We start from the raw sequence: 66,390 nt of genomic DNA on the forward strand, positions 1-66,390 counted from the left end.
CTTGCCAGGGGAGGACAGAAACAGTGCGCCTTTACAGGGCTGTTTATGGTCCCTTCACAGGGTTGTTTTATTTACCTGCTGCATGGATGAGGCCTAAGAAAAACCCAGATCCACCATATAATTTAGAGCTAAGTACATGATGGATGCCCAGAGATTTAAAATTAGCCGAGTAAACTTAATACCGGGCATTATACTTGCTTTCAAGCGCCTGCATGTCTGTCAAGGAGACATCACTTGAGAAAGACTCTTGATAAAATAATCAGACTCTATTCCTCCCTGGATATTAAAAAAAAAAAAAAAAAAAAAAAAGGACTGGCTCTGAAGGGGACCAGTTATCCCAAATTTCCTCCAGCCAAATCCGTGAGTAGAGCTGGTTGTCTGTGTGTATCCATGTCGCATGTGTGGGATTATTTTGTGGTTGCACCAATCCAAGTGAAGTGTGGGGTGATTTCCAAAAGGCAAATAAGTATTTGCTATTCTATAAACACATCCCACTTAGCTTTCAAAAAGGAGGGCCTCCCCCTCCCCCACTGGATTGTAGGTGAATGGCAGATGGGGGGAGGGCAGTGAAGAGGCTTGTCCCCCAGGCACCTCTCACAAGTTCATGGTAAGAAAAGAGACAGCACAAGTTCACATTAATAGCCAGCACGTGAGGGGACCCTTAGCCTTATGCTCCTTCCCTGCAGTATTTCATTTAATTCTTAGCAACTTTTCAAGGTAGCTCTTACCTCCATTTACGAAATGAAGAGGCTGAGGCTTAGCATGGTTAAAATGAGTGGCCCGTGATCACTCAGGAGGAAGAAGTAATTGTAGGAACCAGGGTTCAGACTCAGGTGTGTGCTTGAGCCCCATTTCCTCCCAAAGAAGAGCAGAGTCTACCAGGTGTCATCTGTTGGAATGGTAGGGAGCCAATCAATAATCAATAACACCTTTTACTCCCCTTCAAAGTGTACCAACAATTGAGAAGTAGACTATGTTAATTATCTGTTTCTGCGTGACAAACTTTCCCCAAATTTGGCAGCTTTGGACAACGAGAAACGTGTATTATCTCACTGCTTCTGAGGGTCAGGAATCTTGGGAGTAGATTGACTGGCTGATTATAAGTCAGGGTCTCAAGGGATTTCAGTCTAAGAGGTCAGCCAGGGCTGTGGTCAGCTCAAACCTCAGTGGAAGCCAGATGACTTGCTTTGAAGCGCCCTCACTTAGAATTGGCATTCCCATCCACGTGGGCTTTTCCCTAAGAGTGCTCACGATGTGGGAGCTGGTTTCCCCCAAAGCAACTAAGGAGAGAGGGGAAAAGAGAGGGTGCGAGTGACCAGTAATGACACTATCGTTTTTTGCCTTGCGCTAATGGTCAGAGAGACCACCCCAATACAACATGGCACTACAAGAGAGCACGAATACCAGCTGCTAGGAATTCCCGGGCACCATCTTGGAGGCTACCTACCGGTAGGCAGAGACACTGAAAAGATGGAGAACAAAATGATGGCTTTAAAACGAAAAAAAAAAAAAAAAGCTGCCTCAAAGGATGTGGCAGAAGATGTGTGGCCACAAAGGACTTGGTACTACCTCTTCTCTGAAGTAGACACACTTAGCCACTCCTTGTCACACTGCAGGAGCCCCGCCCGTCAGGTAGGCTTAATACACGGAGAAGCAGAGAACGCACCTTCAGAGCAAGACATTCTGCAGAGAATGGACAGTTCAGCAACTTCTCTGAGCTGCCCAACCCGGGTCATTTCTCCTCTCCTCAGAGACTGAGAGTTCTCTGCGGACCTGCCCTCATGTGAACATATGGCCAAGAAATGGATTTTTCACTAACAGCATCCTTGTTCTGGTCAATTCCCTGTTCCACCACTGCCAGCTACATCGGATGGATGATTTGTGAATGCCTGCGGGCAAGGGATTTTCTCACTGATGCTGGTGTCCCCAGAACCTAATGTATATATGACTTGTGGCACCATCACCACCCCCACCATCATATACCATTAAGTGCCTGGCGTGTGCCAAGCAGTGTGGGAATTCCTTCATGAGAATGATCTCATTCCATCACCATAACCGTCTGCAGAAGGTGCTGTTATGATCTTGTTTAGTGGAGAAGGCAAGTTGGCCTCAGAGAAGTTTCTACATCTGTGGTCACCCAGTTAGCAGGGGACAGAGGTGGGATTTGAAACCAGGCATTCTGACTCCACAGCCTTGTTCTTAAACTCCAAGCCAGAGAGGCTGGCAGTAAATATTTGTTGCATTACATGAATTAAAAAACCGCTGTGACTTGAAGAAAGGAAAGAAAGTAGTCTAAATAAGTAAAGTGGTCAGACCATAGCAAGTCCTAGAGAAGACCCCATTGTACATTTTTCCCCTAGGTCCTAGGAATAAACTTGAAAGGAAAAAGGAACATCTTACAAAACAAATTATTAGTTTCCAAAAGGCAGAAGTGTGGGCCAGGAATTGGCTTCCTTTTCCACTGTGAGCTCCTTCTCGCCCCAATTTACCTCTGTAGTGTTGCCTCCGTGGTTGAAGCAAGGTTGTCGTGAGGCAGTAGCAAGGGAGGAGTAGGTAAGAATTTTGCTCCCCTAAGTGCCCCCTGGAGGCCAGCACCATGGTCAGCACAGATGGCCCGTTGGCCACGAGCACCGGAAATGGGGTGGGGTTTATACTGACTTCCCGGGAAACAGAAGCTCCAAGTTTGTTTGTTTATGAGACAAACGAATGGAAGGCCAAGAGACAAGCTGCTCAGTGCCTTCGCCCTAGTTGTTGGCCTGTCTGGAGCAACGGCCCATTTGCTGTCCGCAATGGAGACTCGTTTGCTTCTTATGACCCCCCACCCCCACCTCCAGCTGGGTCCTTCTGGTTACATCAACTCGTTTTCATGTCCAGACAAAACCAGAGTGTACCGAGTGCCAAGAGAATACGTGTAAGACACTGGGCAAGGATCATGGGGAGCTGTGGGGAAATAAAAACTTGTCGGGGGACAAAGAGATGCAAGGCGACAATCTGTGGGGAGTTGGGTTTGGGTTCTTTTTTTTAATATTTTTTATTTATTTCTAAGAGAGAGAGAGAGAGACAGTGTGAGCAGGGGAGGGTCAGAGAGAGAGGGAGAAACAGAATCTGAAACAGGCTCCAGGCTCTGAGCTGTCAGCACAGAGCCCGACGCGGGGCTCGAACCCACGAACCATGAGATCATGACCTGAGCTGAAGTCGGACACTTAACTGACTAAGCCACCTAGGCGCCCCGGGTTTGGGTTTTTTATTTGACTGTCTTCAAAGAGCTTGCTTGAGTTCCGGGGTGAGCTAGGGGGCATGACACAGAGGATGGGTGTGCTTAGTGAAGAAGAGGCTGAGAAGCACTGGCCGTGGTGCTTTAGTCACTCAGAGGAGGGAGGAAGTGCTTGGGGTTGGGCTGAGAAGGCAAACTTTTAGGGTCATGGGATCTGAGGAGTCAGGAAGACATCATCTGGTGGTGTTTCCCAACCCTCATTCTCATATGATTTAAGCAACATTTGGCTGTAAGCTATTCTATTGTTTATTTAACATTGTCTTTAAATCCAATCTTTTTTCATATACAAATTAACTCTTCTTAAAAGAAACTTTATATCACAATAGTAAATGGAAAACCAGAGTCACTCCATAATAGAGCGTGACCATACGGTAAAGGTAATGATAACAAAACAATGGTATTAAATTCTAGCTGGACACTATTGATGGCGAAGTCTCTTCAGGAGGTGTTTAAGACACAAGGTTGCTTCCTTCAGACTTTCTCCTTGGTAGAATCCAAAGATGAAAAATGAACTGATCTCCTTATGCAGGACTACGGCAAATCAGTTCTTCCAAAGGTCCCTGCTACTATAATGTAACCAGATCCTGGAAGATTACAATAAACATACATCAATGATTGCTAGGCTTCCAAGGTTGGGGGGTCATGGGGGAGAATAATAAAATGACAGCAGAGTGGGAATAGTCAGGACATGTGATGATGGCAGGAAATGGTGTGAGTACCAGCCCTGGGATTGGGATGCTAAGCCTTGAGCTCTCTGTGGATGGGAGCACGTACCCTGAGACCTCCCACCATAAGCTCTGATTCTTTGAACGAGTTCAAGTGTGCACAGCGTCGTAACGAGCCTCTGGCTCTTTGTTAAAAAAATTTTTTATAGTTTATTTACTTTTTTGAGACAGAGAGAGACAGAGCATGAGCGGGGTAGGGGCAGAGAGAGAGAGGGAGACATAGAATCACCTGAAACAGGCTCCAGGCTCTGAGCTGTCAGCACAGAACCCAAAGCGGGGCTCGAACCTATGAACCGTGAGATCTGACCTGAGCCAAAGTCAGATACTTAACCGACTGAGCCACCCAGGCGCCCCACAAGCCTCTGGGTCTTGAGAAAAGCAAACCTAAATCCTCCCTGGAAGAAAATGCTCCTGGTTTAGGTTCTCAGGATCCCTACAGAAGATGTTCAACAAAATGTAAGCTCACAATAGCAAAACAAAACAAAACAAAACAAATACTCAAGGGAATAAGCTTCAGTGAGTAAGATCAGCAGAATTAACAAGATATTGATTTAGAATCATATGAATTTCTGACATTGCAATTGTAAGACACAAAATAAGAAGTATGAAATGTGTGTAGAAAAAAACGTCATTAAAAATGAACAAAGAGAGACCACAAAAATTGATTAGGCGGCTTGAAAAAGAACCCAGTAGAACTTTTAGAAATGAAAAATATAATCATTGAAATTTCAATGGATGTGGTAGGCAGCAGATTAGCAAAAGCATGGGTAAATTAAGAGATACATCTTAGGGGCTCCTGGGTGGTTCAGTCAGTTAAGCTCAGGTTATGATCTTGTGGTTTGTGGGTTCAAGCGCCATGACAGGCTCTAAAGCCTGGAGCCTCCTTCAGATTCTGTGTCTCCCTCTCTCTGTCCCTCTACCCCTCCATCATGCTCTGTCTCTCTCTCAAAAAATAAATAAACATTTTAAAAGGTTTAAAACAGAGATACATCTGAAAAAAGTGTCTGGGATGCCAAACACAGACAACGAGATGGAAAATATGAATGATAAGGAAGATGAATGAGAATGTATGATATACACCCAATTAAACTAGTTAATAAAGATAAAGAATTTAAAATAGTGCCTGGTACTTAGTATCTACAAAGCCGAAGTTTGGTTCTTTGAAAAGACTGATAAAAAATTTTTTTGTAAAACCTCTGACAAGATGAGCCAAGGAAAAAAGAGACTTGTCCAAATAAACAAGATCTGACATAGGAAAAGAAGTTGCAGATGTAATGGAGATTAAGAAGATAAATAAGTGTTATGTTAATTGGAAACTATAGATGGAAAAGACAAGTTAACAGAACATACAGTTTATTAAACTGACTAAAGAAGAAGTAGAAAATTTGAAGTCATATGATTATTGAGGATATAGAAGTTTGAATTAACAGTTAACAATTGGCTCAAAGATAATATACCAGTACTAGAGACATTTGTAAGTAAAGCCTACCAAACTTTCATTTTTTTTAAGTAAGCTCTATGCCCAACATGGGGCTTAGAACTCACAAACCCCAAGGTAGAGAGTCATGTGCCCTACTGGCTAAGCCAGCCAGGTTCCCCAAAGCCTACCAAACTTTCAAAGAACAGATTATTGGAGGAAGTATTTTCTAACTTATTCTAAAAGGCAAACAATACTTTTATAATAAGGTCAGAAAAGAATAATGCTAGAAAAGAAACTTATAGATCAATTTCACTCAGGAACATTAATGCAAAAACTGTAAACCAAGTATTACCAATCTCCCATCCAAGTACTAACCAGGCCCGACACTGCCTAGCTTCAGAGATCAGATGAGATCGGGTGCGTTCAGGGTGGTATGGCCGTAGACAAGTATTACCAATCTCAATCCAACAGTCCACAGGAAAGGTAAGGAAGACCAAATTTGGTGTGATATAAAAATACAAGGGTAGTTTAACATGAGAAGAATGCATAAACACAATATGTCACCTTAACACATTAAAAGATAGAATCATATCATCCAGCAGATGCACAAAGTCATTCGAAAAAGTAAAAACTTATTCATTATTAATAATAGAAGGGAGTTGGGGCACCTGGCTGGCTTGGTCGGTAGAGAGTGCAACTCTTGATTTCAGGGTTGTAAATTCGAGCCCCACGTTGGGCAGAGAGATTACTTTTTAAAAATCTTAAAATAAAATAATAGAGGTAATTGCCTATAGCAAGCATCATTCTAAATGGAGAAACATTAGAAGCATTCCCTTACATCAAGAACCAGACAAGAAAATCCACCAGTCCTGTTTCTTTTTTTTAATGTTTTTACTTATTTTTGAGAGACAGAGCACAAGCTGGGGAGGGGCAGAGAGAGGGGGAGACACAGAATTTGAAGCAGGTTGCAGGCTCTGAGACATCAGCACAGAGCCTGACGTGGGGCTTAAACCCATGAACTGAGAGGTTACGACCTGAGCCGAAGTTAGATGCTCACCTGACTGAGCCACCCAGGCACCCCTATGCCTGTTTCTATTTAACACTGTACTCGGGATACTAGTCCAGACAATGAGGCCAGAAGAGGAAACAAGTGCATGGGGTTAGAAAGCAGAAGTCTCAGAATTCCTAGATAATATGATTTTCTGCAAAGAGATAGCCCCCAAGATTTTCAGACCGGATTATTAGAATTAATAAAAGGGTTTAGCAAAGTGGCTGAAAATGAGATCAATATGCAAGATTCAAGTGTATCTTTATACATGAGCAGCATATAAAAACATAATTTTTAAAAAAGATGTTATTTAAGGGCACCTGGGCGGCTCTATTGGTTAAGCATCCAACTTCAGCTCAGGTCATGATCTTATGGTTTGAGGGTTCAAGCCCTGCATCAGGCTTTATGCTGACAGCTCAGAGCCTGGAGCCTGCTTCGGATTTTGTGTCTCCCTCTCTCTCTGCCCTTCCATTGTGCTCTCTCTCTCTCAAAAATAAATAAAACATTTAAAAAAAACCCTAAATACTGTACTTAGCTAGAACACAAAGATATCAGTTTCTCCAGATTGACCTGTAGTCAATGCAATTTCTTTTTTTTAATTTTTTAAAATATTTTATTTATTTCTAGGAGAGAGAGAGAGAGAGACAGTGTCAGCAGGGGAGGGTCAGAGAGAGAGGGAGTCACAGACTCTGAAACAGGCTCCAGGCTCTGAGCTGGCAGTCAGCACAGAGCCCGACGCGGGGAACGAACCCACCAACCGCGAGATCATGACCCAAGCCAAAGTCGGACGCTTAACCGACTAAGCCACCCAGGTGCCCCGAGTCAATGTAATTTCAATCATAATTCCAACAGTTTTGTTGGTTGATGTTTGTTTGTTTGTTTGTTTGTTGAGAAATTTAAGAAGTTGATTCCAAAATGTATATGAAAGAAGGGCAATGGGCTCAAAATAATCTGGAGCCTTTCTCAACTGAATTACTCCTTTGAACACAAAAAATGATTTTAGTAATTATTTTCTCAGTCCTCCTAAGGGTAGAAGCAACCATCCTAGATGCCTCAGGAAGATGTAATGGTTTACATACAATGACTGTTTTAAGGCATTCGGGTGAAGAAAGGCTGGCTGAAAGGTGAGGGAGGAGGAATTTACCTAATCCCTTATCAAGATTTATTATGAAGTTATAGTAATTCAGATCGTATGATATTTATGCCATTACAGACATTCTAATCATGAAACCGAATAGATTCTCAATTATTTGCAAACCTGATACACAAAGAGGAGTTACAGCAGTTTTGTGAGTCAAGGATGGATTAGACAATAAATCCTGAGATAACTGATTATCCATCTGGGGTGGGGGTGGGAGAACCCTTACCTCACACCGCCTACAAAATCAATTCCATGTGGATCAGCAGCATGAATGTGAGAGGCGAAAATCTGAAACTTCAGAAATATCAAAGAATATTTTTATGACCTTGGAATAAGGAAATATTTTTTAAATATAAGACTTAAAAGGAAAACTTGACACAGTGAGTTATGTTAAAATTAATCCTTTCTGTTCACCACATGACACCATAAAGAAAAAGTGACCCATGTATTGGGGAATATATTTGCACACTTATAAGCACAAAAGATTGATAGCATGGATACAATATATCCATATATCAAATTCCCATAAATCAATAAGAAAAAGGTGAACAACCTAAAAAAAATGGGCAAAAGATATGAGCAGGACTTTTACAGAAGAGAAAAGTATATGGTGGATAAACCTATAGAACAATAATCAGCCTCATTAGTAATCAGGTACTAATTTGCATATAGAACCCCAGTGAACTGTGCTATTTTAGATCTGCATTGTGCCAGAGTTAAGACCACAGACTCTAAAGCCAGAGTAGGTATTACCATGGTTCCTCCAAGCCTTGAGAAACCGACAACTTCTCCATGCCTCAGTTTCCTCTATGTAAAATGGAATGCTTGCCCAGTAAAACCTTGTTGGAAGTTGGCTCCCATCATCCACCCAGCCCTTGTTTTCATTCCACCAACCCCAAAATAATGCCACCTAATATCTTAAACCATTGTGTTTTTTGGACCTCATTTGTAGGATTATGGCAGACTTTTACTGTAGTACCCGACTGATAATATCGTGAAGATTGCACGAAAATTAGTATATGTAAAATACAGAATAGTGCCTGACACATGGTATTGTGTAAGAATTAGCTGTAGTATTAAAACGTCCGACATTAACAAGTGTTGGCAGAATGTGCCCTAATAGAAACTGACACAGCCTCCGGAGGGGAGGGGGTAAGGTGTCATTTAGAAGAAGGAATTACTCTGGAAAACAATGTAGCATTGCCTTGCAAAGTTAGTGTCAGTTCTTTCTGGCTGCTATAACAAAACAGCACACACTAAGTGGCTTATAAAAAATGGAAGTTTCTTTCTTGCAGTTCTGGAAGCTAAGAAGTCCAAGATCAAGGTGCAGGCAGGTTTAGTGTCGGGGATGAGAGAAAACCTGCTTCCTGGTTCATACATGGCTCTCTTCACTGTGTCCTCACATGGCCGAAGGGTCTTTTTTATAAGGGTGCTAATCCTACTCATGACCTAATCACCTCCCAAAGTCCCCACCTATAAATACTGTCACATTGGGGGAATAGGTATCAACATAAGAATTTGAGGAACACAAAAACATTAAGTCTATGGCAGTTAGATATGCATATGCATATGCACATTTTGGGCTTGACCTTCATCCTTGCTGAACCAGCTGGTGAAGTCATTGGTCCTGTCTATTCTTAAGCTGTGAGCTGGCATCTGCTATTACTGATTCCCAGCTCTGCTATTTGCTCTGATCTAAGGTCATTGCTCTCTGAGATATCCCTGTCCTGCCCAGGCTTAGGTCAGTACCTCTGGTCCTCTTAGCATTTCTCTTTCCTCATGTGTGTGGGGGGGGTGGATATAAGGACTTCCCACCGTGGGGAGCCAGCTCTGCCAGTTCAGGGTCACCTCTCTGGAACCTGTCTGGACACCTCCCTCCACCGTGCCACACTTCTTCATCCTTGCCATGTTGGACGGTTCTGGAGGCAAAACGTTGGCCCATGTGTTCTTTGGATGTACCCTCAACTTGTCTGGGATTTCGAGCTTCTTGCCATCACCCTGACCTTGAGCAGAGCCCTTAGGGACCCAGGGAGCATCTTTCACCCTTTCTCCTCCTTCTGAGCATCTTGACTCTTCCCTCTCAAGTCAGAAACATCCATCACGTCGTTCTAGCCTCCACTGTTTCTTTTTGTCCTCTCTCTGCATTGGTCTCCCAGAGCTCTCCCTCAGAGCCACGCATCTGGGCCAAGAGCCAGGATATGGAAGAAGCCAGGTCATAAAATCAAATTGTCATCACTCCTGATACCTGGATTCAGAATAGCCCAATCTGGGCCTGAAAACCCAATTTAAAAAAAAATTTTTTTAATGTTTATTTATTTTTGAGAGAGAGAGATAGGGTGTGAACAGGGGAAGGGCAGAGAAGCAGCACGGAGCCTGATGCGGGGCTTGAACTCACAAAGAGCAATATCATGACCTGAGCCGAAGTCAGACGCTCAACTGACTGAGCCACCTAGGCACCCCCAAACTCTAAAACCCAACTCTAAAACTAGACTTCACATTTCATGGAAATATCTATATGACAAAAAAGACACAAAGCTTTCCTATGGGCTTATGGGACTGTGCTTAAAGAAGACCATGCATCTGCCAACGTTTTGAGTTGTCAGCTTTTCGCCCTTACACGGGTTTTACATCCCATAGGCCATGCCTCACTGTGCGATGAAGGGTGATTAAGAGATTTTTCCTTCTATAGCAAAGTGGAAGAAAAACATGTCAGAGTCACAGAGGCAAAGAGAACACAAGTTAGCTGAGAATTTAAAAATTGATGTTTGGGGCGCCTGGGTGGCTCGGTCGGTTGAGCGTCCAGCTCTTGGTTTCAGCTCAGGTCATGATCTCGGGTTCGTGAGTTCCAGCCCCGCGTCGGGCTCTGTGCTGAGAGGTCAGAGCCTGGAGCCTGCTTTGGATTCCGTGTCTCCCTCTCTCTCTCTCACCCTCCCCCGCTCATGCTCTGTCTCTCTCAAAAATCAATAAATAAGAATTAAGAAGAAGAAGAAGAAGAAGAAGAAGTAGAAGGAGAAGAAGAAGAAGTAGAAGGAGAAGAAGGAGAAGAAGGAGAAGAAGGAGAAGAAGGAGAAGAAGGAGAAGAAGAAGAGGAAGAAGAAGAAGAAGAAGAAGAAGAAGAAGAAGAAGAAGAAGGAGAAGAAGAAGAAGAAGAAGTAGAAGGAGAAGAAGGAGAAGAAGAAGTAGAAGGAGAAGAAGGAGAAGAAGGAGAAGGAGAAGAAGGAGAAGAAGGAGAAGAAGGAGAAGAAGGAGAAGAAGGAGAAGAAGGAGAAGAAGGAGAAGAAGGAGAAGAAGGAGAAGAAGGAGAAGAAGGAGAAGAAGAAGAAGAAGAAGAAGAAGGAGAAGAAGAAGAAGAAGGAGAAGAAGAAGAAGAAGAAGAAGAAGAAGAAGAAGGAGAAGAAGAAGAAGAAGAAGAAGAAGAAGAAGAAGGAGAAGAAGAAGAAGAAGGAGAAGAAGAAGAAGAAGAAGAAGAAGAAGAAGAAGGGGAAAATTGATGTTCTTTAAACTTCCCTGTCGGTGTGTGTCACCTCAGGGAGTCAGCACTGCCTCCAGTGGTTTCCAATTAAATCCATCTAGTAACATCTCTCAGAAACCGTTCTGTGTCTCTCACGCACCTAGGGATGCCTGTAAACATGCCGCTCGGATGCAAGAGGGGAGTCCTGGCTCGATCCGAAGGCAGTTGAGGACAGGATGGGGGGCGGGGCCTCTGGATATTGGACTGCTGACATTAAAGCTGTTTTCTTCCAGCTTTATTAAGTTTTAAGCCCTTTCCTGTTTTCCTGTCATGGCCAAGCCCACCTCTTGGCAGACACTAACGTCTGAATTTTTTTTGAATTAGATTCCTGAATGGTGATGATTAAAACCGATTTGGGACCTCAACAAAAGATTCCAAAATACCAACAAAACCCAGACTGTTCCATAGGAATCGTACCCGGTGGAGGGACGCAGGGCTGGGGCTCATCCTCGGGCTCTCTTTCCTCATCTTTTGGGGAAGTGACCAGCAGCTCTGGGCAGGGAATTCCAGGACGGGACGGCATGACGTCCGTGGTGGGGGTTTACTGTCATTGCTCTCAGTGTGAGAGCAGGAGCGGGCAGAATGCAGGATGAGGTTGCTCAAGCCTTCAGCACGCAGCCACGCCTCGTAGGTCAGTGATCTCCCTGGCACACAGGGGCCTCATCGCCAAGCTTCAGTTTCCACTCAGGGAAACTGAGGGAGGGAAAGCCAAGGATCGATGCCTTCAAGGCCACCAGCCTTGAAGAGAACAGTAAGATAAACACCAGCCTCCCAGCCCTGTCCCTACTCGACTTCCCAGACTCTCACACTGAGACACATTCATTCAGATTGTTTTCCAAGCAGTGCTGAGTCTCCACAATGAAGGGCTCTCTGAACTCACCAATGAAAGGAGCTTTCTGTGTGTATCAGTCTAAATTGTAAAAAACAACAACAACAACAAAAAAAAAACAAAAACCACCGCCTTCTCTCCTCCCCGATGGTTGTCTGTCCATTAAAAACTCAGTGTTGATTAAAAGAAAGAAAGAAAGAAAGAAAACAACAAATAAAACAAAATATAAAATGAACAAAAAACTGACTGTGCTCCCAACCCATGAAAGTAATCAGTGACTCTCTCCTCCCGACCATCCAAAATACCTGAATTCAAAGCAACTGGCTCGATTCAGTCATTTTTTTTCTCTTTTTGGGAGGCTGGGGGCTGGGGGGAGGTTGTATGTAAATAAGCAACTTGTTGTGGGGAAAAAATGACCAGTGGCCTGAGTGAGTTCTTCTTGCATTTCTAAGGTGCCATGTGTACCGGGGAAGGGGACGTTCACACCCTTGGCCAGGTCTGAGTTCTCCATTCTCGCAGTGTCTGTGGGCCCCGTCCGTGCCCAGCGGAGGGGCCCAGGCTTCCCCAGGACGACAGGGCGCACAGAAGCCTGTTGATCCGCAGAGTTGAATGTTTTCCTTCTTGCTTCAAGCAAACGCCTGATGCTTTTACTAGACCGGTGAAAAGCAGAGCAATGCACCTCCTTCCTGGTTCCAAAACAGACCCAGCCCCCCGCCCTGGGCGGTGAAGAGTCAATCCTCCTGTACCGAAATGGGGGGCGGGTGGGGAGGGGTGGCCCGAGGGGGCTGATGGCTTGCCACGTCTGCGGTTAAGGACGGCCAGTGGCAAGCAAGGAAGATGTCACAGCAAGGGTGCTGCAAGAGAGTGCCCGCGCAGTGCTGTGCAGGGCCGGCCACCCGCGTCCCTGAACGTTTCCAGAATGAGTGAGTCCATGAGGGACAACAGTGAACGTGGCGGTGTGAATTGCGAGCAGTGCTTGACCAAACAGAATGATGAAATGGGCGAAATGTGTCTTTAGCACCCAGGGCTTCCTCCTGTCTGGAAAATCCCGAGAAGCCTGTCCCTTGGGCCCTGTATCAAAACCTGCTCTTGTTTTTTGTTGGTTTTTTTAAAAATGTTATTTATTTTTGAGAAAGAGAGGGAGGAGCAGAGAAAGGGAGACAGAGGATCCCAAGTGGGCTCCACGCTGATAGTAGAGAGCCCAGTGTGGAGCCAAACTCACAAATCACGCGATCATGACCTGAGTCGAAGTCAGACGCTTAACCGATGAGCCACCCGGGGGCCCCTTTGCTCTTAGTTTTGTTCTTGGAGTTAGCCTGGCCTGTGGTGTATCACCTGCCACTGACTGAGTCTCTGGGGTGAGCCTGGACCCGGTGTGTGCATGTGGGGGGAGGAGGTATTCTGAATGGAGAGCAGGTCAGATAAAATCTCAAGCTTTCCTGTGACAAATATTTATAAAGTGCAAACCACAGGCAAAGGCTACAAAGATGAATGTATTAGTCAGCTCCTGGCTTCGGGAGCTCACGACATTCTCACTGGGGCAGGGGGGCACCATAACTTAGAAGACATTGGGCTCAATCCTTTAACTACATCAGGATGGGGTGAGGTGGCCAGAAAGCTGGGAGGAGGTCCAGCCAGGCAGAGGGACAGGGCAGGGGTCTTCAAACTGGGGACACACACAGACTTCCCCGGGGTCATACCAGCAAGGGAGCAATTTCTTAAATCCTCAGCACCCACAAATTTTCCTATAAAACCACAGGGAGAGATAAACCAGCGTCTTCACAAACAACCCCTCTCCCATTTACAAAAGGCAGCTCCGTCCGCACACCTAAGTCTTACTGTGGAGCATTTTCTGGGGCGAAAAAAATTTCTTTGGCCCGGGTGCCAGTGTATATACACTGGCTTTCCCTGGTTTGCACATGTCCTTTGAAGGGTGGAGCGGGATACCCGTGTTGGGATGTTCTGAATTCAGCATCAGAAGGCCTTTCCAGGGATCAAAGTTAACACTCAACTGCACTGAGGACCGCCATTCTGCCTCCTCCTTGATGCACTGAGAAAACACGGGTCACTTCTGCAGCCCTCCAGCTACAATGTACACCTGACTACAATCGCGGGAAGAGATCAGATGAACCCAGACTGAAGGACATGTTAAAAGGTAACTAGCCTGTCCTCTTCAAAAAGCATTGAGCTCAAGAAAGACAAAGAACGGCAGTGTTCTGGCGTCTTCGGAAGACATGACAGCCAAGTGCGATGACCTGTGTGGCCTTGGATGGATTTGATTCCGGGAGAAAAAAACCCCACACACCTATAAAGGGTGTTAGTGGGACAGTTGTTAAAATTTGAATATGGATTGAGGATTAGATAACAGTATTGTATTCATATTAAATTTTGTGATTTTGCTAATCCTGCTGCAGCTCTGGAGAGAATGTCTTTGTCTTTGGGGAATTCACACCCAGGTGTTCAGGGCTAGAGGGCAGAATCTCCATTCCTCTCAAGCGATGCAGAACAAAACCAATATTCAAATGTTTTCAATACAGAGATAACAATGAAGCAAATAGGACAAAATGTAAACCAAGTGGTTGAAATTATGTCTAAAAAAGTTGCAGACAAACACACAAAGAAGGGGCACCTGGGTGGCTCAGTCATTTAAGCGTCTGACTTCGGCTCAGGTCATGATCTAAGTCGTGGGTTTGAGCCCCGCGTCGGGCTCTGTGCTGACAGCTCAGAGCCTGGAGCCTGTTTCAGATTCTGTGTCTCCTTCTCTCTCTGCCCCTCCCCCACTCATGCTGTATCTATTTCTGATAAATAAACTTAAGAAAATTAAAAGAATCAACAAAGAAATCTGGACATAGGATAACTTCTCTGTTTTCCACATTTTCTTTGATGAATTCATATTTTTATAGTTAATAATTATAATTATAATATTATAATTATATATTATACTCCCTACATAGACAGTATACTCTATTATCTATATAATTATGTTCTACTGACTGGCTGGCTCAGTCAGTAGAGCACGTGATTCTTGATCTCAGGGACGTAAGTTCAAGCCCCCGTTGGACGTAGAGTTTACATAATACATACATACAATAAAAAGATAATTAATAAAAAAAAGAATATCTATTAGTGATGCTGATTCTTTTAAGTGTAACTGGCAAGTTTTCTGGATCTGCTATCAAAAACTGTCAAAGTGAATGGATTAAAATTCATAGATAAGATTTTTATATAATTTTTTTCATGTCGGTACTTATTCAGTTCACATCATCAAAACATATCATGAGTATTTTTTCCAATTACAGTCAGTCTTCACCTTATTTCTTTTTATGAAGTGTTTAGTATATTCTACATCCCACGAAACAGATACTTTTTTAATTCTGTGGTTAAAAATGATTGGTAAATTGGGGCATCTGGGTGGCTTAGTCAGTTGAATTTGGCTCAGGTCATGATCTCACAGTTGGTAGGATGGAGCCCTGGATTGGGCTGTGCTGACAACGTGGTTGGGGCTCTATCTCTCTCTGTCTCTCTCTGCCCCTCCTCTGCTCATACTCACTCACTCTCTCTCTCTCAAAAATAAATAATAAACATTTAAAAAATGATTGGTACCTAGTTTCTCAAAATTCTTTTTGGGAGTCCATAAGCAAAATTGTGTGCACCCCACTGACATGAGGCATGAGTTTGATTCTGACAAGAGGGAGAGGCAGTCAGCACGGGGAGCCCCGGGGAGCGCAGGGTGATTGGTGCTCTGGCAAACAGAAGCTCAAGCCAGCTCCCCATCATTGGTGGAATGGCAGGATCCAGCCTCCAGGTAGGGTCCAGTGCAAAACGCTAGTTCCTGGGCAGAAGTGGGGAGATAATCTGACTTCCCAGAGGGGCCCTCGGGGCCCAGGGAGCTGGACAGGGATCCAGGAGAGCTTTTAGGAATAAGGCCCAAAGTGAGGGTTGGACTTAACAGAGAACACACTGATGCCAGGCCCTCAGGTCCTGGCCCTGGTCCAGCTAGGTGTCCTATGGTGGAAAGGAACCAGTTCCATTGGGCCCATGTCAAAAACCTCTGATGTAGGGGCTGGCTGAGTGTTCAGGTGGGTACGGGTGGGCACGGCGGGCTCAAGAGGCTGAGAACCAGGCAGGGCCTGGCAGAAACAGCCATCACCGCAATCAAAGCAGTTACACTCCTGGCTGTGCCTAGAACCTTCCAAAGTAAGAATAACATGTCCATTTTAAAGGAGTAGAAACTGAGCCGTGTGCTGCCTGAGGCCACCGTGGAGCTGAATTTTGACTCTAAAACATTGAGGCTCTTTCCAGCAAACCAGGTTGCTTTGCGTTCCTTCAGTCCCACACCGCTCGCCATCGGCCATCCTCGCAGCACCCCCCCCCCCCCCCCCCCCGCCCGGCCTCATCCCCTTCCTGCTAAACACATCTTGGACGCAGCTCAGACACCTAAGTGCATGATTTATTCCTGAGTCACAGAGGTGCTTTAACATCAGCTACCATTCGAGGCGGTATCCCGGCCCTGGAGCAGTGCGCGTTGAGAAGCAAGAGGCCGGAGAGGTCTTCCTAGGCCTGCGCATGAGCCTTAGAGAACGCAGGGGGCAGGGGACACCCTGGCATCCACTCTCCAGCATCCCTAATGCTGCAGGGTGTGGTGGTGGGTGCTCTGACCCTCCATCTTCTCCTTCTGCAGTGTCATCCCCCACCCTCGGGGGGAGGGGGCTTTCTGATCCATAAAAGCAAGGTATAGACCTCCCCTTCTAGAGCCTGAAGCAAGACGCAGCACTATCTAGGGGCTCAAGTCCTGTAATAGAGGGATGGCCGTTCCCCACTCATTTTGGAAGTCCCTAGACTATTTGCGTTATCTCTAAACCTGCGGTTCTCAAAGTGGGGCCCCAGGTCCGGCAGTGTCGCCTGGGAATTTGTTAGAAATGCAAATTATTGGGACCCACTCTTGCTCGACCTACAATCAGAAATTCAGGAGTGGGGCCCAGATCAGTGACTTAGCTTTTAATTTTCTTTTTTACGTAAGCTCTACATCCAGTGTAGAGCTCGAACTCAGGACCCCGAGATCAAGAGTCGCACACTCTACCAATCTACCGACTGAACCAGCCAGGAGCCACTCGGTGTCTTTTTTTTTTTTTTTTTTAATTTTTTTTAACGCTTATTTAGTTTTGAAAGAGACAGACAGACAGAGGATAAGTGGGGGAGGGGCAGAGAGAGAGGGAGACACAGAACCTGAAGCAAGCTCCAGGCTCTGAGCTGTCAGCACAGAGCCCAACACAGGGGTCGAACTCAAGAACCATGAGACCGTGACCTGAGCCGAAGTCGGCCACTTAACCAACTGAGCCACCCAGGTGCCCAACACCTAGATGTCTTAATTTTAACCAGCCAGTCCTCCTGTAAATCTGATGCACACTTGATTTGGAAACCCCTTTGGAAACATATTCCTTATATACAAAATGGATATTATCAGTGTTCTCAACCCAAGGGTTATTTTGAAGATAAATGACACAGTGCTAGGGTTCTCAATGAACAGAGTAAATGTCACTGTTATCTTACTAGTCACTGTTTTTGGAGCACAGGCAATTTCAGAGACTGGAGGAATCTTCTGGCATGTACTCTACTTGTTTCCTTCTTCCCCTCATCTGGGCTGGTCTCAGGCTGCCAAATCCATTAAGCTACACAGCAGCTTCTTAGCCTAACCTCGAGTCACTCAGGTGAACCCTGGCTCCTACCCATATGCCTGTGACAGCATCTCCTCTCTTGCCTCTGCTGTCTGCATTGTTGAGGAAGGCCCCTCACTGGCTTCCCTAGCCCACTCTTCCCAGTTACTCAAACCAACAGCACCTAGACCACATCCGTAGACTCCCCTGGTCCTGCCCCTCTCCCCCTCCCCAGGATGACCTCCAACAGAATGCAACTCTCTATTACCTCCCCCTCTTCTGTCATCCATCAGAAGGCCAGGTGATCAGCCTTGTAGATTCTAGACACATCCTTGAAGAGAAGGGGGCAGAGGGGGAGAGGGGCATCTCCTTGAATAGGAACCAAGCCCCAGCACCCTTCCAAACGAGTTGCATTTAACCCATTCCTTCCCACCCAGGCTTCATTTCACCTGTGTTACCAAATGAAGATGGCTCCTTCCTCCCTCCCTCCCTCCCTCCCTCCCTTCCTCCCTCCCTCCCTTTCTTCCTTCCTTCCCTTCTTTTTTTCTTTCTTTCTTTGAGTGGATTTGCACCTTTTCTCCATCTAACAGGCTCAGCAGATAATACATGTATCATTCAGTCTATGATTCAACATTCCTGATAACGCAGTAATAATAATCTATTAACAAGATAGGAGAGGCAGTCGGATTATCTTCTCTATCCCTTTTATCTTTACCTTTCAACCCCTTGACCCAGGGTCCCTTTCCTTTCTTTAGGTCAGGTTTCAGCTCCTATCTTGTAGCCCCAGGATAAGACCTTATCTAGATCTTTAGAAATGTGGACTCTCCCCCTCCCCAGACCCTCAGAAGCTCACCTGCATTTAACAGTACTGCCGTGTTTTACACTGTTTGAGAAGCGAGGCCTCTGGACAAAGTTCTGCACTAACTTACCAAGTGAATTCCCAAAGGGTCTGATTTAAGGGGTTGGGGGTGGAGCCCAGGAATCTGAGCTTTTAAAGCAAGCCCCCCACCTTGCGATTCTTACGACAAAATAAACTTGGAATCAGGGTCTGGGATGAGGACCTAAAAATAAACAACCTTCATACCAGTCAGGAGCTTTGGGGCACTCGTCTGTAGGTTCTTTGGGCTGAATATAATTTGTGACATCTGGGAATGGGCAGAGGTCACCTCTCCATCTCTTCTTAAAACATTTTCTTTTTTGGGAGCGCCTGGGTAGCTCAGTCGGTTAAGGGTCCAAATTTGGCTCAGGTCATGATCTCACAGTTTGTGGGTTCAAGCCCTGCTTTGGGCTCTGTGCTGACAGCTCAGAGCCTGGCCCCTGTTTCGGATTCTGTGTCTCCCTCTCTCTGACCCTCCCCTTTTCACGCTGTCTCTCCCTCTCAGAAATAAATAAAACATTAAAAAAAAAAGTTTAAAAAATTTTTTCTTTTTTAAAAATTCCAACAGTTCAGAAAGAAAAAAAGTAACACACATGCGCACACACGCAAATACACACAAGTTTGCCTATTGCTAACATCCAGTACCTGAGATCAGGGCAAGATTGCTTAAACCACTCAAGTGGGGATTATGAGTCCAAATTCCAAGATTGAGAGGGATGAGTGTCAGCTAGAAGTAGACACAGATTTGGTGACCCAGTGAGTCCTTCGACATTCCATGGCTACGACACCTCAGTCACGGCGCACGACCGTCCCTCTGTCTATCTGTCCGACACCACAGCACTACGTCCAAAGTGAGGAGAAGCAGATCTCAAACTCAGCCTTTTTTCTAAAACTTCCGGATCCAGGGAGTCCCCCAGGATCCCCACCATCTCCCTCAGGCAGCCAGACACCCAGAGCCGCCTGCTTGGGGGGGCTCCCCAGACAAGGGCACAATTTACCAGCCTGATCCGCCTCCGGCCCACCCAGATGAGGACAGCCAGTTTTTTAAAAAGCCATCAAATTCAATATTTGCCAGAACAATCCCATGCTTGGATCTAAAATTACTGGCCACACAAGGAAGAGTTTACTTCTCCTAACAAGAAAAACGTAGGCTTGTGCCTTACTCTTAAAAAAAAAAAAAAAATAATAATAATAAAATAAAATATTAAAAAAATAAGTTGCTTACTGCATGAGTCCCCTTTCCCTCCCGTTGGGGCTCCGGGGGCCGAAGCTGGCCCTGGCAGCCCCCTGCAGCTGCAGCCCTGTAACTTTAAACCTGGCCTGAGGTCATCGCTTTCCCGCTAGCCAAACAGAGGCAGAGGGCGGTCCTAGGGAGCCCTGGACTGGGACCACCTTAGGGCCAGCTGCTCCCCGCCCCTCCTCGGGAGAGACAGATAAATGCTGACTCCACTGTCGCTCTCTCTCGCAAAGTTTCCAACTGCAAAGTTTGCTCCCTGCTGCTGTGGGGGAAGGAAGCTTGGGGACCCCTCCCGCCCCGAGGCTTTCGCTCCCCGCCTTCCAGCCCCTACTCTCTGGCTCCACTGGGCGAGGGCCTCTGGCTGCAGAGCTTTTTAATCTTCCCCTGGCACAGACACCAGCTGCTCGGCCCCAAAGAGGACCAGTCAACCAAGAAGATGTGGAAGGTGCCAGTTCTGCTCTTGGTTTTGGGAAGCCCGTGGCTCTGGGTCCCGGCAGAAGGAGGTAAGCAAGACCCAGCGGAACGGCTCCAGGCAGGGTGGGGATAAGTGCGAGCTGGGACTTGCTGGAATGCCTGGGCCTGGTATTTGAAGTTGCCCAGGAGAGGAGAGGGGGGCTGGGAGTGCGTGTGTGCCCCTGAGTCTAGAAGACCCAGAGAAGGAGACACAGTGGCTTAGCTGGTGCCGGGCCCCAAAGCAGTGGCTGAGCAGGGTGCAAGGAGCCCCCGCATCCACAGGCAGCAGGGGTGGGGAGCAGAGAGGGAGGTCCTTGCAGGGCAGCTCAGCTGCCCTCAGCTCATGAGACCTAGGGTAGAAGGAGAGAAGCAAGGAGCCCTCCACTGGCTGGCGGGGCTCTCCTGTGAGGCTGTGCGTGGGAGGAATGCACATGGCTTCAGAGAAGTTGGCCCCGTGTATCAGGAGGGCCATTCAGCACTACTGGGGTGGGGACGACTCCCCTGTGCAGCGATGGTCTCCCTCTGGAGACAGCCAGGCCTTACACCCTGTGCGCAACGTGTTGGACACCCTGGGGACCCCATCAGTGAGACTGTCTGGAAGAGGCCTCAGTTATCTTCCGCGGAGAGGATCATGCTCGTAACAGGACTGAGCGTGTAGCAGGACTGGGGTGAGGGCTCCTGAGTATCGTGACGCAGTGTTGTGAGCCTTGAGGTATAAGTTGGTTTGGGGTCATGTGTTGAACTTGGCCAAAGTCAACGACTGAGTGAGTGTTGGTGTCTCCTTGGACTTTAACTGCATTAGATCTGCCGGTGGGGGCTCCACCTGCCCCGTCAGCTCTGCCTCCCCCTCCCCTTTCCCTCTTCTGACTCCCCCATCCCCTTCTCACCTTGCCTCTTTCTGCCTGGTGTGCGCTGGGGGGTGGGGGGTGACGTCCATGTCCATCTGTCTACATTTGATTTTTCTTGGGTTTTTGTTTCTATCTGTTTCCCAAGTAGAATATAAGCGCTAGAGAACAGAGCTCTGCCCTAGTCTCTCTCGATCGATCCCCAGGGCCAAAACAATATCCGGCATGTAGTAGCTGTTCACTAAATATTGGCTGGAGGAACTGTAAGCTAACTAGTGATCTTTGGTGTTGGAAGTTGCTGGAAGGTAAACTCTTGTATTTTCCAAATGGAGGATAGAGGAAGGTCTCATATGAGGAAAATCCTTCTGGGAGGGAGTGGCTTGTGGGAGGGGTGGACCTCACCTAGGCATCTATAATTCCACGCGAAGACAATAATACCCAGCCCTGGGGAAATTATACAGGGTGTATGACTCCCTGCCAGGCCGTCTGCTTCAGAGAGACTTGAGCAACTGTCTTTACAGGGCCGAGGGCTATTCGTGGCAGGTCCTATCTTTGGAACTTCTCTTTCCACTGGAGCATACACAGCTCTGCCCTTTGCTTACATTTCCCTTCTGGCGAGACAGTGTGCAAAGGACACCATTTTGTGCTCCCCGGGGCAAGGTGTGGGACAGCCCCAAACTGAGCCGCATCCCAATTTAGCTAAGGAAAGGCAACAGCCCGGCAGCATCCTCTGTTTCCTCCTAGGAAAGGGTTGGCTGTAATTATCCTGAAGCCAGTTTTTGAATGTCAGATGTACTCTAAGGGGAGTGGTTTGCCAGAGGGGTGAACATGACCTAGGCATCTATAAACTTTGTCTGAAAAAACAAAAAGCAAAAAACAAAACAAAAACAAAAAGAAAAAGAAAACAAAAAAACCAGCAGCACAGTTGGTACTAGAAACTCTCCTGTTAAAGGCAGAACCCCCCCCCCCACATCCCCCCACCCAGACCCCGCTCCTGCCCCAGGCTGTGTGTGGATGCTGAGTTGCTGGGCTGCCTGCGAGCAGCTGAGGCCCAGGAGGGGTTTTGTCTGAGGATAATGACTGAGGCGATGTGAATATGGATGAATAACTTCATTGAGCTGCGCTATTGTGGGTCCTGTTGGGGAGTTGGGCTGGGGGTAATTATGGGGATGAATTTTATTATCCTTCTTACAGGATCCTACTGCCTACTGGGCTTTCCTCCTCTGGTGTATAATCTGGTTCAGTTTTGTAATCTGGTCCCATGTGTTGTCGTCTCTTTGGAGCTGAGTGGATTCAAAGGGGCTCTGTTGTGTGTACATCTGGCATCAGCCTCCATTGTCAGGCCCCGCCCTCGCTCTGAACTTCCATCCAAAACACGTACTTCGGGGCCTAACCGTTACAGTTTCTTTTGTAAAATTCTGCAGGCTGCTGCTTGCTGCAGACCCACATGTGATTTTTCCGGGATCAATCCACCCAGGATTAATCATGCGGTGAACAAATTTCCCTGTGATTTCCCTGAAACTCTTGGCAGTTGGTTTCAGAGGCCCTGAGATCTTCATGAGTTGCTGAGAGTTTTTGTTGAACTTAAAGACATCCATCGAGCATTTAATAAACACCAGGTCTGTCAGAGCCTTTGCGAGGGAAGCCTATGCCTTACACTGGTGTGTGCGATCCAAAATAGCATTTAATGAAGAAAAACACATTTTTAAGAAGTATCCAAGCATGAGAAGGCTAAGTCAGGACTTGACAAATAAGGCAGGGCCCTGGCTGAGTGGAGGTATGTCACTCCTCTCTTTCTCTGGCCTCTAAAAGGAATGGTTCATGAGTAACTAGTGAGTTACCAGAGCCCCAAAACCTTGACGTAACAGTGAGCGATCTGGCCAAGTAGAGAGGACACCATCTCGCTCCCATTTACCACACCCACATCCCCCCCCCCCCCCCCCCCCCCCCCCCGCCGCCATGTGCTAGGCATGTCACGGCTCCCTCATTTAATCACGGCAGCTCCTCAAATTATACATTATTATCTTCGGAATATGCCAGCACTGGTTTTCAGAAATGGGTCTAACTCCAAACCCCAGGCTCTCTTCACTACACTGCAAAACCATGTAAGAACCAAAAGTTGAACTTGAAATTAAAGGTTCATGTCATGTTGAGGGCCTTAAACATGAAAATTTTAAAAATATATATTAAGGTAAAAGAAGTCCTTTACATTAAATACTTGTCATCACGTTCCTGTAAGAATGAAGATGCCAAAGTGTGTTGAAATAGGATTCATTAATTCATTCCACATATAGTAATCCAGCATCTCCTAAGTGCTTGGTACAGGGCCAGGTTTAGGATTGGAGCCACGTGTACTTTCAGGAGAGGCACACCTAACATTACAAAGCATTCCCTGAAGTCTTCCCCAGCAGAGCAACGGACGTGTGCTTTAAATTCCTTTGGCTTATCTGAATATTTGTCATATTTCTGGCTCCAAGAACAGGCATGCTAGGCTACAACGTGTGGAGATGTTTCAGGGGAGGATGTAGAGAGACGAAAGACTCAAATACCTAACACCACCTTGGTGAAAGTCATCTGAGCAATCTTAATAAGGTCTTGCAAGGCTCTCAAAGGAAACCGTGTCATTCCCGCCACCCTGAAACCCCTCAAGGAAATACCCAGCTTGAGCGATTTATTGGAAGACAATCAAATGATTGGGGGGATGGGGTGAGGAGCCTTTCTACAGCCAAGTCAACAGTTATCAAGATCAATCTTAGGACTCCCGTAGGGGTGGGTAAGAGATAAAGCAATCTTGACTGAAATTCTGAATCCATTCCCTATTGATTTCTTAAAACTTTAGGGGAAAGGAAAGAGATCACATATTTGATCCGAGGGCTATGAGATGGAGCCAGGTTAGGGAACAACTGGAATTCTCCCACTTCATCCAGGTGGGGAAAACGAGGTGATTGCTTCTTCCCTCCTTGACGCACTCCAGGGCCCATCAACCGCTGGCACCTGACGGGCGGACCAGTCCAAGGCAAGAATTCTCTAGAGCTTCAAAGATAGGGGTGGGCAGGCTCTCCTTTCTTTTTGCCTGGCTGGGTGCCTTTTCCTGGGAAACTGCTCAGGGGAAGTGGGTTTGCCCTTTGAGGGGAATCACACTCAGTCCAAACGGAAGTCTGCAGACCTGAACACCTCATTCACTTAGTTGTCTGGGGAGCTGCAGACTGAAATTGTTTGGGGGAAACGCTCTATTTCATGCAGAGAGGGGGAAAAATCAACAAAAAGATAATCATCTTTCTGGAGGATGATGGGCTCTCGACTTGGGGGGGGGTAGAGCTGCCAATGCCCCAGGCAATGGAGAATCACTGAGCTCAGGGGGGTAATGACTGACATCATTAACATTTATAGTATGCAAAATATCGTCAGTTACCGGGGGGCCTGGGTGACTCAGTCAGTTAAATGTCCGGCTGCGGCTTAGGTTCATGGGTTCGAGTCCTGTGTCGGGCTCTGTGCTGACAGCTGGCTCAGAGCCTGGAGCCTGTTTCAGATTCTGCGTCTCCCTCTCTCTCTAACCCTCCGCTGCTCACACTGTCTCTCTATCACAGAAATAAATAAAAAACATTAAAAAATATTGTCAGTTATATAGACTACAAATAGGAAGCAGGGAGGGGGCGCTAGAAGATGTATAAACACATTATCGACGAGAATGCGGCATTTTCCTCCAATTCATTACAATATCTCTATCCAGGAGAATAAAACACAACTTAACATTAAAAGCTGTCATCCAATGAATAGTATCCTGCCTGAGGAAGAAGGTGTCAGTTTACTGAGAATCTAGAAAGGGAAAGAAAAGTGGTGGGGATTTGATGACCGTAAACTTGCCTTGCCCAAGGAATTCATTTATTTACCAAGTACGTATTGAGTGACTGCTTTGTGAGTCAGGCAAGGCACATGTAATCCCTGTTTACAGCTAGTTTGTGAGATGTCCTATGTGAGGGTGTGGGTGTTCTGATTTCAGTCACGGTAACTGTTCTATGATGAATCAGAGACCCCTGTTCCATCACAGTCTGGAAATGTATTCCACCCAAGAACCCCACCCTTTGCCTCTGTCTTATAAACACCAAACAGCTTCCCAGGTATTTTACTCCTGAGAAGGGTATGCTGTGTAGAGCACGGGAAACTGTCTCCTGTTGTAAATAAACTATTTGGTTTCCTGGCCTCTTGTGAATTTGCCTAATGGGAAACAGTATCATCTGAGTTGGATCACCCCATAGTAAGATTAAATTTCTGGTAAAAAGCCAAGGGAACTAGATTCTGGATGGTGGTGTTAATAGCAGTAATTATATAATAACAGCTAACATCTACTGGGTGCTTAGCAATTTCCAACACTTTGCAAGCCCTACTTCATTTAATCCATGCAGGAGGATTAGTGCTGCATGTGAAGAGGCTCAGAGAGGTTTGGCAACTTACACAGGCAGGCAGTAAATAGCAATGGCGAGACTTGAATCAGGGCAGCCCAAGCCCAGAACCCATGCTCCTAACCACTCAGTACGACCACCACCTGTACTTGGGGTCCAGGTTTCCAAGGACACCCAGAGAAGTCAGCCAATTGATTTCTTCAAGTACCCCTTAGTAGCAACACTATTTGTTATTTGTTAGATGCATATTTCAGAATGAAAAACTAGCTGGTGTTGGGGTACTAAACTGAAGGTCATGGTCCTGCCCCCTTACACATTTACAGGACACACATTCCATTAAGAAGTAAAGAGTTAAGGGGCACCTGGGTGGCTCAGTTGGTTAAGCGTCCAACTTCGGCTCAGGTCCTGATCTCGTGGTTCACGAGTTCGAGCCCCGAGCTGACAGCTTGGAGCCTGGAGCCTGCTTCAGATTCTGTGTCTCCCTCTCTCTCTGCCCCTCCTCTGCTTATACTCTGTCTCTCAAAAATAAATAAAAACACATAAAAATTCTTTTAAAAAGAGCTTTAAGAGTGAAAGAAGAAGCACGAAGTGGGATCGCAGTTCATAGAGAGAAGCAAGACAAGTGTGCGTGGAGTATGCGTAAAAAGAACCCACAAGACAACATCAAATGCATGTCCGGAGCAGCACACACCATTATCTGCTCACAGTTTGGAGATGAGATTCTTGTGGTCGTCAAGAGTTGGGAAAAACCACATGGGGCAGATGGGAATCAATCTTGACTGTGAAAAATGGTAGGATTGGCTGGACAAGGTGGCAGAGAAGGGCAGTCCATTCAGGAGAGACTGCTTGGGCAAGTGCACAGAAGTTAGAACGAGGTGAAGTTCGTGTGGGAAGATGCACGAAGGCTCAGTGGTGTCTGAGGAAGGGAAGTCAGGGAGAAGGACAAGCTCCTGTCGAGTGAGAGAGTTGAACCTTTTTTGGTAGACAACAGGCAGTAATAGCAAATGGGAGTGAAGTGGGCCATGAATAACAGTTGTCAGAAAAAAAAAAGGATGGCAGGAACTATATGGGATTGAATCTAGTTTACGGGACCAGTGGGGTGGGGGTGGGGGGTCGAGGTCAGATTTGGGAGAATCAGAGCCAGCTCAGTATTTCCTCATTTCTTACTCTTCATTTCCTGTGTTCTTACTATTCACCTCTTACCACACAACACTATTAACATGTTTTTATTGGTAGGTAATTCACATATCATAAAATTAACCCTTTTCAGTTGAAGAGTCAGAGGTGCCTGGCTGGCTCAGTTGGTGGAATGTGTGACTCTTAGGGTTGTGAGGTTGAGCCCCACGTTGGGTGTAGAGATTACTTAAATATAAAATCATAATGGGGCACCTAGGTGGCTCAGCCAGTGAAGCATCCTACTTCGGCTCAGGTCATCATCTCACAGCTTGTGAGTTCGAGTCCTGCATCAGGCTTTGTGCTGACAACTCAGAGCCTGGAGCCTGCTTTGGATTCTGTATCTCTCTCCCTTTCTCTGCCCCTCTTGCGCTCATGCTCGCTCTCTCTCTCTCTCCTCTCGAATAAATTTTAAAAAACATAATCATTAATTAATTAATCAAACCATTAGGAATTGCTCCCATTTCCCCCTCCCCTCATCCCGGCAACCACTGATCTCCTTTTTATGTCTATAGATTTGCCTACTCTAGGTATTTCATATAAATGGAATTGTACAGGATGTGGCTTTTGGTGCCTGGCTTCTTTTCACTCTGTATGATTTCAAAGATTCATTCCTGTTGTGGCATATGTGTCAGAATTTTATGAATTTTTTATGGCTGAGTAATACTCCATTGGACGGATATGCCATCTGTTATGTATCCAAGTCATCAGCTGCTGGACATTTGGATCACTTCCATTCTGGGGCTGTAATGAATAATATTGCCATGAACATTCATGTACAGATCTTTATGTGGATGTATGTTTTCATTTCAGGGATACACCTAGCAGTAGAATTGCCCAGTCATACGGTAACACTACGTCTAACTTTTTGAGGAACTGCCAAACTGTTTTTCCAGAGTGGCTGCATTATTGTACATTCTGACCAGAGATGAGAAAGGGTTCCAATTTTTCCATATCCTTACCAACACTCGTTATTTTCGGTTTTTAGTTTGTTTCATTTCATTTATTGATGGAAGCCATCTTAATGTGTATGAAGTGGTATCCCATTGTGATTTTGACTAGTATCTCCCTAATGACTAACGACGTTTAACATCTTTTCAGGCACTTGTTGGCTATTTACATATCTTCCTTTGGAGCAATGTCTATTGAAATCCGTTTCCCATTTTAAAATTGAGCTGTCTTTTTATTGTTGAATTCTTTTAAAAACATGTTTATTTGTTTTGAGGTAAAGAGAGAACGCATGCCTACATGTGAGCAGGGGAGGAGCAGAGAGAGACAGAGAAAGAATCCGAAGCAGGCTCCATGCTCAACGTGGAGCCCAACTCAGGGCTTGATCCCACAACCTTGATAATCATGACCTGAGCTGAAATCAAGAGGCAAACAGTCAATGGACTGAGCCACCCAGGTTCCCCTATCAAATCCTTTATACATTCTGCTTACTAGACCTTTATCAGACATATGAATCGCAAATATCCTTCCCATTCAATTCCTTGATGGTGTCCATTGAAACACAAGTTTTAAAATTTTTGATGCAGTCCCATTTATCTCTTTTTCCTTTTATTGCCTGTGTTATTGGTGTCACACCTAAGAACCCATTGCTTCATCCAAGGTCACAGAGGTTTACTCTTATTTTTACCTCCAACAGTTGTATAGTTTTAGATCTTAGATTTAGGGCTTTGACTCATTGGGAATTACTTTATATATGTGATATGAAGTAGAGGTTCTACTCTGTTCTTTTGCATGTGGCTGTCCAGATGTCCCAGAACCATTTGTTGAAAAGGCAGTTCTTTCCCCCATTGAGTTACTCAGGCACCTTTGTCAAAAATCAATTGACCATAAATGGATGGATTTCTTTCTGGACCCTCAATTCCATTCCATTGTTTTATACATCTATCTTTAAGCCAGTGCCACACAGTCCTGATTACTGTAGTGTTGTAGTAAGTTTTGAAGTTGGGAAGTGTGAGTCTTCCTCTTCTGATTTTTTTCAAGATTGCTTTGACTACTCTTAACACTGTATGTTAGTTATGTGTATATATCTCTTGCCCGTTAGGGAAGAGAGCCAGACCCAGGCGTTACTCAGCCCTTAAAAGAACATATGCTTGGTGCGTCGTAAACGTTTGTCAGGAGGAAACAGTGATCCAAGCCTTCAGGCAGACATGACAAGGAGGCAGGTAATAGAAATACAAAACCCAGGCTGGAGGGCTGGTAAGTTTGGAACCAATGTTATACGGAGTTCGAGTTTGTGTACTCTGTTTTAGACACAGTGACTTTGAGGTAATAGAAGGACATCCAGTTTGATGTATCCGATGGGCACCTGGGGAGATCATCAAGATGGCATCGGAAGTAAGCCCTGGAGACACAGTTTACTGCCTGAACTCCTCCCCATTCATCAGAACAAGGGGAGAAACGCGGCAAGGAGGGTTGGAAGAGATCCCTCCCCTAGCGAAGAACAATTATTTTTAATAATCTGCCGAAGCACACTTCAAACTCCCCAGCCAGGCTCAGGATCAAGGCCAAGGGCAGCTAATGGAAACACAGCCACATTCTGCACATTCCTGCAAGGCCTCATCCTCCCGTCTGCACAGCTGGGCCGTCTGCGAGCTGCATGGGTGGATGGTGAGGTCAGATCCAAAGGGGCTTCTCTTTTCACTCTTGCAAAACCGGGGCCCGCTCAGCTGCCGGCCCTGAGTGAATCAGAAGCTCAGTTTCTGAGCAGTTTCCGAGCAGATGGTGGGTGTTTCCCAAAAGCTCTGCCCCCCGGTTGAAATGCTCTGCTCCGGGGCAGGACTTCTAAAGCAGGTTTTAGTCATTTGGTTTTTCAAGCACTCAGCAGTCCTCTCTATGAGGTGGCCTTTCAAACGGGACGCCGGACCCAGCCATTTCCAGAGAAATTATTACAGAGGTGTTGATTCCAGTTTACAAAGCTGAACTCATTTCCTCTTTTACGGAGAACATTCTGCTCTTGGTCAACAGAGAAAACCTCTCCCCAGGCTGAGTAATCCTGGTTGAGGTTGTAACCAGCAGCATCCAGTTTTAATGCTCGAAGAGTCCTAGGCCCTGTTTGGGGGGGGGTGGGGGGGGAGGCGGCGCGGCAGTAAATGGGTACGTTGATTTGTGAACACTGAAAAGTGTGGATATTCGTGTATTCATTCAGCTCAGAGGCCATGCTGGGAGGCTGTAATCCTACAGCAGAGGGGGATGTTGCCCTCAGGAAGCTTATAGATGCTGGCAGAGAAAAAGTAGTCCGTGTCGGTGTTATTAAGCCCTATGCTAGTTTAGAGGAATTACTTTCTCTTGGCACCTTGGGAAGGCTCTAAGGGAAGGAGCCTCGCACCTGGGCCAGGAAGAAGATAGGTAGGGTTTAAAACATTTTTTTTTAATGTTTTATTTATTTCTGAGAGAGAGAGAGAGAGAGAGAGGCAGCGTGAGTAGGGGAGGGTCAGAGAGAGAGGGAGACACAGAATCCGAAGCAGGCTCCAGGCTCTGAGTTAGCTGTCAGCACAGAGCCTGACATGGGGCTCGAACCCATGAACCGCGAGATCATGACCTGAGCCGAAGTCGGACATTTATTAGCCGACCGAGCCACCCAGGCGCCCCGCAGATAGGTAGGGTTTAGATGACAGTGCAGGCGGAAGATGAAACTGCAGGTGCCCTTGGCATCCAGAAGCCCACAGAGCTGTTTCAGCCACACCCCAGCCCTTGCCACATGAAGTAGAGAGAATATGAAGGGAGCAGCCAAAAAGTGACCAGTATAAAGGGGGGCTGCGGGACACAGTGCTTCGAGCAGGGTTTGGAGTCTGACAGATCCGATGTCTAATCCCTGCGTCACCACTTGCTGGCTACATGGGCAGATTGCTCTCAGCCTCACCATCTTCAGCTTCAAAATGAGGATGACATTAGTTTGCAAGGCTTTTGTAAAGATCAGGAGTGAGTGCTTGATACCACGTTTTGTACATTTTCCTGTAAATTCAAAAATAGCAGCCATTGTTATGATACCTGCCTCCTTAGAAATGCAAAGTAGTGCAGTGTGGAAGGTTCCTCAAAAAATTAAAAACAAAACTACCATATGATCCAATAATTCCGCTACTGGGTATTTATGCAAAGAAAATGAAAACACGAATTCAAAAAGATACGTGCACTACAATGTTTATTGCAGCCGTATTTACAACAGCCAAGATATGGAAGCAGCCCAAGTGTCCATCCATAGATGAATGGATAAAGAAAACGTGGTGTATGTACAGTGGACTATTACTCACCCCAAAAAAATGAAATCTTGCCATTTGCAACAACATGGATGGATCCAGAGAGTATAATGCTAAGTGAAATAGGTCAGAGAAAGACAAATACCTTCTGATTTCCCTCGTATGTAGAATTTAAGAAACAAAACAAAGGAAAAGAGAGAGAAATCAAACTCTCAGCTATAAACTCAAAAAATTCCTAACTCTTAAGGTGATGAGTATTGAGTAATATATAGAATTATGAATCACTACATAAGCTAATATAACACAGTATGTTAATTACACTGGACTAAAAAATAATTAAAATAAAATACCTACTTCTCAGATAGCCATGGAGAGTAACTGTGAAGATGTGTGAAAGGCACACAGCAGGTCTCAGCTGATCTCCCCCCATCAGGAGAGAGAGAACTCAGGTGGCTGGGAAGCCTGGTGTCATGTCTAACAGCCTGCACGCCCGACTCCATCCACCTGTCCGTGACTTGGAGTGAGTCCTTACTATGGAATTGAAAGCTGAGTTCCCAGCCACATGAGCTCCTCTTTCTTCTTTACTGCCCATGCTCAGCTACAGAGATCTTCAGAATTCCACCTCTTTGGGGGCACTATGCATAACACCCCCTCTCTGAAGTCAGGGAACATTACCCCAAATCTTAATGTGTAGCATTTCTTCTGATTTCTTCAGAGGAACTAGTGACCCTTGTGTGATCTCAGCCTTGACACATCTCTCTTGAATTTCACAAGAGAGGCACCTGTCCCCAGTGCTGACAGTGGATGGTCACACCTCGCCATTGGTCTGGGCCTGCGGGGACTCCCAGGATGGGACACAGAGCAAGGACAGGCCGCTGCTCATCACAGATTGAACAGCAAAGCCATAGAGCTCGTCCTCAGAGGGGCACTGTTCTATTTTCAGCCGTGTTCAGGGGAAGGTATTTAACAATCTTGAGAGAAGCACAGTGAACAGGGCAGGAAGACTGTAATATAAGGGATAATTCAAAAGAAACGTCCTAATTGGGTATCAGTGTGCTCTTTCCATTAGTCGCTCAACAGACATCTGCTAAATGCTTCCCATGGTGCCAAGCACTGAGAATATGGGGCAGTGTGTAGCCCTGGGTAGCAGTGTGCAGCCTGGAGAAAAATCTAGTGATTTTTCTAGGGATGCTGAGTGGCAGGGCCAACCTGCATAGATTTTCCATGGCCACACTTTTGATCCAGTAAGCACTTTACCGGGAGTCGTGGAAGGGGTGGCTTAGAGAGGAACCCATTGGCCACTTCAGTGATTGTACTGACCACAACCCAGTATCTGCCAGGAGCTGAACATTGGCACACAGCTCTGGGTCAGCAAGTGGTTTTCAGTATTCCAAGGAAAGTCTTCACAAGGGTCAGAGGATGGACCAGCCTGTAGGATGAGAGGAGTAACTCAAATGATGTGGTGAATAAAAGCTAAGTCCTAACAGCTTTCTTCTGGGTGCAGAAACCCGCTCGGTGGTAACTAAGGGAACAGCATCAAACAGCTACATTGGGGCCATTTGAATTGAGATGAAGAGCTGTATGAAGATCTGAGTATCTGGGGATCGCTGTGGGTGGTCCGCAGGGTGCTTGAAAATGTTGGAGGTTGGCACCTCTCCACAGTTCTGGGTGTGTTTATCTTCAGGCTTTGGAGCACAGTACTGAGACATGATAGAAAAGTGATATGCAGAGGCATATGTCTGGGCAAAGGAACAGAAGCAGGCATTTTTTGCTTTTGTTTTCCAAATAGATGTTTTGACCTCTTTCTAAAAGCATTACTTCATCCTAAATGTAACTAGGGGGTGGGGACTGCTAGAATTAATTGCTTATTAATTATCCCACAGTTTCTCCTACAGGGGAAAACCAGAACTTCCTAGGATGTCGTAAAAAAAAAAAAAAAAGAGCATTCTATTTCCCAGTGGCCATGAAAACTATTCCATGGCCCTGTAGTCCCCCATCTTCAAAGGCTTACTTGTGCATTTAGACGCTGCTCAAGATGCTAAAAAACACCAGGCACTCGAAAGACTGCCTTAATCTGTTGGCTAACCCCGCAGGTTTTCTTTGAAAACCCTAAGGGTAACTCAGCGTGTGACTTCTTTATTTTTAAAATCAACTTTCCCATTTCAAGATAAAATGCTGTGGAAGCCGCTTCTCCAGCTGTCCATGTTTGAGGCTTCGGGTCAGCAGAAAGAGGAGAGCAGGGAGCTTCTCCCTCACGTGGACATGGAAACCAGACAGACACTCTTAAACTTAGGGAGGGGAACTTTTGTGGTTCTTTTTAGTGAGATAAGCGGAAGTCCAGTTAAACACTCAGCATCATATAGTCCGTACATCCGCTCATAGTCTGAATGTTGTTTCTCAGTGGAGCTGTCACAGGTGCTAAAATGAATTCTTGGCTCCAGGGTTTGTATTTTCTTCTGATCGTTGGTGGGTTCTAGTGGGACAGCTAGTTAGTAGAATCACAGTTAGTAGAATCATAGTTAGTAGATTCACAACATGAGTGGTTGAGTATTGTGGTATACGTGTGAGGGTGGGTGGAGGGAGGGAATTTCAGTGGGTCATGGGAAAAGGCCTCCCCAGGAAAGTGCCCTTTGAAGACAGGTCTAAGGGGGTGGAAAAAAGCTATCCTGAGATTTTCCTTGTTTGCTTGTTGGAAGTATCCTCCCACCCCCCCACAGCCAATGGTACCTAAATCCATGAGAGACCTCACCTTGTTCACTCCTCTGTCTCAAGGGCCCAGAATGGGGCCTAGCGCATAGTAGGGACACAGGGAACATTCGGGGGATATAGAGGTGAGCCTTGGGAAGATTCCAGTCTTGATCACTGCTGCCGCCTTCATTGGCAGAGCAAGGGAGAGCTGCTGAAAGAGCCACAGTCTTATAAAGCAGGTCACCCCTTCCTTCTATACTCTACCACTTCAGAAAGCTTGGTCCTCAAAGGGACTCATTTGAGGAAGCTGAGATTCTGGTTCCTACATAATTCAGACTGGAAGATTCTAACCAGATGGGATTTCATAAGAGGACATGTGATCCAGAGGAGGCAGTTGCTTCTAACAACCAGGATTATAATTTATGAGAGGATGGGGGGTGAAGAGGAAGGATGTTAGAACCCAGGGGGTGGAGGCTGTGGGCTTTCCGGGCCACCACGGCCATAGTGGCACAGAGTCTTTTGTTGTGTCGGTGACTACATGGATGAGCTGTCACAAACATATGGTTTGGTGTCTGCTCACCAACCAGGTGAACTGGGCAAATCATTTCATTTCCAATGTTAGACAATTATCCTGATGCTTGTTGAAACAGTTGGAAGACTTTATTCAAGACCATGGCAATAAGGGTGAGAGATAAGGTTCAACTCAAAATATCGCAAAGGTAGCTGGTGTTTATAACCAAGGAGCAGAGTATTTGGGGCTGGGGGCCAGTGAATGGACAATTACAGAGAGGACACATCAAGGGTAGGGGGTTCTTGCTACACTGGCCCGACAGGATTCTTGCTAAAGGCAGACCTACCGCTTAGACATGAAAGGTGGGGGGTGGGGAACTTGGTCAATTGGGAGCTGATTTCAAACTCTTGTTGAAACCAGACTCTTGCAAGGATGGACAGAGATGCCTAAGTAGAATTTGGTCAAGGAGAGATCTTTGTGGGCCTCACTTTCTTCATCTGATAAAGGGGACAGTGATGCCAGTGCAACTCACCCACGGGCCATTTTGAAATAAAGTCAGCCGGAAGATAATAAACAAATAAACCGTAGGTGGCTGCACAAATGGGGTGGGGGGCAGGGGTAGGGTGTTGGCTGTAAAGCTGGGCCTCCCACATTAGGTAGAAGGTACAACTCAGAAAGACCTCCGTGCACTTCTGTTGAAGTAGCCTACCCTTCCTCCTCGTTCTCTGCCCGTGGCATTGAATTCGCTCAGCAGCAGTTAGCTGATGTAAGGAGGAAGGGAGAGCCGATGGTAAGAGGAGCACAGATTTCGGAATCGATTCTGGAAAGAATCTGAAAACAGAGGGTGGCATGGAAGTAGTGGCAGATGCCAGTGCCCAGGCCACTTCAGCTGGTCTTTTTTTTTTTTTTTAATGTTTTATTTATTTCTAGGAGAGAGAGAGAGAGACAGCGTGAGCAGGGGAGGGTCAGAGAGAGAGGGAGTCACAGACTGAAACAGGCTCCAGGCTCTGAGCTGTCAGCACAGAGCCCGACGTGGGGCTCGAAACCACGAACCGTGAGATCATGACCTAAGCGAAAGTCGGATGCTTAACCGACTAAGCCACCCAGGCGCCCCATTCAGCTGGTCTTTATAGTGAAAATTTACTCCCGTGACCATGACACGATACTGGAAAGAAGACCTCTGTCTCAGTGAGACCTAGTTTTGAAGCTGTGGGGGAAGGAGGGTTTTTATTGGGACAACTGGACAATCTTTCAGGGGAAATCAAATTATATCCCCATTTTACATTCAGGCTTCAAAAGAAACACAAGACAAATAGAAATATGAAATGTAAGAACAAAACCTTAAGAACAATCGGGTGAGTATTTACATAATCTTGAGGTGGGGGTGTACATATGACATCAAAGGAACAAAGCAATCTTTTTTTTTTTTTTTTACAAATAGTTTATTGTCAAGTTGGTTTCCATATAACACCCAGTGCTCATACCCACAAGTGCCCTCCTCCATGTCCATCTCCCCCCTCCCCCCGCACACCCATGAGTCCTCAGTTTGTTCTCAGCATTCAAGAGTCTCTCATGGTTTGCCTCTCTCCCTTTCCCCCACCATTTCCCCCCTTCTTCTCCCCCATGGTCCTCAGTTAAGTTCCTCCTAATCCTCCTATACGTGCAAACATGTGATATTTGTCCTTTTCTGCCTGACTTATTTCACTAAGCATAACACCCTCAAGGTCCATCCATGTTGCTACACGTGGCCAGATTTCATTCTTTCTCATTGCCATGTAGTATTCCATTGCATAGATAAACCACATCTTCTTGATCCATTTGGGGGACAAAGCAATCTTAATGTTTGATTAATGACAGAGCTCACCACTTACAGAAGAGAGATGCAAATACCAACCAGTTTAAGAAAAAAAAGATTTTTGCAGAGTCTCTTATAAAGAGTATATTCCTGGGGTGCGTATGTGGCTCAGTCAGTTAAGCATCCAGCTCTTGATTTCAGCTCAGGTCATGATCTCAGTTTGAGCCCCACATGGGGCTCTGTGCTGACAGTGTGAAGCTGGCTTGGGATTCTCTCTCTTTCTTTCTCTGCCCCTCCCCAACTTGCACATGTGTGCATGCTCTCTCTCTCTCTCTCAAAATAAATAAATAAACATTTTTTTAAAGATGGTACATTAAAAAAAAAAAAAAAGAATGTATTTCTCCCAACACGGGGCTCGAACTCATGACCTTGAGATCAAGAGTCAGATGCTCTGCCGACTGAGCCAGCCAAGTGCTCCCAAGCAATGTATTTCTAAGGGGGTAAAGAACACTTACAACACTGTAAAAAAGATGAACACCATAAGAGAAAAATGGTCACAAAAGAAGATATTTTTAATGGCCAACAAATCAATGGAACCACTCCCCACCATTTATCAGAAATGTCAATAAAACCAGAAGACTGAAAACACTTATTTTGACGAAGAACTTGGGACTATTACTATTTACTTTGCATCTAAATTCTAAACTGTTTGAAATGAAAGTCCCTCCCATAACTGTATGTCAACTAGAAGAATTTCTATGGAGAGGCCGGGCTTCCATGCAAAGATAAAAGTGATTCATAATTAGCGCTTTCAAACCAGCAAACATCTCCTCAGTTCTTACTTGTTCTCAAGCTTAAGGAACCTCAGGGTAAAATGGATTTATCATGTCTTTTCATAGGTAATATAAAATTTGGCCGAGCTTTTGAAAGAATAACACCTACGCACAAATTCCAAAGCAAATGGATGGGTTGTCATCGTCTTTGGAAACTTCCATTGATTCTGACGCCCAGGCTGGGTGAACCTGGGCGAGGCAGGAAAAGTATTCATGTGATCATAAGGGTACAGGCGACAGAACTGACCCTGTGATTGTAGGTTCCTCACGGCGCTTGTATAAACAGCCGTGTGCATTGCCTGTGCACACACGTGTCTTAAGAAAAAAAAAAGTCAGAGGATGAAGGCATCAAGACATGATTTGAATTTCACTGTTGAAAGGAAAAGGGCATCAATTGCTGGCTGGAAACTCGGCAGCTGGGCTGGTTGGGAACTCTTCACCCGGGAAAGCCTTCCGCCAAAATAATAAGAGGGACAATTGAAGATCCCTTGTTAAAGATCAACTTTCCCATGGAGCAAAAAGAATGCCAGGGCAGTGAAACAAAAGCCACGCATCTTAATCATGAGTGTCATTCATAAAACGCCCTTTGTCTATTCAGGGTGATTTTAGTGCTTGGCTCTGTGGGCCAAGAGCAGAAAAGAACAAGAAGGAATTTTTTTTTATCAAGTTACGCTTTCAATGAGCTGAACTTTCTATGAAAGAATTCAAACCAACTTCATTCAGTACTTGATTTTTTTTTTTAAAGCAAGGGTATTTTGTTTTGTAAAGTTGTAAGATGTCATACAGTAAATGGTTCTGCTAAGCCACCTCCAGAAAACATTTGTAAAATTGATGATTTGTTAACTGTTCAAACTCAGAGGGGAGGAAAAGAAGAAGGGTGTAGGGGTGTGTGTGTGTGTGTGTGTGTGTGTGTGTGTGTTTAATAAGGACAACTTGCCTGGCAAAGGGACATTTCCCTCTTGCATTCAACATTTGCCTACCACCATGGTCCTAAGTGTTGGTGGGAGCCCTTTGCGGGCCCTCCCCCCACCCCAGCAAGCAGCCAGGAGGGGAGGCAAACTACTTGAATGCACCAAGGTATTCACTTACTGTTAACTGGTGAAAGGCATTTCCCCCCCAGGTGAAAAAGTAAATTACATGCTTAGGGGGTTCCTCCAAAGCCATCAATTGACAGCCCTGGATTAGGACTCCAGATGCAAAGAGAAAGCTCACAGAACAAGCGAATTTACTCTTGAAGCTTTCTCCCTCGATGCATCAGCAAAGAAGTTATGATCAAATATTTATTAGCTGTGCCTTTGGCTTGGCTCTTTAAGCACAGGGAGAAATAAGGTATCTTAAGGCAAGGACTGGATTGCTAACTTGAGCGCTGCCTGGATACAAACATCGACTCTTTAATTACACAGAGAAGCGTCCAGGCATCCCAGCCCCTCTTGATCATGGGGAGTGTATGTTTGCTTAGTTTGCAACTGTATATTTAGTCATGGAATTTCCAGAGCCACTCTTGAGTACGGGCAGGGAGACCGTGGCCAATGAGTCAGATTTTTAACTCATGAAAAGGGTTATTTGATGAGTTGAGATGGTGCCCTTGCTTGGTCGTGAGTTAGCCTGGATCATTGCAACAGAGGTTAAAGAAAAGGCCACTGTTGTTATCTGCTCTGCTCCCCCCACCCCACCTTTGTGTGGAATTCAACCTGCTATCCCACCCCACCTATCCCCTCCTCCTCTAAAAAACCTTTCTCCTTGTTACAACAGGGTCATTCATTCACTGTTAACACAGAGAAGCCCCGCCAGGGGCACTGACGTCCCTCATTAGTTTAGCTCTCTGTGCTCTAAGAATACTATTGGCTCTCTCGGCATTGTTACGTATATTACTGACTGTCTTCCATAGATATTAACCTCAACTACAAAATGAAAGGTAGACCCCCTATGAGGTCTGTGGTCAGAGGTAATGGTTCTCCTCATTCAAGGAGACAGCAGTCTCAAAATCAAACGGAAAGCAAGCTTGATTTTTAAGGGATGGAGATCTGCTTCTAGGCTTTCTGATTCAGGATGTTTAAGATACAGCCTGCAAATTGGTATTTTTAGAAATCTTTCCAGGTGACTCCAACTTAGAATTTTTCCAGGTCTCAATGATATTCTAGTAACCCTAATGCATTAGTTCATTGTATGAAATGGCACCAGGAAGAACCCCGTTCATTACTGAAAAGGCAAGGTATTTATCCCCCTGTCACCCGTGGTGGGAAAGGTCTGGTGGCTTCACCATTTTGTATATTTATCTCCCTTTGCTTTGCTATGGAAACAACCAGGTTCTTGTATGTGACAAAGGCGCAGCAAGGAGAATGGTTTGTGGTAAGCTGGAAAGATGACCCTCCCCCCAAAAAATCCCCAAAAGAAATGGTAGAGAAAATAATCTGATTATAGCTGGCCAGTTAGGTCTGCCCACACAATTTCTACCTTAAGCCCTGACCCAGTTTTTCTTTTTTAGCCAGCACGGTCCGGCCAGAAGATGACATGACACCAGGTGTGGAAGATGGCTTGGTGACCCTAGGTGCAGAAGACAATGTGGTGACCACAGGTGCCAGTATAGACACAGAAGAGTCTGCTGGACCGACAGGTCTGGTGAGTGTCCCAGGGAGAGAAGAAGGTGCCGCACAGCCAAGCAATCACATGCAAGGATACTTCATGCCTGGCTTAGTTCTCTTTGCATAGTGTCCTTATGATTTATCCATGTTGTAGCGTATCTGAGACTGTCCTTCCTTTTCTTTTTTTTTTAATGTTTTTATTTATTTCTAGGAGAGAGAGAGAGAGAGACAGCGTGAGCAGGGGAGGTTAGAGAAAGAGGGAGTGACAGACTCTGAAACAGGCTCCAGGCTCTGAGCTGGCAGTCAGCACAGAGCCTGACGCGGGGCTCGAACTCACGAACCGCGAGATCATGACCTAAGCGAAAGTCGGACGCTTAACCGACTAAGCCACCCAGGCGCCCCCTGTCCTTCCTTTTCAAGGCTGATTATTATTCCACTGTATGTCTGTACCATATTTTGTGCATCTATTCGTCAGTCAGTGAACGTTTGGCTTGCTTCCTACTCTTGGGTCTTCTGAAAAGTGCTACTGTGAAAAATGGATGTGCAGATACGTCTTCCAGATCTTGCTTTCAATCAGGTGTACACCCAGAAGTGGGATTGATGGATCATAAGGGAATTTTATTTTTAATTTTTTTGTCAGGCCTCTATCTTGTTTTCCCTAGTGGTTGCACCATTTTATATCCCTGCCAATAGGGTACAATGATTTCAGTTTCTCCACCTTCTTGCCAACACATTATTTTCCATTCTTTTGACAGGAGTGAGGTGATCATCTCACGGTAGTTTTAGTTTGCCTTTTTCTGATGTTTACGTTAAGATACTAAGCATCTTTCACACGCTTCTTGACCATTGTCTATCATCTTTGGGGAAGGGTCCGTGCAAGCCCTTTTGCCCATTTTTGAATTAAGCTTTTTGATTCATGGTTGTTAAGTGGTAGGAGTTCTTTATACCCTTATCAGATATATTATTGGTAATTATTTTCTCCCATTCTATAGATTGCTTTTTCACTCTGTTGATTATGTCTTGTGATGCACAAAGTTTTTAAGTTTGATGGGCTCCCACTTACCTAATTTTGCTTTTGCTCCCCATGTTCACTAGCTTATTTGTCAAATGCCACATTGGCATGAACTTTGAAATCAAGAGAATCACTTCTAAGCCTCCTTCTGTTGCTTGTTGGCTGTCTGAGTTTGGGCATATTGTCCAATCTCTCTTGGCCTCATTCAGACTATCGGGCTAATAATAGGATTGACTTTAGAGGGTTGTTTGTGGAATAAACAGCTTAGCACATAGTAAGCTCTCAATAAAAGCCAGTTATTACTCTAATTGGGGGAGGGAGGGCATTGAAAGAAGATACAAGATAATATGTACCAAATAAATACTACAGGGAAAGACGCCATTCAATTTCAAGGGAGAGAAAGAATTAAAGCCTAGTGACCTGGTATTTGATGAAGAATTAAGACCATAGGGAAGTCAACATTTGATATTTATTTCTGGAGTACATTTGATTTTATTCCAATCTTCACTTAGTCATTTCTGCTTGTTTTCTTGTTTCCTCTTTAAACTTAGGTCATCATATATTTTATATATTTATGCCACTTTAAATCCTTTTCTGTTATAAGGATGAGTATATATTTTAAAACATTAGATTTTATTTCTCTTTTGTCTCATTTACTTCTCCAACAGGTGCCAACAAATACAGAGAGTATAACGGACTTTCGCATAGAGGATGGGCCAACTCAAGAAAGCACAGTCCATCCCAGTGAAGAAAGCCAGAGTACCACAACCTTGAATGTAGTGACCAGTGAATCCATAGGTAAGAAAAACAGTCACCCCAATAAATGTTGATCTTCTTTGGCATGATCAGTGCATTCCAAACATCCATGAACAAATCTAATGATTAGTGGGGCATATATTGGAATGCAAGAGCAAATTCTGAACCAAGCCTTATATGGTAGGTTGAGAATTCGACTTCTAGGGTTGCTAAACTGAATTCAGTTTCTTGGGTTGCTGAACACAGCTCTCCACTTTGAATGACAACTAGGAAAAATGTCCCTGTAGGGCAAGTTAGCTACTAGTGTCATATTGCTGCCTGTAAGTTGATATAATGTTACACCAAGAACTTTGTGTTGACTACCAAGAGCAGAAAACTCAACCAACTTATGTAAGTTGTAATAGATTCTATACTAATATTTACCATCTCACACTGAGTTCATGTCTGTACCTATGGAGCAAGACTCTAATCTAAACAAATCTTACCGGGATTTGGGGCCATCCTTGTGATTCCTAGTTGTCAACTGCAACAGCGTGAATGGAGCACTGTCTTGGGTCTTTGGCATTATTATGAGGTGCAGACCATCACTGAGAATGAGGAAAAATCATTGCCATTACAAACTTAGCAAACGGAAAGCAATGGAAAGAAAAGGCCTCCTATTTCTAGAGCTTTCTTAAGAGAAATTCAGTTGCTTGGGATTTTTTTTATTGCCTTATTTTATAGTAGTTGGGGGTGGGAGAGGAAAAAAGTAATCCTCCAATAATTTTACTGAATACTTGCTAATTTTTGTATCTGGATGAGGGTTTCCATCTTTAAATGAAAGTAAATATAAAGACCTTACCTAAATTAATGGTTCCTCCAATCAGTTGCCCATCTGAACACTTAGAAAAATACTCTCTATTGTTCAATATACATTTCTAGACCCAATCACCATTCTGGTTTTAAAAACTCTATAGTGCTTCTGAGGATTTTTTAAAAAGTTGCTTTATATTTGTACACACAATGACCATAGCAGCATCATTCACAATGGCTAAAACAAGAGAGCAGCTCAGATGTCCATCAACAGATGAATGAACATGCAGAATGTGGTACATACATTTAATGGACTATTATTCAGCCTTTAAAAGGAAGAAGATTCTGACACATGTTACTATATGGATGAACCTTAAGCATAGGAAAGAAAAAAGCTGTCTGAAGTGCTTTGGAAATAAAGCCAAAAGGTCACTCTGAGATGCTAAAAAAAGTTACCATTTAAACACTAGATAGAAGCAAATAGGGCTATGCAAGGAAAGAATCATCAATATAATTGGTCACTGGAAAACATTTCAAAAAATTGGAGAAGAATTGATTGTGTGTCAACTGAATTGACAGCCAATTCCCTGCAGAAAATGGAGCCTTACTCCGGTCCTACCAAGATGCGTCTCTCCTATTCCTTCAAAACAAAATTCTCAGTTCTCTGGAAAATACTCATGATTAGTCTGCTGTCCTGTCTCTTGCCCCACCCTGTCAAGAAAATTGTGACTTACCGCACATTCCCACATAACACGTCAGTGTCCCAGAAATTTTCACATGTGAGTTAAAATGTAATTATAAGCACTGGGTTTTTTAAGAGGTGATTTTATTAGGGCAGCAGATGGCTTTCCCATGAAACACCCAAGTGCGATGATGTTTGCATGTATGTATGACACATTCTCATGACTGCAGCCACCGTCGCTGGGTGGGAGCTAGGGAACATTGAACTAATAAGCTCTAATTTGGTAACGAATATTCTGCATGAATTATTGGTAATATATTTTCTGACCAATGGTGTCACTGATGGTGATGAGGATGTGTGGCAAGCCTGGAATCAGCAGTCACCATGCTAGGACATGATAAGCAAATGACTGACCTTTTTCTACCGGTATTTGGCAGCCAAAGATGACCTTTTAGGAGGGATTCCATGACACCTTCATTTCGGGCTGGCCTCAGACCCAAAAGTCTCTTGCTTTTTCATGGCGGGACAGCATCATCAGCTTGAGCTCCATGTAAATGCTCCGTAGTCATGATGGGTTCAGCTCATGCTGCTAGAGCTGGGCTCAGACACTCAATCTGGGGCCATCTTGAAAAGGTGCATTTTTTTTTTTTGGAAGAGAGCCTCGGTACAGAGACTTTTTTCAGATCCAAGCATTAGGAAAAGTAAGAATCTTACAGATGGTGCTTTCACCTTCAATTAGAAAAGCTTTTGGATATCTGCAGTATTTGTAGGTTGTATTCATTCCCTCATTAAACTTAGCTGGGCCTATTGCTGCCCTGTAGGATGTGGATTTTGCTACTAAAGAAAAGGCAGGGAATTAATATCATAAGACAAATCACAGTCTGGGCCCCATCTTCCAGAACTAGAGTATACTGTTCTAAAATAAAATCCTTCAAAATCAACCTCTTCACTGTGGACGAGTTTTCTATGGTCTTGACATTGGACCAAGAATCAACAGCCTTGGCTTTTTTTGTTCCCCAAAACTCTGAAACTTTCTGACCATTTATGTAAGATCTCTGTGGGTTACTTTCCTTAACTCTGCTCTCTAATGTGGGTGAGAAAAAAGATACGCCAAAGTTCTATGGACCCATAGGTGTGAAGAAGCATTCATAAATTCAATAATAATAGTTTTGAAGATAGGATCATGTCAGAGCTTGCTTAAAAATCCTCGGATCAAATTTATTTAAGAAATTATCCTCTTTGCTTGTGTCTTGCTACCTTCCACTTAGAGTAAATTCATCTTTTGCCAGTTGTTAAATTACAGTTATTAAATCCTAATAATTCTGTATCATTACATCTCTTTCTTTAAAATAGATGAAGACACAGAGACAACAGTTGAAAACGGTAAGCTAGATTTTGTTATCAAAATATTTTTTATGGGAGTTTAAAAAAAAGTTTCTTTGAAGCTAATCTTTGATGAATGGCATTCTTTCCTGGATTGTAGTCAGTAAGAGTACAATACAGAACCTTCTGAGAATAGGTTTCAAGCCTCTTTCAAGAGAGAAAAGAAAATTACCTGTATTTGAAAATAAACCACAAATGAGTCTACTCAGTTAATGACAGCTATGGAGAATGGTGTCATCATAATCTATTGTTACTAAGAATGGAAGTAGGGGCTAATTTAATAGCAGCAGACAAACATTACCTAATAATGAACAGTGAAGCCACCCAGTATGAGTGGTATGTTTGATAGATCCTGAGACCCAGGAATCTTGCCACTCATAAGATGGGATTAGAGTAGCCCAAAGTTTCATCTCTTCTAAGTCAGCTTCCACTGGATAAGGAGAAGCAAATTAGAACATTATTTGCTGTCTTCAGTTGGGCAGTGGTATTGTTTATAAATGACATAGGTGTATCATTTATCTGGGGCTCATGCTTTTTTTTCCTCCTCAATCAGATGGCTTGGCAACAGTCACCCTGGTTGGAATTATAGTCGGAGTCTTACTAGCCATTGGATTCATTGGTGGGATCATCATTTTGGTTGCTCGAAAAATGTCAGGAAGGTACTCGTAAGTAGACTTTACACCTATGCGGTAGATAAATGAGAGTGGTCATATCTAGAACCTCAACCTTGATCCCATAGAAACCTCTAAATAGAGATCATGTTCAGGGGCACCTGGCTGCTTCAGTCAGTGGTGATCTCAGAGTCTTGAGTTTGAGCCCCACATTGGGCATAGAGTGTACTTTCAAAGCAAAAAGTCCTTTTCAGAAGCCCCTTACCTCTGTGAGGACTACATCTGAAGTTTCCTCAGAAGATACAGGTAGTGGGCTACTACATAGTACGTGTCGTGAAGGACAATGTCTAGTGAGGTACCTGCTGTCCCTTCTAAGTTTCAAAAAAAAGAGAGAGTTAGAGCCAGAGATGGCTTTTTAGTTGACTCACATTGAGGTCTAACCAAATTTGACCTCTTGTCCTAATTTTTTAAAACCCAAACCAAGTTTCACCTTGATACCTAATCACCCCACCCCAGGCATCTGAGGGAGCTAGGTGGTTTCCAGAAGAGCATCCAATGCGGAGCCTGGGCACCATTCTGATGAGAATTCTTCTGGTAGTGAGGTCCCCTCCCTCCACTCCTGCCCCACACACACCCACAGGCATGGTAGTGAACTCCTAGAATTGACCATTGATGAGGGGAAGGGGTACTTTCTCTCTTTGAAAATTCCTTAAGAATTCAGAAGATTCAAACTCATAACCAGAGAAAAACGTTTTCTTATTCTCTCGGGGAGATGTTATACGATGGGGTGGAGGGTGGCAGAGAGGACAAATGTTCTACAACTGGGGACTGAGGGACACGGCCAACTACCGTTGCAGATTTGTGTGCTTGGACATGCCTGGGAGTCTGCTCCTGGCCATGTGGGGACCAGGCGTGCAGGAGGAATGAGCAGGGAAAGGAGAAGAGGTCCGGGTTCCAGAATTGCAAGACTTAGACAACAGGACACAGGATTACTGTTCATGGTGCCAGTAAAAGAAGTGACAGCCACCTTTCTCTTTGTTTTCACAGGCCCTAGAGCGCTGAAGAATTGCACCCTTCTGCCAACATGTTTAGAAGAGAGTTTCCGACTTCCCCGTCCTGGAGTATGTGGGAGAAGATGGCCCATGGAAATGCTTGGCGACCTCAACTCCAAATCCATGGTGATCCCTCCGCCTACCCAAAGTAACTCAAGGAAAGACAATGCAAATGACTTGCTCCTCTAGGCATTTGCCTTTTGAAGCAAATCTTAAATATAAATTTCGTACAAGATGATGTAAAAGACAAAGTGCATAGAAAATGGAGCAAAGCAATGGAAACTGATTTGTAACTAAAACGATATAATTTAATCGATGTTAGAAATTAGAATCATGTCTTCGTTCTGACCATTCTCTGTTACTGTTAAAATGCAAACAAGCTTGGAAATATTTATACCAATGGAGCCCTTGGGTTCAAGTGCTGTGTTTGTAAACGGCAAAAACGTTTTGCAATTTCCGATTTGTTGAAAAGCACGCATTCCAAGGGGGTTGGTCCATTTTCAAATTTCATGTGAATAATCAAGTAGAAAATCTAACCTTGTATAGCATGTAATGAGCGACTGCCTTTCAATGGCCCAGGTAAATCATTTCAAAGGCACCCATTTTAGATTATAAACAGGAAGTCTATAGTTTGGAGAAGGGATTTTGTTTCTCACAATAAGGTCATCAGGCAGGTTCTAGGCTTGCTCATTGCCTTCTCCAGTGATGACTTGGTGACTCAAAGGTTTGCTCCTCCCTGCCTCCTCTTCATCCCTCAGATAAGGGCCAAGGATCCAGGGATTTCTGGGCCAGGCTTTTTTCTTTCCATGGCGCAAGTCTTCCGGATTAGGAATAGAGAAGTCTTAGTCCTGGATGCCAAGGAGGCTGCTGGAGGTCAGTGGTGCCTGAGGCTCAAGCATTCCAAGAACCATGATGGTCCCCAGACAGAAGGACCTGCCTCTGGCCTGAGAAATAGAACCTGCCAATTTTCTAACATTTACTTCCTGCCTCAGAGGACAGATGTGAGACACAGGAAGAATCCTGTAAGATAGTAATTTTAAGAAAGCAGGTGGATTTAAAGCCTTGATGAAAAAATAAAAGAGATTCCCAGTCTTCATGACACACACCACACACTTCCGGGGGTCACCGTTGAAAAGGTCCTTAAAGTCAAGGAGCCCACGCTGCCATTTGGGGTAGGCGCCGTCCAGCCCAGAGTATTTTTTCCCATTGGTCAGGTGACTTCGTTTTCCCAAACACAGAGTTTTTATACTGAGCAGATGGTCTGTCACGATTGTAGTTGTGCAGGGCTGATGTCCTCTCAACTTGTAAGAAAAAGTAAACTAAAAAAGCACAGCCCACTTCCCTCTTTCTTGCAGGAACATGGGGGTGTTATATTAAACAGCTTGCTCTTCTGTTACCCAAGTCTGGCTGGTCCACCAACCCGGGGTCTGTAATCTGCTAATTCAGAGAAGGGGCTTTTGGAGAGCTTTGTGAGCTTAAGTACCCCTCTCTTTCTGTCACTCAGATTCCTCAACAGGAATTGAGGACAAAGTCCATTTTGTCTTTCTTGCCCTTTCTTTCTTCTGTCACTGTGAACCATAACCGTCCGCCCCAAGTCACACACTGGACCCGCCGCCTGCTGGGACAGGACTGTGGGTTTCTTGGTCACATCTGTGTTGGTGCTCAATGCAGTGTAGATGTGTTTTAAAATAAAACAGGTGATTGCATGTAACGACGAGTCAGACCTTTGATTGGAAAGATCATGTCTGGGTCACACTTTAAAACACCTCCAGATGAGATTGTAAAGTTATGGAAACATCTGCCTCTTTGCTTGATTGGGAGTGAATTTTAAGTAGTCATGGGAAATACACCCAGTGGAAAGAAATACAAACACACTTCATGTAGGACTCTGCCAAAGAAGAGAGATTAAGGTCAAGATGAGGGATGGGATGAGACAGGTGGCACCTTGGGACTTCTTTTGCCCTCCCGTCACAAAACAATTAACAAGGTCTTGCCTAGCTCCTGATTTCTCTGCACTGAATGGAAGCCAGGTAAGAGAGCATTTACCCCCGGCACCTGCCAGTCCTCCCTGGGAACCTGGCCTCAGGTGTGTAGAGCTTGGCTACACAGGACAAGGCAAGCACCCCTGTGAAGGTGTTCCCACTGCCTGTGGGCCTGGGCAGACTGTCACTCTGAAATTCCTATCCTTGGGACATCTCCCTGCTCTCCGGCCCTTGGCCACAAATCTTCCACCTGCAGTGGCCAGAGCCCTACCTCCGTCCCTCTCTGGGGGTTAATCTGCTTCCCACCTCCACCTACACTGCTCAGTGTGGACTCCAGTGCCACACCTGGGGTCTTCTCCCTGCGGAATCTATCCCTGCTCCTAAAGGTTGGAAGCTGGGTACAGGAGAGCCCTTGGCATCATGCCTTCCTCGTAGCACCCTGTTTTTGTTAAATCAGGACTGTTGGGCGGGGCAGACGTCAGGAATTCTGGGGCCTGTTTCCTAACCAGTGGCACATAGTGGAAAGGACCAGAATTTGAGTCCCGTTCTCTAGTTTACGACAGTAATCCCTCGGGTGAGTCAGTTAACCTCTTTGGGCTATAGTCTCTTCATAAGGAAGTCCATGCGATGGTGAAGAGAAGCATCCCTTTTCTTTTCTTTTTTTTTTTTTTTTTAGTGTTTTTTTTTTTTTTCTTTTAATTTCTGAGAGAGAGAGACCACATGAGCAGGGCAGGGTCAGAGAGAGAGGGAGACACAGGATCCAAACCAGCTCAAGGCTCTGAGCTAGCTGTCAGCACAGAGCCCGACGCGGGGCTCGAACCCACGAACCGTGAGATCATGACCTGAGCCGAAGTCAGATGCTTAACCAACTGAGCCACCAAGGCGCCCCAGAAGCATCCCTTTTCTAACAGGAAAGTAGCCATGTCCACGTGGCCCTGGAGACAGAGAACAGGGATCTCACCTATATCACCTGTGCAGTTAAGAAGTCTCACACGCTCCCCGCGCAAGAAGACTGCTCGCTAATGAAGCTGCCTAGGGGTGCTGGAAGTTCAAGGAAATGACAGCATCCTTTCTCCCATCAGAGGCACCTGGAAGCCAGCGTGTTTAAGTTAACTGTGCCAGAACAAAGCCTTGTTTTTTGGTCAACCTGAGAGAGCCTGTTAAAAACCAGGACTTAGTTCTGTCTCCTGTCCCTCCTTTCATGAACCGGGAAAGAATAACTGAACCCCCTGCTGTATCCATCTTTATTTTCATCCATATTTACTTAGTATTCAGGGCATGGGAGCAGCTTGGGACAAGTGCTATGATGAGGAAGAAGGTGTATTCTGAGATGAAAGCTTTTTGGAGTAATCAAAAGTCCAGTGAAAGTGGGAGAGTCAGGTCTCCGAAACACGGCTGGGCGTGGACACATTCTTGGAATACTTAGCCGTGCACTTGTGTGTTGGAGGGCTTGCCTTCCCTAAAAGAGTGCACTTCCCCGGGCTCTACCTGAAGCTTAACATTGGGTTAGAATGTGTCATAGACCCTGGGTTCTTAAATTCAACAAATATAAATTGTGTAACCGCAGTTCATGGGAAATGCTGCAGAATAAATTTAAAATCTTGGAGTTGGAAGCATGAAGACTGACCACTGCTGTGAAGAATGTGTGTGTGTGTGTGTGTGTGTGTGTGTGTGTGTGTGTGTGTTGGGATTTTTGGGGGTGGGGGGTTTGGTCCGGAGCATCCAAGGTACACATATCTGCCTCGTACTGGCTAAGTGCCAGCCTGGAGTCCCCCAAATGATTCCTTGTCACTTCTGCTCCCTCCAGGGGTCATTTTATCAGACACTGAGGCAAAGCACTGGTGGGTCGTAACTCTGAGTCCAAGGACTCCCTGCCGGAATCAGACAACGTCCAGACAACTCTGCACGCGGTCCTGAGATTTTGTTTCTCCCATTTTTTCCTTTCCTGCTACCTTCTCTCTTACTGCCTCTACCTTCCCACTGATGCAAATCTTTTGGGGGGAAAAGTCACATGCCAGTCACAGGGGGCTGTTTCTGAAATGATGGCTCCCCACACCAGACGCAACTGAACACATCGTCTGAAATACATCCCTGAACAACTAACACTACTTAGAGTGCCCCACGTGTGACCTCAGGTGCGGTAAGAATGTTCTGACTAAAGGGACCGGTTGAAGCTTCGTTTTGCTCCTCACATCCACCCCATAGATGAGTCTACAGCTGTGGATGGCACGGGGGCAGCTGGAAAGAGAATGTTTGGTGTCAACAAGGTCTTCTGAGCTGCTAGAGAGAGAGAGAGAGAGGTTCTCTTGTAGGATTAATAATCTGTTCATTCATTCAACAAACATTTGTTCTCAGGCCCTGTTCTAGGTCCTGGGGATACATAGTGAATGAAACTGACAAACATTCCTGCCCACAGGGAGCTTATGGCCTAGCATGGGGGACAGACTGTACCCCAAATAAGTAAGTCATGGTGTATGTAGAAACTTCATGGGTGGCAGAGACAGCGGAGAGAAACGGAAGGGAGAAGCAGTGCAAGGTGGAGGACTGAAGCGTGGAATTGGGGATGAGGAAGGTCTCGCCAAGGTTTGGCGAGGTTCTTAAAGAGGCGAAGGAGTGAGCCAGAAGGACATCTGGATGAAAAGCCTTCCCAGCAGGGGAACATCAAAGGCCTGAGACGGGAGCACGCCTGCCCATCCGGTGTTTGGAGAGTGCAGGGAAGCTCGGGAGGCTGGAACAGAAGGGATTTTGGGGAGAAAAATAGGCGATGAAGCTAGAAAGTTTGGGGTTGCTCATAAATGGGGAGCCATTGGAAGGCTTTGAGCAGAGCTGTGCCATTTCAAAAAAAATCTGACATTTTTAAATAAATCACTCCTGGGGCACCTGGGTGGCTCAGTCGGTTAAGCGTCTGACTCCTGATTTCAGCTCAGGTCATGATCTCGCAGTTCATGAGTTCAAGCCCTACTTCAGGCTCCAAGCTGTCAGCATGGGGCCTGCTTGGGATTCTCTCTCCCTCTCTCTCTCTCTCTCTCTCTCTGTTCCTCTCCTTAAAATAAATAAAATAAAACTTTAAAAAAGTGACTCTCACTCTTGGTTGGGAACTGGTCAGTTAAAAAGCCAGTCTGGTAGAGGCTCCTGTCTGGCTCAGTCAGTAGAACACGTGACTCTTGATCTCAGGGTTGTGGGTTCAAGCCTCTTGTTGGGTATGGAGATTACTTAAAAATATAATCTTAAAAAAAAAAAAAGCCAATACGATAATCCAAGCTCGAGATTCTGGTGGCTCAGACCAGACAGCTATAGTGGAGGTGACATAAGGTGGTCTGGCTATGGTTGTATTTTGAATAAAGTCAACAGAATTATTTGATGGGTTGGGCACGGGATATGGAAAAAAAAAAAACAAACAGAATCAAAATGACTTTACGGACTTTTCCCTGAGAAACTAGGAAGTGGAGTTACTATCGAGTCACCTGGGAAGACTGTGGGTTGCTGGTTTGAGAGGAAAGAACAGGAATTCTGTGTCGAACATCTAGAATTCGCTCCCGTCCTTCTTACCGTCACCAGCCAACACCATCCTGCTTTCTGGCCTCTGCGGGTTTGTAACTCCCATGAACTCCCAGCTTAAATCACAAATGGCCCATTGGTGGCCCCAAGGCATGTGCGCCCAGCCATAGCAACAGCCTCTCTCAATTTTGGTTTCTGCCCCACTGGACTGATTCACTGCATTTCCCAGACTTCTGATGCCCAAGGGAATCTGCTTTGCTAGGCTATTAACCATCGTCTTTGTTGGTCAGAACTTCCTATGCCAGGCCACATGGGTCACCGACCACTGTCGGTACCCTCACTGCCACCCCCATGTCATTGCCCATTCCTTGTTGGCAAGGGTTGGTTCTGGAGGGAAGAGCATGAATGAATGATCTGTCTCTGAGCCTTACTATTTTATTACACACAAAAAAATAAAACGAATAGAAAATAATACCTACATCATAGAGTTATTATCAGCCTTAGAAAAATAATGAATGTTTACTGCCTGTTTGAAAACACAGTAACTGCTCAGTCATTAGCAGCAATTACTCCAATGACCACTTCTTTCTTCAATTATTATAGCCTCAATTACTCTCACTCCATCCCTGTGAAGCAGGCAAGAGAGATTAACCCCATTTTACAGATGAAGACATTGAGGTTCAAACGGTTGGCTAAAATTACAGAGTTACAATGGTGCCTGAAGCATAGCCAGGGTGCAGGCATTTTGAGTCACTCTCTGGACCTCCTTTCTTTGGTCCATGTGTCATTTTTTTTTTTTTTTTAAGTAATTTATCCGCCCAACATGGGGCTTGAACTCATGACCCGGAGATCAAGAGTCCCACGTTTTACCTACTGACCCAGCCAGGAGCCCCCACAAGTCATCTTTTAAAATCACTTGTTTTCGGGGTACTTGGGTGGCTCAGTCGGTTGAGCATCTGACTTTGGCTCAGGTCATGATCTCACAGCTCATGAGTTTGAGTCTCATGTCGGGCTGTGTGCTGACAGCTCAGAGCCTGGAGCCTGCTTCAGATTCTGTGTCTCCCTCTCTCCCCCTCCCTACTCACGCTCTGTCTCTCAAAAATAAACATTAGAAAAAAAATTTTTTTAATCGCTTATTTCCCTATCAGCTCAACAGCAGTGCATTTTGAAGATACAGTTTCCTCAGCCAGTGGAGAATGGGGAACTAATTTTTTAAATTATGAAATATTTTAAGCATACAGGAAAAAACCCCACATGCTCACCATTCCGTTCTAGCAAACCCTAATATGTTCTCGTATTTTCGACATACTTTTTTTTGAGAAAGAAAACCCTGCACATACTGTCCCTTGGCTACCCTTCTGACATCAGTTCCTTCCTCCCATCCGTCCCAGGGGGACTATTCTCCTGAATAGCGTACAGCTCATTGGAAAACATGTATATTTCTCTACAGCTCTTCTTATTTTATATGCAGGTATCCATAATCAAGATGTAGCCCCGTTGTACATGTTTTCAGCTTTCAACTGCTCGGAATCCTTCGCTGTAACTTGCTTTCTTCCTCCCCATTGGGAGATTCATTCTCACCGAGCGTGGAGTGCCAGCATATCTCCGTAGTTGGTGTGGAGCGCTAGATCATGGTCAGACCATTATCTACTTAATGCTTTTCCCGTGGATGGATATTTAGGATGTTTCTAAATTTTTGAATTACAAATCATGCTGCGACAAATGGGGTCATAATAAAATAATTTCTGTGTTTCTCGGGACAAGGATTTTGTCCCCTAGGAGAAATATAAGTAAACGTGAGCTAATTCTTCAGATATCTAATTATCCAGCTTTGACTAGGAATTGGTTGGCTTCGTCCTCATAAGTGTGATGCCTCTAGGAAGAAGGTCTAAATTAACTGGATTTAAATGGCTAATAACTTCACAGTGATCTTTCGTTTCTACCCATCTTGCTCTTTCAGATGACCTCCTCGTCTTATTTTTCTATATGAAACCACTTTGATAAAATACATTTATTGTTTCTTTTCAAAATGATAGGGGCGCCTGGATGGCTCAGTCGGTTAAGCGTCCAACTTCAGCTTAGGTCATGATCTCGCGGTTCGTGGGCTCGAGCCCCGCGTCGGGCTCTGTGCTGACAGCTCAGAGCCTGGAGCCTGTTTCAGATTCTGTGTCTCCCTCTCTCTCTGACCCTCCCCTGCTCACGCTGTCTCTCTCTCTCTCTCAGAAATAAAACCATTTAAAAAAATTTTTAAAAAGAAAAGAAAAGAAAAAGACGATAGAAATGTCTCATCTACCTTCCATGAAAACATGTTTGGAGCTAGTGAATTATTCCTAATAAAAATAAAACTTAGTGCATTTAAAATCAGTGTATTTTTTAAAGTACAACGTGATGTATCAGATGCTGGAAGAGATTTTCTAATATGTAGAAGAAAAGGAATTTAAAGATGTGAAGTTGGCTCCTGAGAAAATGCCTCTGGTGATCCAGAGTCCAAAATGTTTCTGGGGAAGTTGTCAAAAAATGACAAGATTTCATGATAGTCACCTTCTCTGAAGTGAATACAAATTAAAATTAAATGGAACATTTTCCTCCTCTAAGTAGGAAATAAGGAGTATGCTTGGGATTGACTGGGAATTCCTCCACAATTATTTTATCAGCACCACATTCAGAAACTAGAGCCAGCCCCACCTCTTGTGGGTTGAACTGTGGCCCCAAAAACTGGGAAGTCCAAGCCCTTACCCCCAGTCCCTGTGAAGGTGAGCTTATTTGGAAAAACAGTCTTTAAAGATGTAAGTAAGTTAAGGACCTCAAGACCAGCTCATCTGGATTAACAGGTTGGACTGTAAATCCCATAACGAGCATTCTCATCAAAAGAGGAGACACAGAAGAAGAGAAACATGAGTGAGGGGATGAGGCCATATGAAGACACAGGTTGGTCTGAGTGATGCAGCCACAAGCCAAGGAACCCCTGGAAATCACCGGAAGCTGAAGAAGCTGGAAGTCTCCCCTAGAGCCTTCAGAGGGAAGTGTGCCTGCCCATGCCTTGATTTCAGATTTGTGGCCTCCAAAACTGTGAGAAAATAAATTTCTGTTGTTTTAAGCCACCCAGTTTGAGGTAATTTGTTACAGCTACCCTAGGAAATTAACACACCCCATGAGTGGCCCATCTGGGAAGGCAGCCCCCACTGCCCATCCAGCCCATCCCAGATGGAAAGCAACACTGACCTCATCCCCTCTTGACCTGGAGTCATTCCCTTGATTCTTCCAAACAATGGGTTGGCAGCTACCATGCTTCCTTTGTGACAGACAGATGTCCCTAGACCTTCCGATACTGTCATTCCAATTTTTCACTCATGTTGGAGGAATCCGTGGTGATAGAAATGTGTCCTAGAACAATAGGCAAAGCCAACACTTGCATGATGAGCGGAATACAGAGGCCGAGCCAGCTGCACTCATCTCTCCACCCTTCGTGATGAGTAACCTTGAAATGCCTTCCTCACTCAACACTCGCTCTTCGTGATTAGAAATGCTTTCATGAAAATAAAATACCAACGTCAACTGACTGAGCATTCAACAAATATTCGTGGAGCACTTTCCTGTGAGTCAGGTGCCGCCATGGATGTTAACAGTGAGTAGAATTATCCCAATAATTCATAAAGCAGGCCAATGAAAATATCTCTTTGGGTCTGTGGCCAAAGGGAAAAACTGGGGTCTAAGGAGCATTCTTCATTCATAGATTTCCAATGGGATTAGCATTCAATGGCCATGTATTTACAGATGGCGGTCAGACACCCGAACACAGAGCAACACAACTTCGAAGATGGTTGTGGCCACATTAGGAACTTCTTTGGTGTCTTCCCACCTCCCTTTTGTTCGGTCCTCTCCCCCAGGCTCCTCTACACTCTGCGGCAATGGATGAGCCTGCCCTCAGCAGGCTGCCAGCTGAGCCACACGGTAGGGGAAAGAACCATGGGGTAGAAGGAACACGGAGTCTAAGGTTGGAGCATCTGGTGTGCAGTTTGTGTACAGTACAATACTTGTCTGTTTCCTCGCCTGCAAAAATAGAAATAATAACACAGTCCACGGTCTTGTTTGCACCTGGAAAAAATCTGTAGTGCACATGGAAGTGCTTTCTAAATACAAAGCAGTAGGGGTACCTGGCTGGCCCAGTCGGTGGAGCACGCAACTCTTGGTCTCGAGGTTGTGGGTTGGAACCCCATGTTGGGAGCAGAGGTTCCTTAAAAATAAAATCTTAGAAAAACAACAACAAAGCAATATACAACAGCGGTAGGAGTTGCTGTTTTATCTGTCAACCATCACATCCTGGAACATGCTAGATTCTCTACGTGCATTGCAGCAACACTCAAATGTGGGTATTGCTATTGCTCTTATTTTTAAGAAAAATTTTTTTGGTGAAAAAGCCAAAAGTTGGAGTGGTTGAATCACTCAAGACCACCCAATAGTTGGTGAAGGAGGGGAGCCTGGGTGGTTCAGTTGGTTAAGCATCCAACTCTTTTTTTTTTTTTTTTAATATTTTTTTTAAATTTTTTTAATGTTTTTATTTATTTCTAGGAGAGAGAGAGAGACAGTGTGAACAGGGAGGGTCAGAGAGAGAGGGAGTCACAGACTCTGAAACAGGCTCCAGGCTCTGGGCTGGCAGTCAGCACAGAGCCCGACGCGGGGCTCGAACCCACGAACCGTGAGATCATGACCTAAGCGAAAGTCGGACGCTTAACCGACTAAGCCACCCAGGCGCCCCTAAGCATCCAACTCTTGATTTAGGCTCAGCTTATGATCTTGTAGTTCATGAGTTTGAGCTCCACATGACTCTCTGTGCTGATGATGCTGAGTCTGCTTGGGATTCTCACTCTCTCCTCCTCTCTCTACCCCTCCCCTGCTCACTGTATCTCTCAAAATAAATAAACTTAAAAAAAATAGGAGATGAAGGAGCTTCATCGCAAATTGACAGCTCTCACTGTGCCACTGAGCCCCCAGTATAAGGCATTATTCCCCCACAGGCTCACTCAGATGAATGCTTTTGTCTCACCTAGAGAAATAAGTTGAAAAGTCTAAGAAACAAGATATTTAACTCCCTCTCTCTTCTGGAAAACTTTATCTAGCGGCCTAGATAGCAGTTAGGTTTGTTTGCCTTGTATCGTGGTCTCTAACCTTCTTGAAGGGACTAAGGGCATTGGGAATACAACCTGTACCTAGGTGTAGTGGCTTTGGTGGTGGTGCCCAAAAAGATAGGTCCTTGTCCAAGTTCCTAGAACCTGTGAGTGGGATGTAATTTGGAAAAAGGGTCTCTGCATAGTTAATTTAAGGACGTTTTAGATGAGGTCATCCTGAATTACCCAGTGGGCCCTAAATCCAATGTCCGTATCAGACACAGAAAAAGAGAAGTCACAGGGAGAAGAGGAGGAGGCAGGGTGGCCCCAGAGGCAGAGGCTGGAGTGACACGCCATAAGCCAAGAAGTGCCAGCAACCACCAGAAGCTGATGGAGTCAACGGACAGATTCTTCCCTGGAGACTCTGGAGGTAGTGTTGTCTTGCAACACCATGGCTTTGGACCTCTGGCCTCTGGAATTGTGAGGGACTAAGTTTCTGTTGTTGCAAAGCCACCGTGCTTGTGGTACCGTTATGGCAGCCACGGGAAACCAACATGCTATACAAATGCCTTTCCGCTCCCTGTGCTCGGTGTATCTGCCCTTGTCGTGTGAGCATAAAACCAGTGGAGGTAAAGATCCAGTTCCTTTTTTTTCTTTAAAAACTTTTCTAAATGTTTATTTATTTATTTATTTATTTTTTAAATGTTTTTTTTTAATTTATTTCTAGGAGAGAGAGACAGCGTGAGCAGGGGAGGGTCAGAGAGAGAGGGAGTCACAGACTCTGAAACAGGCTCCAGGATCTGAGCCGGCAGTCAGCACAGAGCCCGACACAGGGCTCAAACCCACGAACTTAGATCATGACCTAAGTGAAAGTTGGACGCTTAACCGACTAAGCCACCCAGGCGCCTCAAAATGTTTATTTATTTTTGAGAGAGATGAGGGGAGGGGCAGAGAGAGGGGGAGACACAGAATCCGAAGCAGGGTCCAGGCTCTGAGTTGGCGGCGCAGAGACTGATGCAGAGTTCAAACTCACAGGCTGTGAGATTATGACCTGAGCTGGAGTCAGACGCTTAACCGACTGAGCCACCCAAGAGCACATTTAAGATAATTTTTTTTTAACATTTATTCATTTTTGAGAGAAAGAGATAGAGTGCAAGTGGAGGAGGGGCAGAGAGAAAGGGAGACACAGAACCCGAAGCAGGCTCCAGGCTCTGAACTGTCAGCACAGAGCCCAACGCGGGGCTTGAACCCATGGGCGGTGAGATCATGACCTGGGCTGAAGTTGGATGCTCAACTGACTGAGCCACCCAGGTGCCCCCTAGGAGCCCATTTTTGAATGCCCCCCCCCCACACAATCCCCTCTGGGACCCTCAAGGCTCTGACTGAAGCCTGCTGCCTCTCTTCCTCTGTGCCCCACATGTAGTAGAGCATGGCTATTTATGGGGAAAGCTTTGTTCACTGGGGTCAGGCTGTCCTCAGTGGCCAAGCCCTGAAATCAGCTTCCCAGCTAATCCTGGGTCATCAACCGGTGGGTTATGAAGGGTTACCATGGTGAGCACAAGATGGGGAGCACACAGCCTGGGGGGCCACCCAGAGGAGGTGCCAGCAGTGACAAGGGTCTGAGTCACAGATTTGTGCTGTATCCAGTCGCGGCCCAAGCCCACTCAGTAAATAAACCCCACATCACGCCAGCTATGTCTCTCTGTCTGCATCTGTGGGTCTAGGCATCGGACCAAACCCACAGACCCTCTGGTAACAAACAGTTGGGTTGAAGTACAAAGATCTCCATTCAGCCTCCTTGCTTGTTAATCTCTCCATGCTGAGGAGCACGACACTTAAAACCCTGTGCAAATCAAATCTGAGGGGATTTTAATAGGCTGGGTTCCTTCTATTTCATACATTTTCTGGTGTAAGTATTCATAATCGAGGGTGGGTTTCCTCCATAGGGCAACACATTTTTATCCAAAGCCGTCTTCAGGGTGCCTGACTGGCTCAGTTGATGGAGCTTGTGACTCTCGATCTTAGGACTGTAAGTTTGAGTCCCACACTGGGTGTAGAGGTTACTTGAAAAAAATAAAACCTAGGGACACCTAGGTGGCTCTGTCAGTTGAGCATCAGACTCTTGATAGTGACTCAGGTCATGATCTTGAGGTTGGTGAGACTGAGCCCCGTGTCATGCTCCTTGTTGTTAGCTCGGAGCCTGCTTGGGATTCTCTCTCTCTCTCCCTCTTTCTATGCCCCTCCCCTGCTCATGCTCTCTCTTTGTGTCTCTGTCTCTCTCTCCCTCTCTCAATGCCAGTCCTCTACTCATGCTCTCTTTCTCTCTCAAAATAAATAAATAAACATTTAAAAAAATTTTTAAATAAAATAAAATCTAAAAATTAATAAAAAAAAAAAGCCATCCACAGGGGGAAAGCCAATAGTGTGAGAAGTTTCCTGAAGGTCTTACTAGGGGCCACAGGAGATGAAATTTCTCTTCCACAAGCGCGTGCTCACACCTATCACACCCCCAGGCACTGGACAAGCACCGATACCCACAGGAGTGTGACCAAGTCCTGGGCCTCCCACGTCTTTTGCCAGCATCTGTCTCCAAATCCAAGCCCGCACCTCCTCACCCACCGCGCTGGTTCACCCCATGGGCCTCAACCCCAAAGGGATAATAATAATAATAATAGCAAACACATGCATCCCTCATCATATGCCGCACATCATTCTATGAGCTTCCTATATCCTCACGACAACCCAGGAAGTGCACACTATTATTATTTATCACTCCTGTTTCACAGCAGGGACTCAGAAGCGTGGACAGGGCAAAAGGCCCAAAGGCTCTCAGCACCAGGTGGCAAAGCTGGGATCTGAGGTCTTAGCCTCTGGCTCTACGGCCTCTCGGCGCCCCCTCCCCTCACCCCGCAGACCAGGCCAGACCCTTCCACGGGTCTCCGTCATCGCGTGCGTTCCGTCATACAGCGGTCACTGCACTGTAACTGTCTGTGTGATTGGTCTTTCACATCCGTCTCCTCTGCTGCGCTGGAAACTCCCATGCTGGTTTCCTTGGGCTAATGGAACAGATTATGCCAAACTGGAGGCTAGAAGTCCAAGATCAAGTTCTGGCAGGGCCATCGCCCCTACCCACCCAGAAGCTTCCGGAAAGAGTCTGTTTCTTACTCTTCCAGCTTCCCGTGGCTGTCAGTGTTCCTGCCTCCTGTCAGCTCGTGGCTGCCTCTGCCTCCATGTTCACGCAGCCTCACCTCTGTGTGTCTGTCCCCAAACTCCCTCCGCCTCGCCCTTGTTTGTGTGATTGCACTCAGGACCCACCTGGACAATCGAGGCTAAACTCCTCCTCTTAAGATCCTTTACTTAATCACTCGTTTTAGCAGATAAGGTATAGTCAGTCACAGGTTCCAGGGATTAGGACATATTGGTGGTGGGAAGGGGCTACCCTCTCACTAGCCCACTATGATTCTTTTTTTTTTATTTATTTTTTTATTTCTAGGAGAGAGAGAGAGAGACAGCGTGAGCAGGGGAGGGTCAGAGAGAGAGGGAGACACAGACTCTGAAATAGGCTCCAGGCTCAGAGCTGGCAGTCAGCACAGAGCCTGACGCGGGGCTCGAACCCACGAACCGCGAGATCATGACCTAAGTGAAAGTCGGACGCTCAACCGACTAAGCCACCCAGGCGCCCCAATGTGACTTCTGAATCTTGAGCTTTTCAGGGACTGTGTGGTAGGTGTTCACTGTCATGGCTGAGCAACCGGCTCCAAGATTTGAGGTGTGATGAGGAAGATGGAGACCCCTGTGCCTGAAGGAATACAGAATCCTTCAGAGACATGAGTTTGCCCCTCCCCCCACTGCTCCTCCCTTCCAAGAGCACACAGCCCCCCTCCACTCAACCTTAACTCCCTTCAACGGAAACTTCCAGCCCAATCGATTCCCTTCTCTAAAGCTTGACTGAGTCTTGTTTGCTGAGGAATTCACTGTGAAGACTCACCATAGAAACTAAAATTCCAGACTACCACCCCAGAGGAGATAGCACTTGGGTTTCTGAAGGCTCAGAACATTCAGGAATAGGGAAGCAAGAAGCAGAACATTGAGCAGGCCCGAGGCAAGATGGCAGCCACGAGAATGAATCAGGAATCCGTTCGCTGCCTTGTGGACTTCAGGCAGGAGTCCGCACACAACTAGCTCACTACCCCTCTTCACATGAAGGGGGAGTTCTACAAGGATGTACACCAGCCAGTCCTAGCCCGTGGCTGGCAGAAATTCCATAAAAGCCAATGATTACAAGATAGAGAGTGGACACTTTGAAGGCTTCAAAAAGACGTCAATTTATGTGCAAAACATTGCACACATGCTGTACAGTCTCATTTTTTAATAGCAGCTTGAGAAAATTCAACTTTGCATCCAAATACAATAGTCCAAGGAGGTGTCTCAAAGCCTTTTAATGGCACATAGTATATTCTGGCACATCACTGAAGCCTGGACTTTGTTTTCTGGGCTCTCCAGCTATAATGCTTTTATAAGAGGCTTATACCAACTCATTATTTGAGAAGAAAAATAAAGTCTTGACCTGAACCTTGAAAGTCAGTGTCTTGCATTGAAGAGTTCTGCAGTGTACACAATTTTATGTGAAGATTCAAGCTCGGGGAACTCACTGTATTTAAAATGAAGCCAGAGGTACTATGTTTTCAGGATTTATCTTCCATCCTTCATCCATCACCATTGATCCTGAAAAGTTGTAACTGCACTTAAATAATTGTTCAATGAGAGAAATGCAATCTGAATTTTATACGCATTTGGGTCATAGCTGACAAACCAACTTTAAAATGCCATCCATTTCAGAGTGGTCCCACTGTCAATGACTGGCTGGCAGCACGTTCCACGTGTGGTTCACCAGGAAAGTTCAATAACACCAACATGGTCTATGGTAGTGACTTTCTACTCACTTCAACAAGGTCAGTCCTTGATGGGTCAGTCCTTGGATGTCACAGCAAGGTCAAGTTGCTATAAATATTCTGTGTTTGCTCTCAATTTCTGACCCTTCTGGCCATGAACTAGTCCCCATTCTCAGAGCAACACCAATCCATCCACGGGCCTAGTCCAATTCTCCTCTTGTTACAGATTTATTCATTTGCTCATTCATTGGTTCAGCAGAGAGCAGTTGAGCGTCAAGCATGTACCAGGCCCTGGAACCAAAATAGGGAAAACTTCAGAGAAGGTCCCACGCTCATGGTGCTTATACTGTTGTGGGTGAGACTAGTTACAACACAAAAATGCAATATAACTTTAGGCTGTGACAGCTGCTATTCAGAAACACAAAATGAAGGAATGGGAGACAGTGTGTGTGGGGCCATGGGAGGCCTCTCTGTGGTGGAAGAGGTGAATATCTGAACCAAGAAATGAGATGAAGCATGGGAGGGAGCCATATGACGTTCTGGGAGAGGGTGTTTCTAGATAAAACCATAAAAGCAAACACCCGAGGAGGAGGAAGAATATGGTGTCTTTTTGGAAAAAGAAGGCCAGTGTGGCTGGGAAGGACAGAGTGCAAGAGAGTGGGGTTTGGAGGGAAGGGTGGAGGGGTGGAGAGGAGCTAGATCACACAGGCCTGTGGGGTCGGGAGTTTGGTAAGGACTGGACATTTCATGTTGTAGGAGGTGGGTGGAGGGTTTTCAGCAGAATGAGTTTGATGTGCAAAAATGGGGGGGTCCAGTTAAAGTTGAGTAAGACTATAGCAATGGCTCCCAATGACCCTCACCCTGTGGTATGCACACCCTCATATAGACCCCTTCAACATTAACTAGATCTGAGCTGTGTAACCAATAGAATATTACAGGAATGACAGAGGCCAGTGCACGAAAGGCTATGTGGCTTCCTCCTTGCTTTCACTTTCAGATCACTTGGCTAGGGGAAGTCACTGGCCGCGTTGTAAGGGTGCTTGAACCACCCTATGGAGAAGTCCACGTAATGAAGAACCGAGTCCTCCTGACGACAACCACACTGACTGGTCAGTCATGTGAGTGAGCTGTCTTAGAAGTGGATCCCCCAGCTCCAGTCAGTGCCCCAGCTGACCGCAGCCCGGCCAACATCTTGACTACAACCTTGCAAGAGACCCTGAACCAGAACCTCCCAGCTGAGCTGCTCCCAAATCCCCCAACCACACAAACCGTGAGATAAGAAGTGTTGACTGTTCTTCAAAGATGCTAATTAACCTTTGGAATAATTTATTACACAGCAACAGATAGCTGATATGGGAAACAGTTTTGGAACCCTGGAGACTAGTTGATCGATGCAGCTTGGAGGAAATGAAGGGAACCTAAAAAGGAAGCATTTGAAATGAGTGCTAACCCCAACCCGTGTCAGTGAGAGTTCCAGAAAGCAGGATGAAAGATGCATGAGGGGAGGTGGAGGGGAATATACTTTCTGGCTGTTGTGGGAAATATTCAGCATGGCTCAGTGTGGGTCCATTTCCACTGATTCATTTTGGTGTTTTGTTTCTGACAAGGTAACACATCTACGTGGGACATTAGCTGTGTCCTGAGATGAGAAGATTATGATGATGGTAGAAGCTAGTGCCCAAAGGATGCTCATTTTGCCTCTGTTTACAGATCAATATGTGCCCTGAGTTACCAATGCCACAGCTCCTCCAGAAATAACACTGCAAGGAGTCTGGGAGAAGCAATCTGTGGCCGGGCAGCCTTGCTCTGGGTTTGGGCTTTGGAAGAACTTCAGTACATCAATCATTATTCCAAAGAGGCTCCTTTAGAATAAAAGTTAAGTGTGTCCAGCCTTGTGTTGAGCCCTGAGAACCCAAACAAATATTTGCATGTATTCGCTTTCCTAAATTAGTCAGATGACTTTCAGTACAACCTATGATTGATGCTAATTTTTCTTCACAGCAAACACAGTTTTCTTGCTGCTGAATGTGCCTGCAGGAAGTGGAAACTGACCATTCCTTCAACGGAATGGATGCTCTGGAAAATTACAACCTTTCATGTTCTTGTGCGGAGAGTCGACAGCTATAGACTTGTATGCCAAGGCAATGACATTAAGAAATCACTTACAGTTGCATTAAAAGGACTTTGATATGACCAGCAATTGTTAAAGCACCATGCCCAGCTGTCCGAGAAGACAGAGGAGGTACACAGAGGCTACACTATAGGGTCCTTGGGCTGTCGCACCTGGGTCCCAGCTCCTCAGTGATCCAGACCCTGACAGTGAATACCACGAGTCAAGCATTGTTGTAGCAGCTGGGAATGGTCTGATCCATAATGAGATAATGCACCTTTCTATGGCCGTTTCAGTGCACGGACTTGTCATTTATAAAGAGAATGGACAATCTGTGGATGACGCCCTAACATCCATTATCCTTAAGCAACCTGTCTAAATCAATCACAGATCTCATCTCCTTTCCAGTGATTGGTGTGGGAACTAATTCTGACTCCTAAATGGACCATGGAATGTGCTAGGACTGGCAGATGATTTGCCTCTGAGACTCTGTTCTCCATCTGTGTCTTCCTTCAAGAGCTGTTGTGAGAATAAAGTTTCATCCTTATTAAGAAGAGGCTGGAAGTAAAATGAGGTCAGATTTTTCTAAGTGTTTATTTTACTTATTTTATTTTTTTGAGGGGGGAGGGGACACAGAAAGGGAGAGAGAACCATGAAATCATAATCTTACTCAAAATCAAAAGCTGAATGCTTAACTGACTGAGCCATCCAGGCACCCTGAGGTCAGAATTTTCTAGAGCTGTAGTTCTTAAGCTTTTCAATCTTGGGATTTCTTTACACTCAAATATGATTTAGGACCACAGAGAGCTTATATTTATGTGGTATATCTACCAATATTTACCATATTAGAAATTAAAACTGGGTATATTTAAAAATATATATTTATTGGGGCAACAAGGTGGCTCAGTAGGTTGGGCGTCTGACTTTGGCTCAGGTCATGATCTCACTGCTCGTGAGTTCAAGCTCCATGTCGAGCTCTGTGCTGACAACTCAGAGCCTGGAGCTGCTTCAGATTCTGTGTCTCCCTCTCTCTCTGCCCCTCCTCCACCTGTGCTCTGTCTCTCAAAAATAAATACCTATTGGGGTGCCTGGGTGACTTAGTTGGTTAAGCGTCCAACTTTCGCTTAGGTCATGATCTCGCGGTTTGTGGGTTCGAGCCCCGCGTCAGGCTCTGTGCTGACAGCTCAGAGCCTGGAGCCTGTTTAAGAGTCTGTATCTCCCTCTCTCTCTGACCCTCCCCTGCTCACGCTGTCTCTCTCTCTCCTAGAAATAAATAAAAAAATTAAAAAAAATAAATACCTATTAATTAATTAATGTAAAAATACAGTAATAATAAGCCCATTTATACATTACCATAAACGGCATTTTTAATGAAAAATTATTACAAATTCCAAAACAAAGACAATTTCATGAGAAGAGTGACATCATTTTACAGGTTTGCAAAGCTCCCTAATGTCTGGTGTCATTGAGGACAGCTGGATTCCCATAGCTGCTTCTGCAGTTGGGTTTTGGTTAAGTAGGTGAAGAAAATCCTGCCTCACTCAGACGGGTTGACAGAAGGAGGTCCTCCTGGAAGGGCTATCAGGATCCCTCAGGAATTCTTGGATCACATTCTCTAGGGCACATCAGAATCACTGTCTAGAAAGCCAGATGTTGACCAGCATAACCAGAAACAAGCTACTGTGTTTCACAGAAGAGATGCACTCCAGGCAGAGGTAAGGTAGAGGATCCCATCACAGGACAGGAGTCTGGAGCTTATTTATCTGTGAACACCCTTCCATCCACATGCCATTCTTGCAACTGGGTCCCAGCATCCCAGGATCTCAGTCAGAAGGAACCTTAGAGGGGCGCCTGGGTGGCTCAGCCGGTTGAGCGTCCAACTTCGGCTCAGATCATGATCTCGTGGTTTGTGGGTTTGAGCCCCACATCAGGCTCTGTGCTGACAGCCAGCTCAGAGCCTGGAGCCTGTTTCAGATTCTGTGTCTCCCTCTCTCTCTGACCCTCCCCTGCTCATGCTGTCTCTCTCTCTCTCTGTCTCTCACAATCTCAGAAATAAATAAAACATTAAAATTAAAAAAAAAAAAAAAAGAATGAACCTTGGAATAATCTTCTAACTCTGCATTCTGTCTCTGGCTCCCATTCTGTTCATCCAAAACCTGCGAGCAGATGCTCACTACCTCATGAGACTATATGTTCATAGAAGCCTGGAATTGGGAATCTCCTGGACACTCTCTTATACACACCGTTAAGCAACTTGCTAAAGATCCTACAGCCCTTTACTGGCACAACCCAGCTCTTATTCCCAATCCAATATGTCCCCGTTCTTCCTTACATTAACTTTTTTGGGGTCCAGGTCATAGAAACATTTGTCCTTTGATGTGCCTGTACTAAAGAAGTATTCCCTTCTGGGAATGAATAAGCCACATCCTTTGGTTTTACACAGTATATGTTTTGGATCTGTCAGACACTTGAATTAGCCTGAGCAGTAATAAAGGAAAGAAAGGTTGCAAAGAAAATGTTTCTTTAGCGGACAGTGAAGACACAGCAGCTCATGGGGACCATTGGAGCACCTGTCACCCCATCTTTGCATGTATCTCTCCTCTGGCCTACCCGGGAAAGTCACTCTCAGCACCTGTGTGGAGGAACCTCATTGACCAGAAGGTCTATCCTAGGTGATATACAGATCACCTGAAATCTTTTTGGCAAAGTGCCCAATGGTTATTGCTTTGTCTTTTACATTTTATCACCAACAATTTTCCCCCACAAAAGTGCAGTAAGATGATTAACCCCCATGGACCCATTCCCCTGAATTAGTAATGTCAACATTTTTATTTTGTCATACTTGCTTTATTTAACCGTTCTTTATTTCTCTCCTTCCCTTCCTTCCTTTTTTTCCCATCGCTAATTTAAAGCATATCCTTAATTAACAATAGAACTCCCCTATGACCCAGCAATAGCACTGCTAGGAATTTACCCAAGGGATACAGAAACGCTGAAGCATAGGAGCACATGTACCCCAATGTTCATAGCAGCACTCTCCACAATAACAAAAATATGTTAAGCTAAGTGTCCATCAACGGACGAATGGATCAAGAAGATGTGGTTTATCTATACCATGGAATACTACATGGCAATGAGAAGCAATGAAATCTGGCCACGTGTAGCAACGTGGATGGACCTTGAGGGTGTTGTGCTGAACGAAATAAGTCAGGCAGAGAAGGACAAATATCATATGTTTGCACGTATAGGAGGATTAGGAGGAACTTAACTGAGGACCATGGGGGAGAAGAAGGGGGGAAATGGTGGGGGAAAGGGAG

At 45.3% G+C, this 66,390-nt stretch overlaps 1 protein-coding gene across 1 annotated transcript; it reads left to right on the forward strand.

The window, feature by feature from the left end:
* Positions 1 to 19,167: 19,167 nt before the first annotated feature.
* On the forward strand, positions 19,168 to 47,197 carry PDPN (podoplanin). The gene is made up of 7 exons (XM_039228958.1): positions 19,168 to 19,235; positions 20,041 to 20,219; positions 39,102 to 39,235; positions 40,879 to 41,008; positions 43,794 to 43,823; positions 44,377 to 44,482; positions 45,482 to 47,197. Exons 1-7 carry the CDS (start codon positions 19,168 to 19,170, stop codon positions 45,486 to 45,488), a joined length of 654 nt encoding a protein of 217 aa, XP_039084889.1. The 3' UTR covers positions 45,489 to 47,197.
* The last annotated feature ends 19,193 nt before the right edge of the window (positions 47,198 to 66,390 follow it).

The sequence above is a fragment of the Hyaena hyaena genome, unplaced genomic scaffold (assembly GCF_003009895.1).
Source record: "Hyaena hyaena isolate Hyena2069 unplaced genomic scaffold, ASM300989v1 scaffold_35, whole genome shotgun sequence".
Lineage (NCBI taxonomy): Eukaryota > Metazoa > Chordata > Mammalia > Carnivora > Hyaenidae > Hyaena > Hyaena hyaena.

Bases quoted from the DNA above. Each gene is read 5' to 3' on its own strand.
- PDPN (XM_039228958.1), top strand. From the start codon at position 19,168: ATGAGTCCAAATTCCAAGATTGAGAGGGATGAGTGTCAGCTAGAAGTA. The intron at 19,236-20,040 runs GTGAGTCCTTCG...CCCGCCTTCCAG, and splicing joins GACACAGATTTGGTGACCCA to CCCCTACTCTCTGGCTCCAC. The intron at 41,009-43,793 runs GTAAGAAAAACA...TCTTTAAAATAG, and splicing joins AGTGACCAGTGAATCCATAG to ATGAAGACACAGAGACAACA.